This window comes from Melospiza georgiana, chromosome 1 (assembly GCF_028018845.1).
Source record: "Melospiza georgiana isolate bMelGeo1 chromosome 1, bMelGeo1.pri, whole genome shotgun sequence".
NCBI classification, from domain to species: domain Eukaryota; kingdom Metazoa; phylum Chordata; class Aves; order Passeriformes; family Passerellidae; genus Melospiza; species Melospiza georgiana.
This window is the reverse complement of record NC_080430.1, coordinates 69,621,775-69,693,863: the sequence shown is the minus strand read 5'-3', so window position 1 is coordinate 69,693,863 and position 72,089 is coordinate 69,621,775. Positions and strand designations below refer to the sequence as shown.

The following is a 72,089-nucleotide window of genomic DNA, read 5'->3' as shown; positions in this document are numbered from 1 at the left end:
AATCAGGCACACACAGCTCTACTTGGGATCCTTTGCATGAACATTGCTGGAAAACACACTTTGGTGTGATCAGATCCTCCACAGTAGTTCTTCACCAAATGAGTTAAAACACAGCACATGAGTTAAAGTAGACCTTGCAGGATGGAATTTGCTTATGGTATTTTATGTTGTTGTTTCAAAGGAAAAATGATGAAAACTTGAAGTACTTTAGTTTACATTAGTTTACATTTAGTTTACATCCCTTTGAGGCCACATGTGTTCACAAAGAATCAGGTAAAAGCAGATACAAATTGTAAAAATAATTTTAAAAAGCAATGCTCAAAAATACCAGAAACTGAGACATGTTTAGGCATATGCCTAGTCACAGGCCAGAACAAAAGGACCAAAATCTCCCACCTACCTTTTAGCTGGTCTAGGGAATGTTGATACAAGACTAACAACTTCTCAGTCTTTATCTATCTTTACCTGCCTCTTTCATACAGTATTTTACATGTTTGGCTAGATATCATGGAGATGCACTTCATTACCTGAAAAGCTTCTCAAAAGTGCAATGGCAGGGGTTTCTGCACTAAAACCCAAATGTGCAGCAGCTTTCCTCAACATTTCAAGATCCTCTTATCAGTATTAAACTCAGCCATGTCTGCTTCATTGAAGCACATACCCAGTCTTCTCACCAGTACTCCCAAGCTCTGAGCACTCAAAATTAATGACTCAGTTTCTCATCAGACTGCTGAAGAAATAAAGCAGGTTTTTTAAACAATTATGAATTCATCAGATTTTTAATGTTGATGATTTTTTCTTCTCAAACGTTTCTATGTGATCACCAGCACCATTATCTTACTTTTTAAAAACAGACACTTGAAGGTCACGTGAAATAATATTATTCTAGAAGTCCATTATATATTTTTTTATTTGTTAGCTTCACAAACTTTGTACATAATCTAGAGCAAATAGTCTGGACTAAGCAAAGGCAGTCCTCGTTTATTGGAGGGACAGGAGGTAGTAGTGGGATGAGAGACTGCTGGCCTCAAGAGCAGGGAAAGCAGCAGGCAAGAGCAGAACTGTGACTTCACTCGAGCAGCCCATGGAGATGCAGGGGATGAGCTGCACCTTTTGCAGCAGGGGCATGAGGTAAATAAACAATACACATGGTCCCCAAATTTCAACTGCAATGAAACTAAAAGCAAGAGCCAGAAGCCACTAAGAGGGACAAAACTTTGATTGTCTTCTTTGAGTCTAAGTGGAGACGTACACACAGACCTAGGTCTTGAGGTCTCACAAAACACAGCAGATGCACACATAGTAAAACTCTGCTACAAAAAACTAACTTCAGACCTGGGGAAACCTCAGGCTAGTATTCTTCCAAGACTAAATTTATGACAAGTCATTTATTCCTGCTGTAAACTATTTTGGCTGCTAGAAAGCCAAAGGGCAGGGGAGAGCAGAACTTGTTTTATAAAACAAAGAGAAGTTTTCCTTTTCCATTCCACTTCTAACTAGAAACATTTGACCAGTGTCACTCAAAATAGGCTGTATTCAGTTCCAAGAAAAAGATCAAGTTAGATTTTCACTGGCAGCATAAATGATCTCAGAAAAATATGTGAATGAAAAAAACAAATTAAAAACCTGAAAAGACACAGAGGACTAGAATCAAAATGCTGATGTCGCTTCAGCCTTCAAAGCTTTTTGCTTTCTTTCTGCAGGTGCATCTCAATTTTCTCAGCATTTCACTGCAATTACCATGAAGGTGGGATTTGTTTGTGGGAGAATGGTGTCATGGCAAAAATTATTCCTAAGAATTTTACATATGATGGGACAAGAGGTGCTATTCTCCAGGTGTAATGGGCTGTAGTCCTGCTGCCTGCCTTGTCCATCTACAGAACAGTGGTGGTAAAACATCTCCAAAAAAACAGTGTGATTCCAGCTGGGCACTGTAACTAGGCAGGATGCTACAACAAAACAGCAGCCCAGCGTAGAGAAGGGAATGGAAAATGTGCTCTTACCTAGGGTAGATCAGGGGGCCTTTTGTGTCAGTAGGAGGTGGAAGCCCACTGCATGCAGCCATGTGCATAGCCATCAGAAATGAACATATGTCATAAAAATGAATCCCCTGTCATAATGAAACAAAGCAGAAGTTCTCGTGTGTTTCTCTGTGCTTATTTCCATAATCTTAACCACATTGCTGTCTTGTGCATCAACTCTGGTCTGCACAGTGGGGGCAGGTCACACAAATAAAATCCCTGACATTTTGCAGCTCCTTTTGAAAGTCTGCATCCATGCAGGGATTGTGACAGCTGCTGGACCAACAACCCTGAAGCAGCATGCTCCTGCAGGTTGGAGCAGCTGTGGCACAGTGGGCAGTGCTGTGTGTCCCCTCTGTGCCAGCCTGATGCAAAGGGACCACAGCAGGGGGGAGTCAGACTTAGAGCCAGTGCTTTAGCTTCTTTGCTGAAGGATGCCAAACTTACAGTCACCAATTAATTTCATTCAGGGTCTCTCACCTGGGGAGGGGCAGGAGTCACCACCTCATGTCACCAGCTGGTGAGCAGGCACAGCAAATTTGTACCAGCAGTCAAGAAGTGCAAAGGCAGATTCTGCTCTCCACTGCATGAGTAGAGGACAGCTCTGATCTGCAAAGCAGCCTCTGCCTGTCCCTCCAATTCAAGTAGTTCAGAGCCTTTTTTCCAAGGAGACAAATGTTTCATTTGCATTTCCCTTTCCCACATCGGGAACAAATTGCTGACGGCAATCACACGGACTGTACATCACACAGCACTTCTGAAATCTCCTTTTGTGTGTTTCACAATAAAAATACTATGAAAATCCACAGTGGCACAGGTCATCCTCTAAGTCACAGTATTTGCTAAGTGAAGAAAAACAGGCAAGGCCTATGGTTGTGTCATCTGACTGCATGTTGGAAGCTTCCTCAGCATGGTAATTGGTAACACTCGAGTTCTTTCACAAATTATTGAAACTGCAGCTGAAATTAAACACATCTGCTAGCGAATATACAAGCTATTTTTGAAAACTCAGGGTATATTACACATCTAGAATATACCACCACTCTACCCGTGCCCTTCTTTGAAAGGTGGGTAAATGAAAGGGTCAGACTCAGACTTCCAGATGTAGCCACATAGTGAAGTCTTCATTTATTATGTACCAGTTTCCTATTGCTTGATCTGCCTCCCACAGCCAGGACCTCAAACATCTCCATGTATGAAACCCTGGATCAATCCCCAAACCTCTCTGCACCCAAGGGCCTGGAGGACCTGAGCCCTGCCACAGGTGTCACCCCAGGCGCTGCTGGCCCCTCTGAAAGCAGACAGCAGCCACACTTGGCTCTCTCTCACAAAGGACAGCTCCTGTCCTGGGCAGAAGAGCTACATGTCAATGATTTGAATTCCCTGGAAGCCCAGAAGTAGCTTCTTGCCCACCTGGGGATTGGACAGCATTAACAATAGGCACAGACTGGTTTTTGTTTTGTTTTGTTTTTTTTTATAAATGCACAGGTTTGAATCTTGCCATCTTTTCATTTGCTTTCAACTCAAAAATTATCCCATTACTTTGAAAGCTAATGGAGAAACAGTGGAAGAGTGCAAATATCATACAACCCCTAACATCACGTGTGAGCAGCCAGTTGGAAAGGAATATGAGGAAAAGAGATGTTTTGGGCCTGAGAATCTATGTCCAAGCAAGCTGTTTCCCAAAGGGCCCTTTGCATGCAAGTTTGAAAGGATGGGGCTGAAAATCAGCATAGGCAAAGGAATCTTTTTGTCAGAATAGTCCTTCAGTTGTGGAGGACTAAAGATACACTTTTGTGACTTAATTTTCCTGAATATCATTTCACAGGAGGCCAAGCACCCTGCATTTTTAAGGAGATTTCATAGACTGTTGAGCTTAATATAATCTCCCACAAACGTTTATAGGGAGAGTTTTATTTAATACAGTCTGTGATCTGTATAAACATCACCATGGTTTTAGGCTAACCAAACTCTGAGCTGATCTGGAAGTCGTGTGGGAGCTTTATTTGGTATACTAAAGTAGCACAGTTCAAAGTATGATTTTATTTGCAGTAGAGTGCTGGGAATTAGAGATTAGTCATATGAGGATTTTAAGAGTCGTGTAGTTATTAGAGATGGAATGAATGGCTTTTGTCTTGTAAAATGTCACCAAACTGTCTTGTTACTTCAAATTACAAGATTAAGTAGTTATATACTTAAATCTCCAAAGAAAGACTTGAATTTTTTGGGATGGGGATGGCAGAATAAAAGCACAGAAGGAGAAAAATCAAAAAGTATCTGCAAACAAAATTCCACACTATTCACTGTTCTTACAAGTAACTAGAAAAAATGGCACTATAGCTTCCAAAAGTAACTTGCTCTCATGACCCTGCGTCAGGTTCATTCAGTTTACAAGTCTATTTCCTATTATTAATTGCCAGCCTTGAAAACTTCACTTGGGATCCACAAATCAAGTTGCATCTCTTCGTGCCTCCTAAATCACCAGTAAGGAAGATTCTGCCCTTTGTAATTTACCTGTCAGTGCTTTGGAGATCCAGCCTCAAATCCATCTTACTCCTGCAGAGCCTGCATGTGCTGGCTCTGGATCTTTTCTAAGGAAGCACTTTTGTTTCAGCGTGGAGGAGACTAAGACAGACATTTCCCAGATTGCCTCACTTTTTTTCCTCTACTCTCTGCAAACAACCTCTATGGGTTTTATGTATATTTCTGGGATGCTCAGAATATTTGCAAAAGATAGATCTTAAAATATTGGAAAAGATAAACTAAGTGAAAAGTGAGGTGTGATTATGTCTTGTGTTTCCCTGATGTATTTCTTGATGATTTCAGTAGAAGAATAGGCAGAGGAGAAAAACAAAAAAGGATGGGGACAACTTGACCACTGCAGCAGAGTTTCAGTACACCCTGCATTCACCAGGTTTTATGTCATGGACACACAGGAACACAGGTTTTTGAGACATCAAACTGCTGGACATTTTGCCACCAGTATCAACAGGGAGCACTTATCCTATTTAGAAGTCCATCCTTCTTCACTTTCTAGACTTGGTGTTGATTTAATTTGCCTGATCATGCAGTTTATTTAAGCTTGTACTTTTAGGAAAGTGATAGTCCTTTAGATTAGGAAGTGTCACTTGGTAGATTCACATATGGCAATTGCATGGTGAGTTGAAAGAGAAGCAATCAAGGGCTGTATGTGGGAGTTTTTGATTTGTGCCTTGGAGTTACTGCCTCTCTGCCAGGTATGAAGGCAGAGACAGAACAAACTCTTCTAGCAAAAATATCACTGTTTTTGGCTTATCTCACATAACCAAGATCAGAGACCAATCATGATATCTTAAGCCAACTCTAGACCCAGCATATTTAGATCTGTGTTATTCTGCCTGCACTTCAGTTTCCAGCAGGTAATCTTGCTGACCTAGAATAAATCTCCAGATGGGCAGAGGTAATCTGAATGCAGAAACTTTGTATTTACTGCCCCAAACATGAAACCAATTTAAAAGTCCATATAAACTTAAATTTTTTTATCATACCACTTTGGAGGAGGGAAAAATGCCAATGGTCCATGACTTCATTCTATTCATTGATCAAATTATTGGGGTGGTGGAGCCAGGAGGAAGAAAACCACCTTGCAGGCATTAAACAAATATGATGGAAAGCTACAACCTGTTGAGAAAAGTTAGCTATATAAGACTTCAGCAAATATTAAATGTAGTTTATTCTCTACTGATGAAGAGTCTCCTTGCAAAATCACCTTCTCCTTAGTATGTTGCTCAAAAGTGAACAGTATACAGGATATTTAAATAGTTGCAGGACTGAGGCCTCGTATATACTCTTACCATCTTGGCTGTATCTAATTTTTTCCTAGCCCTTATTTCCAATTTACAGGGCTCTAAAATAGCCACTGTACTTGACTAAGTAGAGCAACACTTGTGTAACTTTAATCTCAGGAATTCCCAAAGCATCTGACTTAAAGAATGCAGGGGAAGTGTGTCAGGACATCAACCTCTGACATACCATGGCAGCTTTCATTTTCTCAGTCTCTTCAAGCAGGTAGAGTTATGATGATACTCTTCCTCTGTGATAAAATACACCTCAACCAGTAGTGTTTTGGGTCTACACTGTGTAGAACTTGCAGCCACATATAGAAACATCTTAGTACCTACAATGTCCTTGTGGGTCGTCCAGCGATGCCACAACCACTCCTAGAAGCACAAAGGATAATAACCTGTTATTCCTGCTTTGAATAACCCAGTCTTACTTTCTTGATTTCCCTTAATCATTGATAAACAAGCATCAAAGTAACCCATGTCCTTCTTTTAACTCTTTTTAAATTTTTGGACTTGCCCACACACTGTGGCAGTGAGTTCCACAGCTTATCAGGAGGCTTCTGAGAGGAGGCTTCTTCCTTGAAGACTTCCAAACCTATTCCTTCAGGGAATTGCACCACATATTCTAACACTGTAGCAGCCATTAGCAGTTCCTTACTCACCTTCTCCATGCTGTTCACAGCAGACCTCCATGGCAGCCCTCCACCATCTCCCCACAGACTGGAGAATGTGACTTACCTCTCATGCTATATAATCCATATCTATCATCCTTGCCCTTTCCTGAGCATTTGCCAGTCCTACTGCATCCTATTTGAGATGGTGTGATTAGAAGTGCATAGATTTATGTAGGGACATAATAATGCTAGATCTCTATTCCTTCTCTGATCATGTCTAGCCTTCTATCATGAGGTCATGAGGGAACTGAAATTATAGGTTTTAAAATACAGAGGCAGTCTCTTCTGTACCCCAGCTGAAACAGCTTTTGGTTACAGGGGATCCAGGCTCAGATGACTGAGAGGAAGCCACCAATAAAAGCAAAAAAAGAAAAAAATTAAATAAAATTAGGTATTCAGACTAGAATTTGTTTTGAAAGATAAGAGTGAGATTGTTTTTAAAAAAGGAAAATGTATGCAAGTTTTCCTATCTCAGTGTTTTGGAGGGGTGAAAAAAAATCGTAATTTATTTTCAAGCCATGTTTTGAAAAAGCGTCACTGAGGAAACCACAGCAGAAATTTAGGATATGTCTATGCTGCACAATGCTAATTTACCTAGCTGAGCTCTGTGCTAATGCAGCTATATTGCTTACTGTACTTACAGCTAAATAGTTTAGGGCTCTCTTTGAAATCTGTTCATCAAATTGCACTGTGCAATGGAGAAATACTTTTTTTAGCCTTCACCACTGCAGGGCACCTTGGAAAGCCAGGTGTCACACTATTGTGTCCTTTACACAAGTAGAAGAGTGCTTGTGCTACCCTTGCAGACATAGCATATTAAACATACCTTGCAGAAAGACCACAGCCAAGACAACTCACATAGCTTAAATGTGCCTAGATGAACCTGCCTACAAATTTCAACAGAGATGATCTCAGGCACAAGGTTAAATCCAGGAATATGGGTCTTCTGTAGCAGTAGGTCCCCAGACCAGTAACCCCCCCATTTCAATGTAAATCAGCCCTTCAGCAGAGCCTGTAGAGGATGTTGTGCTGTTGAGGTGACACTGCCACACACAAATGGGTGTTTTACCTTGGATAGAGCACCTGCCACACACTTAAATGCACCTTACTCTACATAGGCTCAAAACAGAACAGCTGGACTGTGTCTTGCCCAGTCAAAAAGGCCCCTAGAACAGGGAGACCTATGGCTTTAACTCTGCTCTAGAGTTAAAGCTCTTTCTGTCCATAACAACACCAAGTTGTGCAGAAGTTGGTACTCACTGAAGGCCAAGGTTTTTTTCCAGAGAGGAGTCCCATGCTGTTACAGACTTGTTGCTGCTTTTACCTACAGCCCTTGGCCACACACAAGCCCATAGGGGCAGCTCCCCTGCCTTGTGTAAAGATGTCTGGTGTGACCCCAAGTCCACAGGAAACAAAAAATCCTCAGGGTGTCAAGCCCCCTCTGACAGCATGCAGCAACACTCAGCGGTGCTTGGAAGAGAGAGACAAAAACAATTCCAAGTAGCTCTTCACTGAAACAGGCAGCAAGGAATCTCAGCTCCTGGACACCAGAGTAACTATCTCCAAGGGCTGCTCTGGGAGAAATGCAGTACTAAATTAGCAGCTACCCATGAAACAGGCAGCTCACACGATGCCTGATGTATTTTTGGCCTGATGTCTGTCTGCCAGCACCCTTTAGTGAATTTTCTCCTTAGCTAATTTTAACCAGATTTGAAAGAAGGGCTGGACTATCACTGATAATTATATTTTTATAAGTTTCAGGGATCTGACAGCTGGAGAGAGAGTTAAGACCAAAATTAGTGCTTTCTATCAAGGGAAAGCAGGCAAAATTCAGCCACTATATATCTAGCAAGTCTGAGACAGCCAACAAACCCATACACGTTTGATGGCAGAGTAGCATTGCTGGCATTTGCTCTTGCCAGAACTGGTAGCTTTACAGTAGTGTATGGTTTAGGACAAAAACTCTTCAGTGTCCATGTTTAATTGTATCTGATATTGTCATAACAGTTTCTATCATTTTGTTGAGGTATTTCTAATAGCAGAGCATCAGCTGAAATTAGGTTGATTTGTGAGGGAGCAGTCAAAAATATCTATTTTATTGTAGGAAAAATTGCAATTACAACACCTCAGAAATTACTTTTATTCCTCTTGAACAGCCCGTTGCTCAAATTTAATCTTGCAGTTACTAGAAAGTAAGATTGGACAGTGAAATTTTTATTTACTAGAAAAGAAGCTCAAAGCATGTCAGGCCAATCTTCGGTTATGTGTCAAATTAAGGGAAATTGTGTTTTGCCTCCAAATTAAAAAGAAAAACAATTCTTGGGGAATAAAAATGTCATTGTTCAAGGAAGAGTAATAAAGTATGAATGCCTTTCCTTCAGCTGGCTCTCTTTGTAAATGAGCAAGAACACAGAGGTCAATAAATTGTCATTACCCAAGCTTCATAAATCCTCAGTGGTTGGATTTTACCATGTAGTTTAGGTTACAAGACCTTATGAAGGGCCAAGAAAGATTCATTTGGAGTATTTATAGGCAAAGACGAGATCTCCAAACTTTTGTGGTTGTTACTTGCAGTGTCAACACGGAAAAAGTTGCTCGTCTTGGAAACTGCTGGTTCTAAAACACAGCTGTCTGCACATGAAAGCATTAACAGAAGCCTATGGCCACCGGGTAGAATTAGAGGGTTTACATGTTCAATATCAAGCACAGCTTTGCTAGCAGATCAGTTGCAAAAGACAAACTAATTTCCTGTTGCTTTTTTTGGTTAAAAGTAGGGCCAGGACAGATACAAATAGCAAACATCCCTGAAACCTGAAGCACAACACAGAAAGGAAAAAGCAGGAAAGTTGATTAGAACAGGAAGTAAAATATGACAATCTATGTATTAATTTGCTACTTTGGGAGCTACCCAAAGACTGCAAATTGGTTCCTCTCATAAGGATTCAGTCCCTGTACCAAAGAACATGTTGAGCTGTAAAGGATATATAGCAGCACAGTTTGAAAGAGGAAAACCAGAAAAAAAACCACCACAGAATGTCTAGCATGCACTACAAAATTAAAAGAGTGCTGAAAAGCACTTTCTGCTTTGTGGAAACAAGTCTCAACTTATCTGAATTGTCTTGTAACTAAGGTGTGAAGGAAATGTGTCTATTTGGGTACAACAGCCTGAAAAAAATCTGGAAGTGTATATTCCATTAACTATGAGTAAAATTTGGGCTTCTGCTTACCCTAACCTCCTTAAATTCGAAGCTTGTGTTACTTGCACACTTCAGATGATCTTTACTCCTTCACTCCCTTAGAGTGAAGTAAGCTCAGCATGTCAGGCCCTGTGTTACATGTTTCTTTCTGTACTGATCCCAAAATACAAGCCATATCTTGCTATCCTTGCCCAGCAGGACAAAGAGAGCAGCCTCTGTGGTAGTGTATAAATGTGAGAAAGCCACCATGACTGAGCTCTGAGCCAGACCAGAGGGGGACAAGTGACCATAGGAAAGCTGTTAATTAAGCACTGTTTCTACCATGAATAGGCTGATGGAGGGCATCATTATCAAAAGGAAACATGCATCTCTTCAAACAAGCTGTTTCTTGTCCTTGCTTAGTTAACAAAGAAGCCATTTGAGCATGTCAGGTTAAGATTACTGTACACACTGCAAGTATGGGAAGTCCTTGAAAGCAACAACAGACAGCATGTGATAGCGTTCGGAGCACAGCTTTTACTGCTCCCATGCCTTTGTGAAACTCTTGGTGACTTTGGATATTCTGAGCAGGGACGCAGGAAGTCTATTAAGAAAGAATTATTAAATATTGATTTATGTTTTTTTCCCTGGCAGTGAGTATCAAGATAAATGCCAGAAATTCATCTGTCCTGTTGAAACTGACCCAGAAAAAGTGCTTCCTCCAATTCAAGTCCATGGAAAAGGAAACAGGGGCAATGATGCAAGAAACTTTTCTATCTTACCCTCATAGATCACTCATGAGAACCCATGAAAGTGGCCTGAATATTGAGATCACAATATCTGGCAGAAGGGACTTTGCAAGTGCTCAGGAATTTTGCTGATCCTACTCCTTGCAGTTGTCTGTCTTCCCACAGAGTTCTGGCCACAATCTCTCAACCAGGAATTCCTCGGCCATACTCAGTAACCTGTGCCATCTTTCCACTCAGCTGGCATACACTGCCATTTACCCAAGTTGCAGCTGCTTCTGCAAAGACTCAAAAGTAAAATATTTGCATCAGATCTCAGTCAGAAATCCTGAACTGTCTTCACTAATAGCTAATAAAGGAGTACCATTCAGGAGTTTGTTTCATTCACACCAAATTAACAAAAACTCCCATGTTTCTTGCAGAGTTCAGCACTGGATTTTAAGGCCAGTGTGACTTTGTCCAGAACTGGAAGAGCTCCAGGGCTGAAGACAAGGAGGGTGCCAGCACTAGTGATGGCATTGAAGCTCAGCTGCAACTCGAACTAGGATACAGTCTTGCTGGCACCTCCAGTGCTACCAGATCCACTTTTCAGAGGGAAGGCTGGAGGACATCTTAATGAGTTATTCAGGCCATAGTCAGGTTGTTCTCTGCTGACAGTGCAACACACTCCTTTGAGCTAAGGCTTCAGCTTACCGGTGTTTTTCCAGAAAATTTGGAACAACTGACCTCTTTGGAAGAGTAGCCCAAGGGGATTGTGAAGCTTTTGTCCTTGAGGATTTAAGGACCTGACTAAGTAAAACCCTTAGTAACCTGGTCTAACCTCACTCCCTATCCTACTTTCAGCTAGAGATGGGACTACAGATTTCCCAAATTCAATTCCAACCTGAATTGTCCTATAATTCTGGAAAAAACATAGAAAACTTGTGGATTAATAGTATTCTGCAATTTTTTTCTCACATAGAGTAAGAGATGATAATTTTTTCAAAGCTTAACTCATAGAAAAAATTCCTGTTTGCCTTGTGTCTTACTCAGAGTTGTTATGGACTAAACATTTGGCTGATCCAAAGCATTGATCCTCATTTCACCCTCTTGAAACCTAAGCCAATTTGTCTGTTTCATTTTGTAGGCTGATATAGTGCTCATTGGCAGTCTGTTTAGGCCTGGTGTCCTGAAACTTTAGCGGGGGGAAAAGAGAAGCTAGCTCATCAATTACATGATGAAAAGAGAAGAACCCTCTCTAACAAATTCCCCTTATCAACATTTGCCAGAGGGAGAAGCTTTCCATGGGAATCTCTTGAGGAGCACAGGGAGATACCTGTAAAGGTCTTTGGCTGAGGTATGCCTAACTTTTTTGTGTGTTTTCATGTACATTTCAGTTTCTTCATTAAAGCAGATGTTTTCAGCTGGAGATGGGTCTTAAAGTCATTTTCACATACAGGAAGATAAAGGCAAAACCAAAGTTAATTGTGCATGGGGTGAGGGGTGGAAGTTTGCACAGCTGTGGCAAATGGATCATGGTATGGAGAATATTGAGGGAGTTTTGTTTCTGAAAGGGATAAAAAGACACTTTCTTGGGAGAGTTTCTGATGCCTTACAAAAGAATAAGGATTGTGTAAGACACTTGCTCAAACTCTTGCACAAAATCATGGAACCACAGAATAACAAGTACAAAAGAACTTCTGGAGGTGTTCTAGTCCCACTTCCAAAGATGAGATATCACAGTGTTTCTGAACAACTTCTTCCAGTGTTTGGCCATCTTATCTGTGAACATTTCTTCCTTACATCCAGCTGTAATTTCCCATGCTGTGACTCGTGTCTGCTGCCTCTTGTCCTTCCTCTGCTACACCAAAATCTTAACTATATTTGATGGTTCTCACAGTCCAAGCTTCCTTAAGAGATGGACATCAAGCAAAGACATCAGCTGGCAGAACATACAGTAACCATATCTGGTGACAAAAGTGACTAATGGGTGACAGAGAGAGGTGCAGCATCTACTTTTTAAGTAAAAAAGTGAAATCTGCTATATTTATATTCTTTCATGCAAAGTCTGAACTTACTTAACTCATGGCTGAAGTACTGTAAAATCAGTGTGAAATACTGGGAAATGTCAGCTATGCTGTGAGAAAACCTACCCTGAACCAAAATTTAGACACTACCTTAAATAGCAATTTCCATTGTAATTGTCCTCCCTTCACCAAGTTGCTCAAGGATGGCAAACATTCCTCTTTGTTCTCCTAGATCCTAATACAAGTTCATTAATTTGCTCTCCACTTTGGAAATTAACCAAGTATTACTAAAAATGACCATTCAGGTACAATTTCTGTCACTTGCATTTGTAGCAAGTCATGTTTTGCCCTATGACTAGTCCTGTTTATTTCTGGGTTGACAGAAGTGGCAAATTCTGGCCCATAATATCTGTGTGCCTCAAAAATAGAGAATGGAAGAGAGACAGAGAGAAGAGAATAGAGTACCATGTATGCTCAGTAACCACCCACACATGCCTGCACCCCCACAGAAAAGAAGTCTCACTCGACAGAAAGTTATTAATTGTATTTTAAAGATCGACAGGTTAATTGAGCTGTTTTGGGGAAACTGACTACAGACTCAGTTTCATTCTGTCATTACATTTTATCAAATTAAAAATCCAAGTATATTCTTTTTAAATCTATGAGGAAGCCCAATAAAGACTATGATGGAGTCTAGGACACCCTCACATTCTTTTCCACGCTGCCTGCTTTCATTGCATATCATGAATATTGGCATCAAGTTCCCATACATCTAACTTCCAGACATTATCCTCCTTTTACAAGCTGGCTTTCACTGAGCACTTTGTATTTTAGGGTATGAGCCTGAAAAAACACGAAGAGATAAGTCAAGTTTAAAGAGAATAAAACACAAACAAAAGCCTTCCAAAACATACTCATAAAAAGTAGAGATGAAGCACAGAGGGGTTTAAAGGGTTTAAAGATTTATTTTCCCAGCCATATTAGTGAAGCGTCTGGCAGAATGGTGATTAAAGTTTGCAGTCACAAAAAGTACATCTTGCCTAACTCTATTTTTTCAGCAAATGCCTTCACTGTGTTTGGGTCCTTTTGAGGGGAAGGAACCAAAGGACAGCTATGACATTGTACCTAGGAGAGCCAGACTTCTCTGGGGGTTCATCCAAAACATGCAATAATAGAAGGCATACTGTACTTCTACATACACAAGCAGATATGAATAGCACAGTGGTGGGCTGTCCAGGCTCTACAGATTTCCAGTCTCTACAGACTTCACAAAATCTTAAAAACAAAAGAACAAAAAACACAAAACCCCTAAAGCAAAAAGCCTTCAGATCATTAAAATTAAAGCTAGTTCCAGGTAGTTTGGTGCTGTGGGCTAGTTTATATACCAAGAGTACACAGTAGACCTCTTTGAATAGCAGAGTCTAGACAGTGTCACTAGCACAAAACTCACTCAGTCTCAAAATTTCCTACCTCTGTTCTGCACAGTGTCTGGCAACAGCTTCACACAAAGCAGAGCATTCAGGTTTGTAGGACCTGGCTGCTGCAGTGCAGCATCAGGTGGCCTGTTACATAGGCCCACACTGTGCCAGGAAAACTGCAATATTGACATATTAACATCAATATTGATATATTAAGATTGACAAGCTGAGATGAAAGAGTGAAAAGATGAGGAGTCTATCTCATTTTTCACTCAGAGGAATTGTGGAGCTTGGTTCCAAACTACCAGCTTTTCTCCTCTGCATATGTCAAGATGACCCCCTACTTCCCACACAGCTACCAAATTTTGTGTATTCACAACTTCCCTCCTTCACTCTAGCTCAGAAACAGCAGAAAACGATCCTGCATTAAATAAAGAGCAGGCAGATTTTGCAGCCCATCCCTCGGGTCTAGGCACCAGAGAGAGGTTTCTGAGTGTACAGAGATGGAGACAGCTTTCAGGTACACCCGGCCTTCTGTATCTGACATGGTCACAATAACCTTTGTGCCCTCAGGCTCCTTCAGACTCACCATCAGCACTAAAGGAGAGGGCTGAAGAAGCATGGATGGTTACAAGGCCCTGTTGGCTGGATTGCTTTTTCATTAGTGAAACACAGCACTCTACAGCCCTGGTTATTAGTGTGAGACTTCAACCATCATGAAAGCCACATAATCCAGAAAATCCAGGAGTGCAATACTGTTTTACACTGGTGTAAACACCGCCATTACAGAGAATGCCTTCCCACTGGCTTTTCATCAGTCAGCAAGTGAGGAGGGAGGCGTTGCCATCAGCACATCTGCATCATGCAGCTGGGACATTCTGCTGCCACTCCACCATCATCAGAGCAACATTCTCCCTCTCAGCTGCAGGGTAAACTACCTTACACACCCCGCTGCCAACCTTGGTACTCTATCCCAGACTCTGATTTTTTCAGTTAGTTCAGCAATAAAACACCTAATGATGCTGGTGCCTGAATCATCATTGGTCTCTGAGACAAATAGCTTGGATATCCCTCTGCAGAACGATTGCTCCAGGCTCTTTGCAGTCTCAAGCAGGCGTTAACACAGGCATGTGTCCCCTGTATGCTGTGCCCTGCTTCCATTAGAATGTGTTCTAAAAAATTCCATTTTTTGCAGCAAGATAAACTGGTGTCACCAGCTCCTCTGCTGAAAGTGCCTATTCTAAAGAGGGAGTCTCTGATTCCAGCAGAGCCTCCCTCCCGGAGGTGTGGCACTGCGGGAAGGAAAGGAAGACTGGGGATTGCACTTACAGTGAATGGGATTAGATGGCTGCTCTTGCTATTTTATCGAAAGCGCCCCCTCTCCAAGCAACACTGATTAACATGGATATTTAGGTAGAATCAAGGTGAGATAGAGTATTGTGTTAATACATATATGTATTCCTCCCTCTTCCAAACGTCAGCAGTTAGCACACCTCATGAGAGATGCTGCAAAGAAACGATTTCAGGTTGAGTGCATCATATACCGACTCACTGCCATGAAGCTGTACACTTCAACAGAATTCCTGGTGAACAATGATGAAATATTCATCGGTTCATATTTGTAAATGGCCCAGCAACATACTGAGTAAATGACCTCCAACGAAGTGCCTCGCATTAAAATGGAACAGCAACCAGCTGAAATGAGGGAGCTACAAACTATGCATGTGTTTTGTCAGCACAAACAAGCAGCAAACACAAACAGAAAGAAATCTAGTTGGACTCATCATCCTGACAGTGAGAAACAAATGAGAAGCGAGGCTGTTCGCTTCAGCAAGACCCACTTGTGGTGCTGCCTGTGGCAGGAGCGAGTAGGGCAACCTGGGCATTTCTTCCTGCCCTCTGTCACAAGTAGAAACTGAACCAGGCAAGGCAGGAGGTTGAGCTGCTTGTTCTCCCCACATGCTGGCCCTGATTGTTCATCACCTCAAGCACTGCTAGTCTTTAACTGCAGGTCTTGGTCCCTAAAGTGGAAAACACAAGCACATACTCTCCAGAGGAACTGGGAAGCCTGCCCCTCCCCAAACAGATACGTGATGCTGGGGAGGAGCATCCCCACACTTAGCATTTCTTGCCCTGCTTGCGTGATTTGATGGGAGCCCCTGCAGAGAGCGAGCCAGGTTTGCAAGGGGGGCAGGCTGTGGGCATGGAGGTGCCACCCAGCACTGCTCTTTGTCTGGGGTGCTGGTAGCCAGTGCTGATTTAAGCAGCAGAAGGCTGGATTTTCTGTCCTGCTTTCAGCAGTCATCATTATTCAGGATGCGTGTTTTCCAGGGAGGTTGCCAGAGCTGCACTGCACCGCTTGTGATGGTTAATCCTTGTACGGGAAAGCTCCACAATGGAAACTGTGAGGAGAATGCAAAATAAATTAGGAAAGCCTAGCAAGCCATTGTCAGCCTTTACAAAACACAGAAAAACCCAGGCCTGGCCTCCCCCAGACCTTTTCCAAGGTACTTTCTTGAAATTGATCTTAAAAACCCATCTGGTGCTGCCCCAGAGCCTCACAGAGAGGTGAGCTCCCACCGCCAGAGCCAGGTGGGGGATGGAGCCCTTTTTTTATCATTTATTTATTAATTAAATGCACTGTGATAAGGCAGATCTACATGCAGGTCCACACACAGCTCTGCAGGCTCGCTGGGGCCTCGGCAGCCGGGAACTTGAACAAACAGCACCATCAGGTGGCTCTCCGGGAAATAGATGTGTGGAAGCACCCAGGATATCTCCAGGCGGACCTGGCCATCCCTCTGCTCTCCTCTTCCAACCCTCCCAGGAGGGAGGGCCCACAGCCCCTCCTAGCAAAATCCAAGTCCAAAATTGTTAGAGAAAGCTCCAATGGCAGCAAGACACATCCAGAATAAGTGGTAAGGGAAAATTTTTGATCTGCTTCCTTTCCCCTGGCATGGAAATCTTTTACGTAGTGTCCTTTCCATTACTGTAGGCTGTGTGTATGCCAGCTCTAACTACATGGTTTAAATGACTCCTTTACAGGCCACCGTGCATCCAGAGCACCCATCTGAGCCTGGTACAAAGTTCAATTCCCTCCCTTAGCCTCTTCAATTTTTGAGGACACTGGCAAATCAATGTTTTCACCTTGAAAATAGTTCCTGGTCTACAACCCCCATTGGGGCACTGATGGCATCCATCTCCCCCCACCTGCACAGGGAAGGAGGAGGATGCCTCCTTCAGCCTCAGGCAGGTGTCCTTTGACCAGAGACTGCTTTGAAACACTTGGCTCCTTCAGCCTGTTTGTTGCCTTCTCCTGTGGCTCACATATTTGGTCAGTGCAAAATGGGAGCAAAGCCTTCCCACTAACTAACCAGAGCAGCTTTGGTCCCCTGAGAGTCACAGAGCAGATAGCACCCCAACACACATAAAGACAACAGATTCAGCTTCTAGAATCCAGACCTCAGCCATTTCACAAACTCTGCTCTCAGGCTCCTGCTTGTCACTTTTACCTATCCCCCTAAATAGAGAAGAGCAGTGGATAAGACAATCTGAAGGAAAGCAAAATGCTCTTGCACCCACAGTGTTGCAGTGACTGCAGCCATACCTATTCTATTTCCATGATTACCAGAGGAGGGACCTATGCCATCAGTCTCAGCTGCTTTTCTCATACCGGGATTTTTAAAGAGTTTTCTTCAGGTTGTTCTCCGCTTCAGTGAATAATTAGATATTTCTAATGGTCTCCTGCAGAACTAAGGTAATTTAAATATTAATGCATATAAAGAATAATGCATATAAAGAATATGTTTAGTTGTTTGTATACTTATTTGCTTATGCATACATGTTTCTATAAGTAACTATATGTATGCCTTACATTTATATAAGACACAGAAATCAATAGGCACTTTAATACACACAGTCACATTCACAAACCTAAAGGAAAATTATTCAAAAGTGTGGTTACTCAGCTCCTCTAGGAAACACTTTGGTTCACGGTTTCAGCCTTGAGTGCCCACAGTCTGAGCTTACAGCAACAGCCCTGAAAATCAGGACCTTCCATTGTTATGTTTGTGCTTATGCATACAGAAGGACTGATTTACATATCTAATTTCAGGCCTCTAATTTTCAAAATCTTGCGGCCTGAAGAGACAATCCAGTGTTTCCAGTTATACTGCCTCCAGGGGCACTTCTGTACAAAACACATCATCCAGTCACCTTGAAGGGATGTCAAAGCATTGCAAGTTGTTGACAGCCCATCTCAAAAACCTCTGCCTTCTGTAATAAAGAGACCTCCCAATTCCCAAATATGCTCAATGCAATAAAATTTTTGAACATCCCATATAAAGTTGATAATAGAGCACCTATCACAAAAGACAAAAAAAAGAAGAGGAAATGAGATTATATTTCCCATCATGGCATCTGCTTTAAGCTCAATAGCTGCTTATTTCTTCTATAATTGTGCCAAAGTCATTTTGAATTTCATTTTCTTCATGCACCTTGCTCTGAAGCTGAGATATTTTGGGAAAAACAATGCACAAGACAGTACTTAAATGCAATGGCAACATCTCACCAGTTGCTACTAATGATGTCAGAGGAGGTCAGGTGGGCACAGAAGTATGAATTGTCCCTACATTTGTACACTCTTCGAGTGGCTAAATAGCACCCAGGAGAACTGAGGTCTTCCTAGGACAACCAGAACACAGAACTAAGACAAAGGAATGTTTTTTTCCCTGCCACCTTAATTCTCTTTGCTTTCAGGCTCTCCCTCAGCCCTTGCCTTCTATTTTTCTGCAAAAGGAGAATGCAGTGCTAGGGGAAGTCAGCTTGCAGCAGCATTGGATCATGGGAGAGCCTGCACAAGCCACCTCCAGGCACTTCTATAAGTACCTCATTTCTACACGGGGCTGTCAGTTGTGCTGCTCTATTCTTGCAGAGCCATGGAGCAAGATGCTTGGGGTGGATTTGTTGGCAGATCAGTAGGGAATCATAATATTCCTGCCAAATTCATTTTCTCATGTGACCTGAGCTTGACTTAGAACATGGATTTCCTACAGAGACAAGTTTGAGCAGTGCCAGGAATTTGAAAGCCAGGTGGTCTGCAAAGCTTCTCCCCAGGCTCTGAGATCCTATTTCCTCGCGTCATTCTTTCCAGACAGCATGGAGTGCGGGCTGGGGTGCTCACAGCAAACTGAGTCCTCAAAACCAATGCAATTGCTCCTTCCACCACCATAATCCTCTGGAAGAGACTGTGACAGAAGTGGGAGGAAAGATGAGCACGTTTTCTGCTAGGAAACAGATTCAGACAGGCTTTGACCAAGAATGCTAGTGAAACTTTTCTCTGCCAGAGGAAACTCTAAAAAAAAAATCCCACTTTTTCATCTCGGCAGCATCCAAATCTGGCTTAGCTAGTCCAAACTGTCGTGTCCTTGCTAAATCAGAAATCCTATATTTGCCTATTTGGAAGGGAAAGCTATCAGGCAAAGGCAGATAGGCTTTTCTGAAGAAAGCTATCCATAGGTTCACTGATCTCGTGGGACAAGACGGTCCATATATTAATTTTAGATATCTGGCAATCTGCATACTAGAAATACCGTATGGCTCCCATCCATACTGACTTCTATTAAGGAAACAAAAGCTAGAATGAGCTGGAAACTCTCCCAGATGATGATCTCTGAATATCCATTGAGAAAAAGCAGCCTACCTTAATATATTACTTACCCCATCCCTAAGAAACTCTCATTAAAAAAAATAATTTTGGCTCCCTGAAGAGGAACAATAGCAGTGTTACAATTGTAATGGGATATCAGACCAGGACCTGGACCAAATATCATGGTCACAGAATGGTTAAGGCTGGAAGGCACCACTGGAGGTCATCTAGTCCAACCTTCCTGGTCAAGCATGACTCCCTACAGCACATTACTCAGGATTCTGTCCAGATGGTTTTGAGTGTCTGCAGAGAGATTCCTCAGCTTTTCTGGACAATCCATTCTAGTAAATAAAGTAAAGAAGTTCTTACTCATGTTCAGGTGAAACTTCCTGTATATCAGTTTCTGCCCATTGCCTCTGTCCTTGGCACCCCTGATGCTGCTTTTCTCACTGTTTTGTCTCAGCAGGAACCAGGAGTAATGCACAGATTACAGCTGTCTGTTTCTGGACTTCTTAATCTTCTTGTACAGCTGCAGAAGGATCCCTGACACAGAGCAGGGAGTCGCAGCATCACCCTAAAATGGCTCCTGTCATTCTCTCTAGAAACTTTACAGAAATGGCAATGGTCCACAACACATATAATCCCATATCTATAATTGCTGCCTTGTTGGCAAATTCCTGTCACAGATTGCACTCAGTTCTATCCCACCCTCACATCAGATGCAATCCACACCAACCTGCGCCTGCCGGAGTGCCCATCTGAGGGAGCAAGATGGAGAATAGCTCACTGGTCTGGCACTCTTGGGAGACAGAGAACTCAGACTTTGGCAAGTCTGAACCCTGCACCTCAGCTGAAGCCACCTCTGTATCACCTCTGCTTCCTGAGGGCCCAAGGAAGGGATGGATGTAGTGTGTCCTTCTCCTCCACTCTCCCACTCCCTCACTCCTTTCTATCCACCTTAGATGCAGTCGCAGCAGCCAAGGTCTCCATGCATAACGTGGAGGGAGTGATATCTTCCAAAGAAGCAGCATTTGAAAAAGCACAAGTCACTGAGAAAGCAACCTCCCTGTTGGCATTGTGCTGATGGCTAGGGGACACTCAGAAAAACTGTGTTTCTACAGTCAGAGAACAGCAGGACAAACTCAGGAATAGCTTTGCTGAGAGCAACTGCAAACTTCCTTAACACATTTCTGGAAGAATGTAGCTGGGAGAGTGTCAGCAGAAGCTTTGAAATTCATTTGCAACAGACTCACAACTTTCTGGCAGTAGGCTGACCAGTCTGAAATTCATTCCTTAAATCCATGAGAATCCAGTTTAGTCCTTCTTCAGATGTTGTTCCTCTGCCTCCTTTTTACGTGTCCAAACAAATCCAACATCTCCACCCATCAGTCAAAAAGGAGAAGAGAAACACAGGTTAGGGAACACTCAGGTACCACAAGGGAACAAATGGCATAGTACATCAATGAAATCCCAAATTATTGTCTAACTTAAGCCTTGCTTTCTTTCCTGGAAGGGCTGAGCTGCTTGTTCACAATGTCTGCTGCTGGTAAGAGAATTCCACTTTCAATTGGTCTCCTTTTTACAGTTCTCTCTCTGAATTGGCACTTCTTTAGGTATCTCCCAGCACATGATTATGAGACCATTTTTAAAGATTGCACATCAGGCCTCTGTGGAAATTAATTAGATCATGTTAGGGAAGGAAGACTATCAGTGCCAGGTGATCCAGAAGCACAAGGGCAGATATTTTAGACATTTATCCCTGCTTGCAGATGGCTGCTCAATCCAAAACCCTGCTGAGCTGCCAAGTTCCCCAACATAATACTTGTGTGACTACGAAATTCCACCACTGCACTGTGTGCATTGGCTGTAGATACCTGATACCCATAGATGTCACTTCCTGCCCTGTTGGGTCACCTGCAAACAGAATTTGTCTGTAGAGCCAGGAACTCTGCTCCTTAGATCAAACATTAACTAGTCCTTGGCTGAGTCTGCTCTGTCACAAGGTCCCAGGGCGTATTATGAAAGGAGTGTCTGGACACCGCTGAGCATTTCCTAGGCAGGAAGCTGAGTTTATTCTACAGAGCCACTCCCCCATGAACACAGAGGAACCTGTATTGGCCAAGATGGAGAAACACTTCTACCAGGAATGGCGAAACATTTCCACCAGAGTTGCAAAAATGGACGGATAGCACATGACTCAATGCAACTGTCCTGGTGTGCTGTTCCTTACTGCCTAACATGCACTGATCTACATTGATCCAAAATTACGCTCCAGCACCTCAGTGTTGGCAAACAAATTCAGTCTGTCCAGGAGGGCCACTGGGTTTTGACAGAGGCCATTGATCCACTGTGATCCTGATTCAACACCAATTTAAACATATTGCCTGGCTGAAGACCCACTCACGAGCACTGGCATGAGGTAACGCATAAGAGACTGACTTCTGACATAATGACACCTGCCAAGTTCATGCTGAACCAAAGGCTGTTTCCATGTCTAATTGAAGGTGCCTCACCAAAGCCACGGACTGAGAGGCAGTTCACAGAAAGGAGAGCACAGCAGTGTGAAACACCTTTTCTCACTCCTTTGAAGTTGAGGTTTCAAAGCTTCTCCCATTCTGAACTTTATCTGAACGGGATGTCACCTCTAAGGCAGATCAGAGCTCTTAGCCCAGGAGACGTCCCCACGTTTTGAGCTCCAGCTCTCAAGAAGTAAAAAAGTCTATTAACCTATACAGGCTACTCTGGAAGTGGAGTGTTCTTCTCATTGCAGTGCTTGGTCCTGGTGCTGAGAAAATTCTTCTTCAGATAAGGCATATTTCCACAATGTTGTAACAGCTCTTTCATAAGAACCTTGGAATTCAGTAAAGTGGTATTTTCTAAGGAGAACAGTATCCAGTAAAAAATTCCCACCCACCTCAAAACCTAACTCTGCAGCCATAATTCTGCACAGCTACAGAGACTGGTTGGTGGAACTGAGGAGAGGAGAGACAGAAGTAAATGAATATTTTTTCCTTTGCACCACAGCAGTTTTTGCCACTTTTATCCTGGCTATGATTTTGGAGCCCACATGACTCCAAGGCCAGAATTTCTTTTCAGCTTTAGACCACATACATTTGCATCATGAACATGCAATGTAAACCTCAAATAAATGTATGTGTCATTGTCTCTGCTCTGTGTTACTAAGTCTGCTTTCCTCTTTCCCATTCCCTTATGCAAAGGTGCACACCGAGGACAAGTTGACAAAAACGACAATGGTAGTCCAAGAATAACATCCCAAACTGTCAGTCAATCTCACTTTTCATGGACATATGGGACCTTAGGCACATCACAAGCATGGCTGTCCTCTCCAGACAGCACCAGAACAAACTTATCCTACATTTTCTCCTTGCATGCAAACAAATGACAGAGGGATAGTATATAACACTCGCCTTTCTGCTCTAGGATCACAGAATGGTTTGGGGAAAGTTTAAAGTTATCCAGTCCAACCCCTTGCAATAGGCAGGTAGATTTTCAACAGAATCAGGTTGCTCAGAGCCAGATCTAACCTGGCCTTGAATGTTTCCAGGCTCTTTGGGCAACCTGCTCCAGTGTTTAACCAATCTCATCATTAAAAATTTCTTCCTTATACTTAATCTAAATTTACTCTTGCAATTTCAAAGCAATAACTCTAATTCCTACAGACATTAATAAAAACCCCGCCCCCATATTTCTTGTAAGCTCTCTTTAACTATTGAAAGGCTGCAATAAGATGTCCCTGGAACTTTTTCTTCTCCAGGCTGAACAATCCCAACTCTGTCAGCCTTTTCTCTCAGGAGAGGTATTCTATCCCTCTAATAATTTCTGTGTCCCACCTCTGCAAATGAGGAACATAGCTGCTTCATGACAGCAGCCTAATTTCACCATTTTTCCATGACTGCCCACCAGTCCACTCCAGGAAAGACTCGTTTTTAACGAGAGGGAAAAGCTTTACACTGCACACCTCTATTACAGCTGCACAGCCTAAGGTGTGTATGTTGGTTCAAGCACACTCCCTCTCCATTTGGCAGCAGATAAGCCAGGAAACTTTAGCCTGTCAAACAGGCTGTAGAATCCAGATGGAGTCCTGAAAAGTTGTAACAACATGAAACTGAACATTTAATATAAATTATAAAGACAAGAAAGCTCTTTCCTTTTCTCCATACTACTGACTACTCCCTTTTCCTTAAAGCTTTAGTTCTAAAATGAGCTGGTAAAATTTAAAAAGTAGCTGCCAGAGTAGTCTGCTACTACATAGTACTAGTGGTATAAAGTAGTATAAAGTGAAATTAAAACCCGATGTGTATAAAACCATATAGACTTATCCTATATATTCCAAATAGCACCAGTGTTCCATGAAGAGCAGACAGTTCTGAAAAGCAGTTTAGTCCCAGGCAGCCACTAAGGGCTTGTACTGAGACCATACCAGGACTCAGCAAAGCTCAGCTTTACAGCGGTTACAAAAATCAGAGAACATCAGCCCCATTTGCACGTCCTGCTAGCATCAAATTTTGTTGCTTTGCAACACTCTCAGCCCCTTGGTTTGGTCTTGGAGCGCTTGAAAAGACAAGGGGTGATTGGAGTAGCTGGGTTTCCACCCCAGGTGCTGGGTTGGCAGCTAAGGGCTGGTGGATCCCAGAAACTTTCATGCCCTTCAGAAGGAAGAAGCCCTGAGGGCCTCAGGCTCCACTGCTCTCTGCTCCTGGCAGGGCTTACAAGGTGCATGAGTCCCATCAGGCACACTGCTGAGGGCATAGCACCTCAAACACCCCCAGCACTAGAAATTACAGAAAACAAAACTCAGGCACAGCTGGAAAGGGAGTGAGAGCGTGGCACATCAGCTTGTATTACATTTCTGGGTGCTGTTCTTTTTGAACTAAAATACTAAACACACTATTACAGGCACAGTAGGAAAATTTTACTTTTATTGAGAGAAAAGGTATCACCTTTGGAAAGTCTTGTCGCTTTGCTGAGAAATTTTCACTCATTGTCTTTGACTAGGAGGAGATCCATGCCGAGAAATATAATGCAGAAAGCTTTTGTTCAGAGTGAATTGCAAAAGAAAGGAAGATAAATCAGCAAAGCTTTTAATATGTAGTTTCCCCTCTGGCAACATTTCATTGTATGATACAGGCGTGCAAAGATGCCAAGGAAGATAAAGAAAGATTTTGGCTTGAAAGAAAGAACTTAAACTTTGGTTAGGACTCACCTGATACTGGACTTGCTCAATAGAGAAAAAAAAATCCTTAAATAAAACAGGCTCTTAAGAGGAAACCCCACTGCTGAGGTGAAGCACTAGCCAGGTCTACACTTGAAAAAGTTTTGCAGACACAAGTACTTGGCTGGGAGGATAGGAAAAACAACATGCCTATAACTAACTTGGCAAAAGTCACAGTGTAGGCGCAGCTGTATGAGTGCAAGCAACAGGCCCCTTGACCACCAAGCCCTGTGACTGGCTAAGCCTCTGCAGGGAACCCAGAGAGTAATTAAACAATTCAAGGGCAAGGATGCTGTATGAGCACAATCCATTTGGGGATGGGGGGTAGAGGGGGTGATTTGCTATGTCAGCAATCTTTTTTTTAGACAGCCTAAGAAGTTACAGACATTAATGTAACATTATCTGCTTACCAGTGGGCTCTGTATCTCTTTACTCTTCCCAACTACATTACAAATAAAATAATCTTCTTGATAGGGAACAAGAGATTTTTTTCACTCTTTAATATGTCAAAAATATCTGATCAAGGTCAAGAGTCCTCTAGGTATATGAAGCCACTACCCCTCAACATCCTTTGCTGACATTTTTGAGCTGTTTATCTCCATGGTCAAAACCTTCAGTCAGGCAGATAAAGAAACACACTTGTTGGCCAGATAAGCAATGTGCCAAAACAGAATTCCCTCTGCCAGAACTGATACCATTTCTTCTAGATGTAGTTTCTCATCCCACAGGCTTTGGCTGTCTGAAGGGAAAGTAGTTCTCAGAACATATGGAGTTGGTAATAAAGCTCTTTCTAGGAGATACAAGGAATGAAATGGCAAAACAGTGTCTGCAGTACATGCTGTAAAACCTGAAGTAAAATTCCACTCCAAGTAAAATTCCCTTCCCACTGAGAAAGAACAACATGGTGGGACAAAGTGGAAGTGACAGCGTGGCTTTCCAAAACATTAGCTATGTCATGGCTGTTTCCCCTCAGAACATTGGCTACCCAAAACCTGCTTGAGACACACATTCCAACCTCACACTCACAAAAAAAAAATCTTGTGACTTGTCATTTTGAGTCAGTGTCAGGAGCACTGCCAAAAAACAAGGATGAAAAAGCTGTCTTGAAAGAGCAAGAGAGAGTCTATGCACCAGAAGGGGAAACAGTGCCTGTTCCCAAGCTCAGCTACAAAGTTGTATTTGGTTTCTGCTAGATCTACTCCAGGCACCCTAGTTCCAGTGAAGCCAGAAGACTTGTATCCCACAAGTCCAGTGTTGTTTCATGTTCCCAGGCTTAGACCAAAATCTCTACAAGGCAAAGCAAAGACACTTAGATGCAGAGAGGCTGCCTTCTGCAGAGGACTGCTCGGAGTCAGGCTTCGAAAGCCACAACCAATGGCAACACTGCTCCAACAGGATGGGCAGGCAGAGGGAAGGGTGGTAAAGAAAAGCCCGTTGGCCAGGAAATCATTCTAGTCCAGATAAAAGTTCCCTTTAACCCATTAACTTGTTCCCAGTAGTGTGGGCAAGTAAGCATGGAAAGAAGAATAAAAGTAGGCCAAGCCCATTTGCTTTCTCCCATGTATTTTTGCAACTTTCAGTGATTCTTATCTCAGGGGATGTCCTGGTCCTGATTTGGCTTGTTTATTGAATGATCCCCAGGAGGTCTCTCTTTGAAGCATTTATCCTATCTTTTCATTTGCTTTGTTCATTGCTATTGAGCATTGGCCTAATATTTTAAGTGAAAGATCATGATGGTGTTTCCTAAAAAAAAAATTTTGGAAGTTACATTCTCAAGGTCCTGATCTGAAGTACTTTGTGTTTTGTAATATATCGCTATATACAATTTTCACTATCTTTATAGACTTTTGTGCCAAGAGACTTTTATTTTATGTGATTTTAGTTTAAATGTATTACAGTAATCCTAGACATTGTCTCTCCCTACTATTCCCTTTTCAATTGCTCTTGCTTTTGTCAACTATCTGCAGGGTACATCCTAAGTCCAGTCAAATCAGATCTGTAATTCAGATCTCATTATGTGACTCATATATGTTCCATGCCTAAGGACAGTTGCCTGGATTCTCACTCTGGCCCTGGACATAAAATTTACCATTATGATAGCATCCAAAAATATGAACCAAGCTTGAGCCTCATTATTTAAAGCAAGGTCTCTAGGATTGCACTGAATTGGCTTTTAAATTTAATACATCATGGTTGAAATCTTGGCTGTCTCTTTAATCTGTGAGATTTCTTTTATTACCTTCATTGAGGCCAGGATTTTGCCTGAAAAATAGCCCTACCATTTAGCATTATTTCATAATTATCTTGTTAGGTGCTTTCCTGTTTACTAAACAACATAAGTTTTCCCCTGTTCAGCTTTACTTAGAGGCAGAGCAAATGACACTTACAGCCTTCAAAGCAAGAAAGACTGAAATGGCCAAAGTGATCTTTTATCCAACTCTGTTATACTACGGAGCCAATTTCTCCTTTTCTTGAGCTCAGAGAAGACTATTGCAGACATTTGCTTTAGGGTTGAATTCAGCTTGTAGCATTTTTCCAGTTGGTGCTCTGTCCAGAAAAAGACCTTTCTGGCAACTGCAGTTTGAAATTCTGTTCCAGCCCTGGATCTTAAAACTGAATCAGGGAATTTTACTGGAGATGAAGGAACTCTCCCTCCTTCCCTCACTCCTTCCCTGCCATCTGCACCAGCCACTAATTTCTGCATAAAGCACAGCTTTAAAAGAGATAGTGCAAATGACAAATGTACATTTTCACTAGAGAGCCATTAAGTAACCAGGCAGACAGGAGGAAAAAAATTAAGTCTAGGTTTATCCGACTGGGTACAGTGCTAAATTGTATATTCCCAAAAAAACACTGAACAAAATCAATGTAAATGAAGGATTTAGCATAGTCAAGCAGAAAGAATTCATTCCCAAAAGTTTCAAGTCTTGCTTATGTGGTGTCAGCTTTATCAGACACACCTCCCTTCTCTCCAGACGACAGATTTGTTACTAGGAAAAACATAGAGACCAAACTGTTCATTTTCCAAAATTTGGGCTGACTTTGTGTGATTAAGATGGGGCAATTTGGATTGCAACTTTTTTTCAGCCAGAAGGCTGCAAAATAAGTCTGTTTGAAGTTTTGTCCCAAATGCTTTGACTTCAAGAGAAGAAACTGGCAGCAAGAGCAGAAATAAACACATTGCTGCATTGTTCCAGCAGGCACCAAGGCAGGACTATGCTGGGCAGTGAGTAGGTGTGATTAGCTCATTTGTCATTAGTTGAACACCAAGCAGAAAGCAGAAGTTGAAGTACACGGAAATAACACCCTCCAATTCTGATTAGCCTCTTGTTTATACCGCATTGTGGGAAGCTGAGGCTGCACTGGCTCACTTAACCCTTTTGCAGGCACGAATGTTGTAAGTCCCGTGTCCCTTGGAGAAAGGAAGGAACATCTCCCTCCCGAGTGTTAGCAAGAGGCAGAAGTGATCCTGCAAACTACCACCACCACCATGAAGACATCAAATGCTCTTCTTTTCATCTTAGTCCTGCTTTACATCAATGCCAGCACACAATGGCCTACGCACACAGTCTGCAAAGAGGACAACCTGGAAATATATTACAAAAGCTGCGGTGAGATTTTTTTACATTTCCATTTTCCTTTCAGCTGCTCAGCAGAGTTGTTCTTCTATGCAGTGAGAGATGCTTATAAAGCCAGGCAGTGAATGGAAGGGTTACACTCCCAAACTTCCACTGGGTTTCACATCTAAAATATTTTTCATGTTTCAAGTACAGCTGGTTTTGGTTCACACACACACAAACCTAACTGTATTTAGAAGATAATAAAGAGGAAATAATGTAACTTAATTCAGAATAATAAACTGCTGTGAAAAACCCAGTTTAGCATGAAAGAGATGGCTAAGATCTTTATCTTGAAGTTAGGTTAAAAAAAATATAGGAAGACCCTAGGTCTTTAACTTTTTTACCCTTGGGATGAAACAGGCTCTTCAATGCACAGATCTGCTGCTTTTCTAATGTGCGATGGAAATGTGGTGATGTGCATTCTGTCCTCCCACTAGGAATGACAAGGGACCCAGTGTGACAGTGGGAAGGATTCATGTTCTCTGCCATTGCCACTGTGCTTAGTGAGACTTCAGCAGCGGCCCTTACCAGAGGCATTTCCCAGGGATCACAGGGTTTTGTTTGTTCTTTAAATCTGTAGAGAAGAAAAGGAGCAAGCGACACTGGAATTGACTGAAAATGAATTCACTGAATGGTGCCTGCTTTCCACCTCTTGCTTTGCTGGCCGTGTGCCTCGCCTATTGTGCTGATCTGCTTTACAACTGGGACAAAGGGAATTAGATTCACAGACGCCTCATTCATTTTCCACACGTGATTTGAAAAGCGATTCATGGCAAATGAGCACCCTAGAGTTTGTTTTTCCAATTCATCCAGTTACAAAGGGTTTTCCCGGGGGCTTTTCCTCTCCTGTAGCTTTCATGCGTTTTTGCACACCCATTAAAATAAAGCCAGTGAGGGACAAGAGAAGTAAATAAATATTTGTAATGCTATTCTTTACTGGTCTGCTCCCAGGGGACTAAAGTCAGGCTTCACGTTCTATAATGGGTGTAAAGCATTAAGAAAATATTTAATTAGATATTGAATACAGACTTTGGTGTTGCCTTCATTTTAGTAAAAATTTATTGCATAAGAGAGTTCTGTTCCCTCAACAGGTCTCAGTCAGCATAAGATGCCTTGACACAGGCACAGGCTACACTCTGAGTGAATTCAAAGTATGATGAATTTGTCTGCTGGCATGTGCCAGTTAAATGTTGCTTCTTACTGTGCACATCACTGGCCTGGCTAACAATATGCATTTGTTTAGAGTCATTTGTTTCTGTCACTTCCTTTGGTTTGCCATGAACAGAAAGATAAGAGTAACATTCATTCAGGGAGAATTCACAGCTAGACAAGCACGAGCCAGAGATTATAAGGTCAGGTCCCACCACTTAGAGTGGTATTCTGTTCTCCTGGGCACAGCTATGGGAGATGAAAAGATTACATAGATGTGGTAACAATGCAAGAATTAAATAAGATTCCTTGTTTGAAGTCAGGTTCTATTCTCCCTTACTGCTCTGTCACATTAAAGTTGGGGCAACTTACAAGTGCCATCACAATGTCCTGCCTTGCCTTTTTCCAGAGGCTATCACGTGTAGCATCAGCCCAGGATACACCATCTGCATTGCTGCTGATGCAGTTCATAATCCAGCAGTTTGCATAAAGGAGAAGAATTTAAGGTGCTTGGGGTCAAGCCCCACAATCCACAGGTCAGCAGGATCAATCCAAGTACAGTAGTCCACATCTGCTTCAGAGAAGACCCTGTCCTTACTGAGCTCACTGGCAAGCTGACAGTGGTGCACAAGGTGCTGATCGCCCTTTCAGGAGAAGGGGAGCTTTCTCCCTACCTCATTTCACTGTAAGCCATAACTAGATGGGCAGAACATAACTCCATTTTCCATGTGTCCTGCCAATTGTTCTCACCCAGGAGGACACAGACTTGTCAGTGTTTGACAAGACCCTTTCCCATCAAATCCTCCCATTACAAATTTGTAATGGCAGCAACCACAGAGTTGATATTAGGCAACTTCCCACACTCCTTGCTATTTCAGAGGAATACTGCCCCATATGTCCCTCCAGTCTGAGAAATCCCTTTGGTATTTCCTGCTCCAGTGAAGGTATCAGAGGATGTCCCATTTGGAGGATAACAGGAGCCACAGTGAAGTAACAAGTACAAAATCTTAGGTAAAGGATTGCCTGTTGGCTTCAAGAGGGTGAGGATTTCACCTCTAATGTTGTTACTATAGACTCTAGGATGCTATCAGGGAATTAGGATTGAATCAAGTAAAATACAAAGATGTTAAAAGATTTTTTTATCAAGTACTTCACAACTTGTTTCTAGAGCTTAATGTCCTCTCTCAACAAATTATTGGAATTCAGTTTGAGCATTTAAAGAGGAGCCAAGTACCCATTTTTCCTTTGCTGTTTATCAGATCCTCTCCTATAATGCAGGAAAAATCTGACTAAATTCAAAAATATGGGCTAATATAACTGTGATTAATGCAACAGAGAAATTTAGATGGATAATTGAGAAAGTGAAGCCATCTCCTGTACCCAGGAGTAAGTTGCAATTGCTGGTCACAAGCAATTGTTCTAGCTGCATCTTGCTCCTATAGCATGTAAGATACAGGCATGCATCAGGCCCCCAGCCTCAGCCATGCTCTGGATCCTATAGAAAACATCCCCATTCCCACTCAGCCACATCAGACAAAATGTTCTGTAACCAGGACTACAAGTCACGCATGAAAAGAAGGGGCTGGACAAGATCCTAGTGATCGGTATAATGCAACTGTAAAAAAGAAATCAGACAAAAAATCTCAGCAGCAAGTCCATGGTAAGAAAATCAAGCTGAGAGGCAGGTGGTCTAAAAGTAGAGTAAATAGACAGTGTGCTGCCTCCTCTATGTAACCACAGGAGACATAACACCGAGACAGCCTATAAATAGCAAGACATTTCCTATTAGGGCCACTCTTCCTCTCAGGAACAAGTGACAAAAATGAAGGAAGATCTCAAATGACCACAAATCACTTCAGAAACCTGGGCAGAGATCCTGAGATAAAAGCAGCACAGGTTAACATCTCTGACTGAGAAAAGAGAACAGTAATTGGCAAGTCTATGCACAGACATGAAAAGAACCTGCTACACAAATGGCCAATTTCTACCCCTTTTAATTTCACTGTAATAATGCTTTTGATCTTTCTAGCTACATTATAAAAGGCAATTGTCTGGGAAGGGAAGGGCAGGTAGGCAATGGTAACAAAGTGCCCTGGGCAGATTCCAGTGTTATTTGAGTAATAGGCATCCACTTGGAAGTGCAAAGTGCAATGCAGTCAGAGACAACAGAACATAACTCCCTAACACATCTACCAGCACCTGCTTCTAGATCATTCATGTAAAGCCTAATTGTCTTAATTAGCCATGAAAATATTCTTAGTATGTAATGTTCAAATGGGACCCCCTTCATAAGGGAAAGCAGGTGATTGCTCCTGCAGACACATGAAAAATATTTTCCAACTATTTTTACAGCTCTTTCTTGAAATGTTAGGTGGGCCTGTATTAACACTTTAGTGCTTCAGAATGCCTGCTTTTGTTTTGACCAGCAAGCTTGCTAATTATTTAATTAAATTATTCAGATTAGGACCTGGGAGATCTTAGAGCTGCTCACTGCCTAAAACTGTAGGTTTCTTTACAGTGCAGAAACAAACACTGATAAGACAGAAGGTTCTAAAAAATAGTATGGACACCATCAACCATTAAGGACTTGTTTTCTGTGCACAGGAATAAATAACAGGGAATTTCAGGGAGCTCTTCAGAAGAGCCAAAGCAGTAGTATTCAAAGATGACATCTTCAGAAATATTCCCTAGACTCTATAAAAGACTGCTTAGACCACATGAGATTTTTAAATATAGACAAACATTTTTTCCCAGTTTATATCTGCTTTTGTTTTCTTTTTCTTCTGTTTTTCGTCTGAAGGAAGGTTAATAGCCATTAAAGTTTCAGGAGAAGGAGCAAACAATCAGTACTCATTTCAACCTCCTGAATTAAATATGAAATTGGCTGCACTCTTCATAAGTTTTAGATCTGTATATCTACAAATTTTAAAATAATAAAGCATATATAGGGATATGGGTAAACGTTTGCTATAATTCATGTCTTCTGCTAGACAAAGAGCCAGGGCAAGCTGGTCATCTAGGAAATTATTTTTACATGACAATGCCTCTTCCAAAACAGAGGAAGGTCATGCTGAACTTATGTCCAATGAGCTCCATGTTTGCTTGCACAGTTCTATGTCACACTTGAAGCAGTGTCATTTCTATAAACCTTTTTCCTGGCCTCCAGTGGCACAACAGGAGAGAGTAGCACTGCCCACTTCAGTACACACTTGCATTAAATTGCATTCATAGATAGAGGAACTCTCATTTTTTTGGCTTTTCTTTAAATGTGTGAGCTCGGATTTGGACCTCTGTCAAAATGGCCCCTTGAACTCAACAGGGTGTAGAAGCCACTCTGGTCAGACAGAGCATTACAGACATGCTCCTGTTAAACTCTGTACTGAGGGAACTTTTCAGTGCTTAAAATAAAACAAGTGGAGACAGAGACCAATTAGCTCACAATTTCCTGATGATTTGTCAGTCCTTTCTGAAGAGTTTCAGGCTTACTAGGGTCCCCCTCACACACTCATTATACTTTCTCCTTCATACTGAGAGATCAAAGATACTATTTTTCTTAAATTTCACTTGTTCCTTTTTTAAAAATACAACTGTAACATCAGATGTATTTTTAAAAATACACCTGCTCAATCAGCAATACCAACTTGTAAACAGTACTGTGAAATTGGTGTTAATTTTACAGCACATCACCTTCTGTTTTCTATGTCAACCAGTCTAACTATTCCTTTTCCCTCCCTGACCACACACTAATATTCTTTACTTAAAGGATGTAGGTAATCTGATAGCTTCAGCTGGGAAAGAAAGGTCTGCAAAAAGTTCTCACTCGTGCCGCTTCAGGGCAAAAATTCTTCCACATACTTGGTAAAAAGAGGTTCTTTTTCCATTATTCTTTGGATTTTTGGCAGACAGATTGAGCCAGATGCTTCTCTTGGACTTATTTATTTATTTCCCTCAAACAGTCTCCAGCAATTGCTTCTGCTTCTAAATTATTTAAAGCCACACGACACCAACTCCCCTCTGATTTTTTGTTGCATAGATTGCTAATGGGCAAACAATCAAAGAACGTAAGAATTCCACTTGAAAACAATTTTTTGTGTGTTTACTCTGTCCAAGTCATCTTACTGTCATAGCTTTGCTGTTGAATTCATCTGGTATAACTTACATATTCCAAGGGGAAGACCAGATGTGTACATATATACTTCTGGCACCAGATCCTAACAAACTGAAACTATCATAAGAATCAAGGTAGCATAGTTATGAGTGTGCATGCAAATCTTTTTTTTTAATTTTTGTCCCTCCATGAATTAAAACTATCCCATCTATTTCATCCTCCACATCTCATTAGAGGATTTAAACTTTCTTTTTTCTATGTGAACTCTTGAGGTGATTCTGAACATCATTTTGCCCTTCGTTCAGGTGAGGAGAGTACTTAGTAAGTTTTAAAATGTAAATGACATTGAGGAGCAGGAGACAATTTCATACCTCCAAGGCACTCTGGCAAAAACATTAGATTCAGTACCTAGACTTTAAATCTTTCAGTAAAATCAATATTAATGCTTTCAGTGAGACTAGTAGTGGAGAGAATTAACTTCAGCTGAACTTCTCCCACCAGGCTTTAAATTCTCCCATCTAATTTAGTTCTCAGTGGTTTCCTCACAGAGCCAAATTCTTCACCAAATCAATTAAGGTCCTGCACCATGGACTGCAAGAGGGTTGTTTATGTTAAGCACAGACAGCCTCTCCCGCTTATCTGCAGCTGATAAATCTAAACTGGTTGGCATGTTTTCCACCTACTCACTTTTGCCACGTCTTTGGTTGCTGTAGCCACCGAGTCACTCAGGTAAATGTAAGGATGGGTGGTAACAGTTCAGAAAGCAATCCATAGAAAACTATGTTCTATCCTTTGGAAAAATATAGGAGAGACATACCTAAAAATGGTATATTACATTGCAATCAAGAAATACTGTGGGCAAGGAAATATTGTCATTTGCTATTGGATACTGAATCTGAGCCTATGGAGGGAGCACTCTAATACACTAAACAGGTGAGTCACAGCCATTTTAAAAATTTGGTAAGATTTGAGATTAGCTCCTGTATTATATAAAGCAGAAATTATCAAAAGGCTGCATAAAGTCAGGAGCAAAAACAAACCACAGTTGATGATGAGTGCTCCTATGCAAAGTTTTCTCTGTAAGCCTCTAAGCAATAAAGCATTGCTACGCTTTCATGACATTGCCACACTTCCTTGACATTGCACATCATCTCATCTAAAGCTGTCATCAAGGCCTCAAAATATATCTGCACCCTATTATTCTTACAGTTTAGCAAAGAAAATAGAGGCAGGAGATCAGACACTCACAGCAATTTAATATCCATTGGGAAAAACATCCAAAGTATTCTAAGAAAAATTAACACCTCAAAATGAAAAAACTACACCAGCATTATTGTGTGTTGGTGTCACTGAACCAACTTTAAGGAGGCAACCTAAAACTAGGGAAAAACAGTAGCCATCAGGGACAAGATGCCAAATGCCCTTTACAGATTCACCACACACCAAATCAAAACCCTTTGGTCTGTTCCAGATGCTGCTTTTAGACTCAGGAGAGCTTCTAGTTGCCAAAAGCTAGCATTTTGAAAACTACCACAAATTATTTCAGTGCTTCAGTTTCCTCTTCACCTGAAGATGGATGGCTCCTGTCAAATGATCCAGCAGTGATCAGGCAGGTGGGAACCCAGCTAGTTTCCTCAGCAGAGGGAGCATGCCATTCCAACTGTAGCTTCCCGCCATGCTCCTGTAGTGGATTTAAACCCATCACGGGAAAATGGGAACATTTAGCCCATTTATATGCTGCTGATTACTGTTCTGTATAATCAGCGGTGTAGCTGCTCTCCCAGAGCATGGCATGTGTCTGACAGCAGGGCAGTTTCCAGCAATGTTTGTTTCTATTTCTGACACAACTCTGAAAGTCTGTTGTGAATCCCCAGTCATTCTGGCAAGCACTGATGTCCAGAGATCTCAATCTCAAGTAGGGCACTATGAAAAAATTATTTAAAAAAAAGCCAACACATTGAAGAGGGAAGAGACAGCTCTGATTAGGAATACAGGCAGTTACTGTAAGCATTTTATTCATCCAGTGCATGGTGTTTTCTTACCAACAGAAGAACAAAGACTTTCTCTCTCTAATACAGTCCCTGCTGGGCCCAGATTAATGCAGTATTTTCTTGTTACACTGCTCTAGTTGAAGCCTGCCCTGCCTGCCTTTCTCTCTCAAGCTAACTAGGACAAACCAGGATTATCAAGTACAGATCTATATGTGCTATCTCTCAAAGCCTGCATCTTTCAGTTTTGTCCTCTTAGACAGACTTGGATAAAGCTTTGTCATACCACACAAAGCACAGAAACTCCCCTTTCCCAAATACTACCTCTGGCAAAAGCAAGGAAAGAGCCTTCAGATACTAAGCCTCCCCTCAATCCTCAGCCAACAGATCTAACAAGCTTGCTCTTAGATAAGGTGGTTCAGGCAGGAAAAGGCAGGGAGACTCAGGGCATGTCTTTGACAAGGCTGCTTGATGCATGCCAGTGACACCCCCATCCCCAAACACGGCCCTGCACAGGCAGAGAGCCCCTCACACCTTCTGTCTTCACAGGGGCTTCCCTCCACCTCATCACATCAGCCTGCTGCTAGAAAGTCTCTTCCTCTCCTCTCCACCTGACATTTGGAGAAGCCTTCTAAGTTACTGTCTCTTAATATTTGCACATTTGGACATCATTTATGCTTCCCAATGAGTTTTATTTGAAATATCAAAAGACAAAATCTTTGTCTTTTATTTAAACTAACTTTGTAAGACACTGAAATCACCTTGCTGCAAAACTAAGGTCATAGGCATCAGCCAGTAATGCCTGTGCCTCAATCTAACCAAGAAATATATAAATGCTCTATGCATTACCAGTGTTCAGTATTTTTGGGAGAGGACTGGAAATTATTTAACTTGTATAAACCTTTTTTTTTAAAGTTACATTTTAAGTTTCTTTTGCTAGTGTCCTGGGCTTTTTTAGTTTATAGGTTATACTGAAACCAAATTTTCAGGCTTCCCTCTACAGCCATGTAGGTTTTATCAGAAAGGAAGCAGAGTTATTCACTCCATTGGACATCTCCAAAAGCTTCGGACGTTTGGGTTTAAGCAACCTCAGAAACCACAAGTTGATAGTACTGTTTGCAAAGGGGAACTCCCACAGTCTGTAACCCCAGGACATTAAGGATACACAAACTCTAATCTTCTCTATTCCTTCTCCTCTATGTTGCCTAAACAAGCCAGAAGAGTTCAGGTGATAAAACATACAGTGACTTCTGCAAATGAGGCCAGAGTGACTGAACTGAACTAGGCCAGAGTTCCAATCTGAATTAGGCAGGAGCCTGGAGCTGGTCATGGCTGAGTCAAGTGTCTTAGGATGAAGTATTCTGATGATAAAGTAGACACAGCCAGTGTGAGTCTCACAATTTATTCTGCTCTTCTCTGAACAGAGGGTCACTCTGCCCTTCCCAGTCACATCTGGAGGTGGCAGTGGCATGCAGTGAAGGCAGGCCTAAATGGAAGTTCATTAAACTGAAGGTGCTCAGGGAAATGCAGATGCATAACCAGAGAGCTGCTAATTCACCTGATGCTTCTTCCTCAGTAGCCTATAAGTAGATTCCAGTGTCAAATATAACCTTGAGCATTCAGGTTAATTCATTTAAATAGGCATTAAAGGGAAATTGTTGAACAAATACATAAAGTCTGAAATCCCAAACAGTTCCTCATTCTTTCCCTCTCCTTTCATCACCTTGAATGTTGTAAAGACTAATGATTTAATTTTATTAAGAGCTTTGAAGGTAAGGAGTATTGGGTAATTGCTAAATGTTTCTTCCTTGTGCTAATTTCCATCTCCTCTAGCACCAGCTTGTCCTTACCTGACCCTAGCCAAGTGCAGTTGTGCTATTTCATTCCATTCTGTGCCTTATCTGCTCCTAAAAGTATTATTTTGAAACACCCAAAGCTAACCAGTTTGGAGGGTCTTCTTACCCCTCCAAGGCTTACAGATGTGGACTTTTACAAGCAAAGCTCATCTGCTTGCTGCTACTATTCACTCATACCACTGATTTTCATGCTCATATGGAAACAATGTGATTTTAGAGCAGATTCAGAAGAGAGGAAAACCAGTACAGGATAGTAAAAAAGATAGGGGGGGGGGAAGGGGGAAGAGGGGGAAGAGGGGGGAAGGGAGAGAGAAGAATAAAAGACAGAGGCTGTTGAACACCAGCGCAGCAAAATTCCTAGAACAGGTGCTTCCCATCTGGCCGTGCAGTTTCTGTAATGCCCAGTTAATCATGCAGCAGCTCAGGCTCTAAGGGACATTGCCACAGTGGGTTAGCACATTATCATTCCCAGCTGTCCACTTCATCCTGTGCTCTGGAGAGCCCCTCCCAGGAGGCTGTAAAGGCACCCCCAGCTCACAGCCCTGTGCCTTTGTGCACACCCATGTTCAGCAGGGGCAGGAGCCACTGGCCCCACAACTGCAGTAACCAGGGCACAAAAGGGACTTCCCATCTGTTGTCCTTGTCACTGAGGTTACACTGCTGTAAATATGTCTGAGACAATCTACCTATGAACCTTCTACTAAGAACAAAAGCAGGGGGAAAAAGCTCTAGAAAGAGGAGTTCAGGAACTCATCTGAGCTTCTAGGCTGTACTACACACACCTGCTCAGTCTCCTAAGAGAAACCCAGCCAAATCCATCACTGTGAGCACCTCGAATAGCAAGTCAGGCTGAAATCTTGCACTGTGGTGCCAGTGCATGTGGAAAACCTCATCCCAAATCAATACAGGAACAAATCTTCACCAGGGTACTTGGGTAAGGGTGAAATAGGTGGTGGGATGCATGGGCTCAGATGGCACTAAGCCATGTCAGGGGTGATTGGTAGCAAGATGCCAGGTACATCCCAAATTCACCTCTCACAAAGCAGGATTGTACTACAGAAGTCAGTCTTCAGTGAAAGCTGGACATTCAGTGCTAGATACAGTTGGGAGCTCAGCCTCAGGCACAGCATCAGGTTCAAATAACAGGTCTGGAAAATCTTGGAGTGCATGGACGGTTCACAAAGCCAAAGGCTTTCTCGTTTCCCAGAGCAGTTGCCCAAAATTAAGTATTGCCTAGAGAGAAACTTGAGTCAAAATTCTGCTTCCAGACACTTTTCATGCTAGCTGTAAATATGTTGCAGCCTAAGTCCTTCTCACTAGATACACAAAAAATGCCCTTTTCCCCCTCAGTAAGCAGATTTTTACTGATAAACCTCAATGTGTTTGCAAAATTTCCAACAACATTTTGAGTGTTGGTGATTTATCAAAGCTGAACTGGAAAAGCAAAATTCTGCAACCAGTTAAAGAGTGTCTAGCTTTAATTATGGGAGAGGGAGCAGATTGAAGGGAGTAGGTGGAGGGAAGTCTGGGAACATACAGTACTGTGCACCATGAAATGTTGCAGGGAAGTGGAAGGCTGAAGGGCAGCCCCACGTATTTTAGAGATCTAACAGTAAATGTTATTGCTCTGCACATGTGAAAGACATAACATGTATTTTTTTTTCAGTCTAACCAGCTCTCTTCAGACTGAAGCAAACACGGAAGAATAAGTATTAAACCTCCATAGGAGACACACAGTGACTCACAGTCGTACATCTGAGATGAAAAACAAAAACGGCAATTGCTTTGAGTTGCCTTGGCCACAGGAGACACTCCTCATGATTTAAGGAAAGAGGGGGATGGCACAATCCCTTAGTGCATAAAGCCCAGCTGAATTTACAGATTCCTTCACTTGTCATGCAGCTAAAACCCAGAAGTTTCATTAGTTTTGTTATAGTAGCAACGTTTCTCCCTACTTTTTTGGGAATCCAGACTCCCTGGCCCCATAGCTTTAGCAACACAGCCATTCTTTCAATTGATTTCAGCAGGAGGTCCCCATATATGCCACAGTATCTAAGATTGCAAAATTGGATTGCTAATTCTGAGCAGGAATTTCCACAGAGATGGTCAGAAAATTAATTTGGGTTCTTTTAGCAGTGGAAAATTTTACATTTGTCAGCAACAGAGTAACAACAGAAAATTCAAGTGCTCCAATTCACAAATTTTTCTGGAATTCCTCATGTGAGTGCTTCCACACTCTCTTTGAGGACCAAACAGCACCTCCTGGATATGTCAGGATCTATGCTGCATCACAAGCAGTGCGGTAAAAGGCATCCATGGCTACAATGCACTATGAAATGAATCATCTGTCAAAGGACCTCAACCCATAGAAATAAACAGACATCCAAACTAAAATTACCCTGAGATCAGGGTCATTGTAAGAACCTTTCAAAAAAATCTTGGCTTCATGAACATACCCTTTCCACTCAGTGCTGAGAAATTTTAAACTAAAAGTTCAAATTCTAGCCCTAACACCACAATTTAGTTTGTTCATTAAAGTACAGCCTTTGAAAAGAAAAGGACATTATGTATGTTCTACTGCCATGTTTGACCGTACTCCCTCTTGAAACTGCAGACCCAACAATTTTAGTAACTCGACAACCAGCACTATTTGTAGGCATCAATGCCCAAATTGCTCTGAATCTGAGCAGCTGCTTCCTGAACCTTATCATCACACCACACACAAAACAGAAACAAGAGGGGCTCTAGCAGAAGTCCAGAGGAATGCGGAAGCCAAGCCCTGAAAGATGGTAGAAACCAGAGGGGAAGCAGGAGTAACGGCCCTGGAGAAAAGAGAAGTTTGACATGCTTTTCAGCTGGAGCAGGAAACTGCTCTCCTAACCGATTCCAACAGCTTCTGAAGCTGCAAAAACAAAGCTGGAACTGACAGGAATGAGAAAAAAAGAGGAAAGACAACCCTCTGACTGTGGCCACATTTGATAAACAACTGCAGGCACTAACTTTTTGTCCTAAGCAGATTATGCAACTGCAGAGACTGCTTTAGTGGTGTGGAGGACAAAATCCAGCACAAGGACACAGAGCTTTAGAAATATCAGCTCTTTTTATCTCCCTCCTTTGAACAGTCATTTTAACTTGCCCAAATTAAGGGCTCGGCTGTTAGCCCACACTGATAGTCTGTGGGCTCACAAAGCCTGGCTTATTTAGAGCCCTCCAGGTCCTCTCAACACTTTCATTCATTCTGTGATCTCCTCTAAGCAATCAGGTTTTGGTCACACAGGCTTGCTGATTGCCAGCTGCTATAGCTGTGGGGCACTGCTGCTAAAACAGGGTTAGACTGTGGGGATGCTGGCTCAGCCTCACAGAGGACACTTGTGACTCAAGTTTCACCACAGCATCAAAGGAAAATTCTCCCAACCTGTTATTTTCAACTCAATGAGAAGATTAGTTCAAGCAACAATAACTTAGAAAGAGAAATCAGTTCCCAAGTCTATATTTATCACTACCAGATCTGAGTAAACCAAGGAGCCTATGGCTGCTTCTGCACATGCCACAGCTGCTTCTCTTTTTTCCACGGAGAACTACGTTGGATGAACAGGCTGGCTGGAAAGCCATAATGAGGGACAAAACTATGCCTAAAGCAAGTTTGAGGCTCAAGGTATTTTTCCAAATTGGCCAAATCTTTCCCCTCCTGCCACAGCTTTGGAAAACAATTGCACATTCTATTGGTTGTGGCAGCTGAGCTGTCAGTGGTTGCTGCTGCCTGTCACCAGAGAGTGACATGTCAGCAAGCCTTCAGGCACAGCATCAGATCTCATGGAGGCTAGCAAGGAAGAAGGTGGAAGTGGTAGGAAAACAATTACGGTTTTACAAGAGTTTTAGAGCTTTTTGCAGAGAAAGGGATACTGCAGGAATTGGGAAGAATCACATTCATGATAATTATCAGTAAAAGGGCTTCCTTTGGCCCCACAGCTCTGCTCAAGTCTCCCAGAAAAAGAGAAATGTAGAATATTTTCTGGCTTAGAAATATCACAGGATGACGGACCCAGAAAAAAAAGTGCTGCAGTATCTGAGTTAACACAATTTCATTTTCAGTTTTGGACTTTTCATCCCACTCCAGAATTCACTTTCCTAATCAGCTTCACCAAGCCATCTTGTGAAGCAAATTAATTAATAAACATCTTCATAACCCATTGCTTCTCAGTGCTGAGGAAGGAATGGCAATGTGCAGAGTCTGGGAAAAGCAGTTGTGCTGAAATTTCACCACTGAATAAGTATTGGCTACCCACTTATTGTGGGGAACTTTCCTTCTTTGAGCTTAGTTAATTTTCCCACACAGTAGGTTCTAACGTCACACAGGTGAGCACCTGAGTGCACTTCAGACTGAAGGGGCAGGAAGGACACAAGTAGCTATTGAATGCAGGGTATGGGAGCGCTAAGCACTTCTTGGAGAACTTTTAAGAAATATGTAATTTATTTTTTATAACATTTCTATTATTTTATATATTATACATACAGTCTCAATAAAGTATCTCATTAAAGATACAACTTGTAACCCACTACTTTGTGTCTTCAAACAGATCCCCAGCAAGATTTTGCTCTCAGCATTGACCATTGTCCTGATATTGCAACCCACACCTTTAACATCAGAGCTGCAGCGGTCCTAAGTAAGTGAATTGCTATTTTCTCATGCTGTACACAGGTAATTCATGTGTGAGTGTTGGTATTAAGAAGTAAGCAAGGCTTACAATCTCCTATAAAATATGAATGGGCTTCATTTCTTAGAAATTTCAAAACCCGTGCAGGGTTACAAAAATGTCAGTTCTATTATCAGCTTGGCCTCAGACTACATCTGTCACCCTAAAGAGGTCATATCAGCTTTCAGCCCCTATTCTGCTCCTGCTCTTCATTTGTACACATGGAGAGCCAAGGAGGGGCTGCTCTAGAGCTCATTATCTTCATAGCTAAGTCTTCTGAGGAGAGTCTTGCTGACTCTCACACACATTCTTACGTCAGTACCTCACCAAACTTCCAAGGCTGTGACCCTTGCAGGTAGGGGTCTGAATGGACTCCCACAGAGCAACATGGGGATACCCCTCTGTCCCTCCTGGGTGTACAGGGTAGTGTTCTGGGAAAGTGCTGGCCTGAGGCAGCAGTCACACCATCAGTTTGCCACCTGCACTAGCTGAAATTACACCCTTCAGCACCTGACTGATTAGCAATAAAAGGTAAAAACTGGGTGCACGCTTTAATATTAGCCATTGCTTGCTTTGTGATTTTTTCATGGGAAAGTCACATCTTGCAGACCTGAGCCCAAGCTCATCTAGATCCTGTACTACCAGAGCATAAATATGAAAGAGCTGCTGTATGCTCTTGGTGTTGAAAATAAATTTGTGTGCCAAGTGTCTTTTAGCACCTGGGAATGCTTCCTTGCATGCAAAAGGTCTCCCTTCCTGTCAGACATGTGGGCTATTTGTCCAGGGAGCATCAGTTTTCAGGTGGCTGAAAAGGTAAACAAGCCTGAAAAAAATCACACTACAGACATTTGCAAATAAGTCAGAGTACAGGACCTCCATCAAAATCCAGTAGCCTCACTGGCTCTGCCTGCATCAGCAAGCCAAGCACAAGGAGGCAACCTCCTAGAACTGCCAAGGTGCTGTGCTGGTCCCTGGCACAGGTTTGGCTCAGGCCAGTTACTGTTTTCCCAGGCAGCAGTTTGAGGTCACAGGTTGCTCCCAGGGGCCCATTGAATATGATCCCTCTGCTAAGAACACAAGAAAAGTTTAGATATAAGGACAGGAGATTTGCTGCACCACTTGACCTCAGAGTCAGAAAAGGGTCATGAGCCTAGTTTATTTAACACTCAAGAGAACTGCTATTATGTCCCCTGTCATATACCTTGAAGGCCTAGAGACCTCTTCCTGAAGCACAGCTTTCTATGTATCAGGAGTCCCCTGTGAAGAGAAATAGTCTATTGGCTCAAACAGCAGGGAGGAAAAAAATAGAATCTTTTTTTAAATAAAGTTAATCCTCGCACTTTCTCTGAGCTCTCTTTCTCTTTGTGTATAGAGCACAGCATCAAGGAGCTCTATGTCAAGATGAACATGATCGTAAATGGAAGGACTGTCCTAACATACTCCGAGACGCTTTGCGGACCGGGTCATTCCAAGCTTATTTTCTGTGGAAAGAAGAAAGGAGGTAATTTAGGTGGCACTCTCAGTGTTTGATGGCTACTGAATACTCCAAGCAGGATGTGCCTGCTGTGCTGTTGACTGCACCAATACATTGTAATGTTCTGTTTACTTCACCAGCATGTTAATGGTGACAGGAACGCAGTAGGACAGAGACATTTTAATTGAAGGGCCTGCTTTTCCCCCCCAACCTGTTTGCTTGCTTTACTTTTAATCACAGAATATTGCACACCCCTGGGATTTCAAGTCCATTAAAAGTAACTGTGGTTATGTGACCCCCATGCACCAGCAGGGAGGTTCATAAGCCCTATTTAGAGGCACGTGCTTGTCATGTGAGCAAGAAGTATGGCAAAAACAAAGGCTACTTCTGTAAAAGAAATGGCTGAGCAAATAAACAACTATTCTGAATATGTTCTTCACTATTAAGGAAGTCACACCTCCTGTCCTTAAAGGCAATTCTTAAATCACTTTATGAGGAAATATGCTTGAATAAGGGTATTTGGAAGATACTATTTGCTACCATCTATGGTTTGCATCTTTCAGTTCAACATGTGCCTATGCAGCAATCAGATGAATTCAGCTCATGCCAGTCACACTGCCACCTGGCAAAGACTTGCTGTAGTTGGTTTAGAGTGCTATTGCTTGCCCCCAGAAAACCTCCCAGGCATCTTTGGGCCCAGGCCAGCCTGGGCACCTCAAGAACCCTTCTGACACAACCCAGGCTAGGTAGTGCCGAGTTAGCTGTGCCATGTCCAGAAGAGCTGTGGTCATGCTTCTGGACTGCAGTAGGCATGTATCCATTAATTTTTAAATCACCCTCATATCATGATCATCTATTTAGGCTGATTTTATAAAAACCAAGTAGAGCCACAGAGCAGTTTGAATTGTCAGAGCACCGGCTAGTTACAGAAGCTCTGCTCTCCTTGAGTCACTGACGTCTTCAAGCTGATAACACTGCAATAACTCATGTGCAAGGGCCATGAGTTTAAAGAGCATGCACAGCACTACTGCGAAGACAGCTCCTGGAAAATGACTAAGACATTTCACACTGCACAAAACTATCACAAAGAATAATAGAGAAATGCTGCATGAGCAACCAATTATGTAAATCATGTAAGCCAGATAGACAAAAAAATTAAATTCAGAAGTTTTTTCAATTGTGTATTGAATCACAAGAGGAGAAAACCCACCCACAGACCTACTGAAAAACTATCTTATTCTGATGAAGTACTTAATAACATCCTTCAGTGAATACATTAAGGAGAAGTAGAGTCAGTCCTGAGCTGAGCACAAACTGCTATTCACTCATTAAGCTAGAAAGCCAAAACCTCCTGGGGTTCCCAAGTCTCTTAATCTTAAACTGACAGGCGATTGTTTCTGTTAATTGAAATACATTATGACATAAACACATAGTTGGTTGTTTGAATAATACTATATATCTTCATTTAGAAGTACCCTTACTTCAATGCAAAGACGTCTGCCATGCACTTTTTAATATACACCCTCTCATCCAGTAGCTGTTTTTATTTAGTAATTAAGTCACAGTGGGAAAGAAGTGAACTTTCTCAGGTTCAAACTGAAAATGGGGTATTTCTTAATTAGTTGACAGTTGAATCTACCCATTGAGCTGAAGACAAATTTAAGGCAGTTCAGGCATAATTTACCATATTAGCACAGCTGTATATCTGACCTAATGCCTGTGCAGGAAGGACAACTTGTGAATGGCCAAGTATGCAGACTAAGGCACAGGAGAGCAGACAGCCCTTTCAACTGAAGCTTTTCATGGAGAGCCCCTTTTCCCCTGTTGTATGGGCAACATTTCCAACATCTGGCCAGACCTGACCTGAGTTTAAATGTAGTTTCACACAGAATTTGCTTGCCTTTCATAAGGAGGTCAAAAATTGCCTGCCTCTCCCTCTCCCAAAATTAGACAGAACATCATCCTTCTACAGGTTTTGTTGATCCACTTACTTGTGGGGAAAAGCAGAGCAGAAGTTACAAGAAAAAGAGAGTTTTAAGAGCCGGATGTGGCAAAGTCTTCGTTATTTGAGGGAAGTTTACTTTTTTCTTTATTTATATTTGCTCTCCTATAATGCTACAGTTTTTTTCATGACTAGAAATACTCTCTGTGCTGGAAAGACTTAAAATAGCTGGAGATCTCATGTTCATCATAATCATATAGTATTTACTATTTTTGTTAACCAAAGGTCATGTCTGGCACTGCTCACTCAGGCTCATAAATAGGATTCCAAGATCTTTTTCTTTGAGCTATGTGTCTGTTGTGAAGTTGTTAGCTCAAAGTTTGCAAGGAAATTTGCCATTACCTATTTAGGAACAATAGCAACACAATTGCTAAACTCTATGTGGCATAACGTGAACTCAAGCCTTCCTCTTTTTTAGTAGAATGTGCTGGTTATTCCCCATTTCCTCCAAAGAAAACAGTTACGTAAGATTTAACACATTTCCCAATGCAATCACTAAAATCAGAGTGGAAGATCTACAGGGTAATATTAAGCAATGTGCCAACAACAGCTTGCAGGCTTAAGCAAAGCCACCTGACAAAAAGATAGCTGCCTCCTCTGCAAATTTTCTTTTGGGCTCGACTGACACAGGCACCATCAGAGCACTTGCACAATTCCTTAAGCACACACCCCAGACCACAGGGAAACCCCCACCTTGCTTCAGACCTCCAGTCTTTTACATTATTGTCCCTTTCAGCAGGTGTCACAGTGAGCAAGTTTCTAAAACAGCACTTGTGAATAAAAGTAGGGAACATAACATGAATTAAAAGATTGGCTATCAAATTAAGAATGTTGGTTGCTGTTTCTGAGAAAGCAGCTATACCACAAAGCTAGGTCTTTGGGCTGACACACAATGCCATCTTGCTTAGCCCCTTCACCTCACCTTGTCCTCACCAGTAAGAGAGTGAATCTTTCTCACCTGGCCATGTATTTACATGTTTTTCCCCCACTCAACTAGACATCTATAGCTGGCAGTTATTCACATCATTCCTACATCCATAGCACCCACAGAAGCTTGTGTCAGTTGCATCGGTGCAAGATTGTGTCCTAGAAGAACTCCAACATGGAGCATTGAAGTTCTAAAAATATTTAAAATATAGAAAAAGGAAGAGGTGGGTGCAGATGTACAGGGCCTTTATATAGTATAGGAGTGTGAGAACACATAAAGATTTTCAGTGAAGGGAAGATTTGAGAAAGAGGAGTGAGAATTTCATTATAGGTGTTTAGTCAGGAAGGAGAGGCATCTTCATGACAAATGATAACTAGTAATTTGAAGTAATCCTCAGGAAGTTCTTACTTACACATTTGAAAGCTCTGCCTCAGACTGGAAACTACTAAAAGCATGCTCACTAGCAATGAAAAGGGCTAAGTCCCTTTTGGTAGAAACAACAGTGAAAAGCTGATACAAAAATACAGTAGTATCACCTTGATTCAGTGGTACAATAGAAATATTTTCTAGGCAGTTCTACTGAAATCACTTTCAGATAAATCTATAAGAAAAAGGGCTGAAAGCAAATCACTGATGACAGCATCCTTGACAGGTACCATAAATTACCAGCAGACAAAGGGGAATATTTAATTGGAAAAATGCACTCATAGTTTATGCTCTTCCAAATGTGTGAGCATTTTTTGCAACCGTATTTGGGCTTTTCTCTAGGAAGACCATAGAATTCTTTCAATAAGATAGGCTCAGTGTTTGTGACAGTTATACTTACTGCAGCAGATGTGCTCATCCTCTTTTAATGGAGGAATGTAAAAATGTATGAATATGTGGAGAAAAAATGCATAATCAGGCGCTGTGATAAACTGCAGTCCTTCAAGCCTTGGAGGATGTTTACACTTCTGGAATTATAGTAGAAATCCCCATGCAACTGGAACACTGAATGGTCTTTGAAAAGCCTGATCCACTGAAGTTTCCATGGTCCAAAGTGAATATCAATGATAAAATTCAGCAGATTTATAAATCCATAGTATTTCCTGACAGGTCTCAACTAGCTGAAAATGAAAGCTGCCCTTGCTTTCCTATTAGGACATACTTCCAAAAGCAGCATAGTTTCCTCCTCCCCATTGAAACCAGGAAGGTTACAGAAGTTTTCTAAAGAACTGGTTACAGAACACAGAATTGTTGAGGTTGGAAAGTCATCTAATTCAGTTCCACATACTTCAAACAGGGCCATCTGACAGCCAGTTGCCCAGGACCATGTGCAGGGTAAGGTTTTTAGATATACCTAAGGAGGGATGCTCTACAACCTCTCTGGGCAACCTCTGCCAGTGCTCACTCACCCTCACAGTAAAAATAAAGTCTTTCTTGATGTTCAGGAGAAGCCTCCTGTGTTTTAGTCTCCTCATTGGAGAGATGTTCTAGTCCCTTAATTATATCAGTGGCCTTTCACTGGACTTTCTCCAGCACCTCCATACAATTCAGCTGAACCCTGTTTAAAAAGAGCTAAATAAGGGTAAAGCTGAAGCATAAAGCAGTAAATGCAGACCTCAAACTGGACAAGCAGCACCTGCTGCTCCGCATTTGAAGGCTCCCTAAAAGATAATACAGCCCATGACAATGATTTCTTTGATAACAGAGCAAAGGCATAGCTACAACATATCAGAGCAATCAAGGAAAACTTCTCAGAGTGGGCTGAGGCAGAGCCCTGAGACCACATTCATCTAGTTACTTTATCACAGTGAAGTGTGTGGGGAAAAATAGCTTCTACCTACACTAGATGAGAGATTAGCATTGCCATCATTTCAGAAGCAAATTTATGGCCTGATGACACCTACTTCATTTTAAAATACAGGCTTTGCAGAGCCTGAATGCTGCATCTATGTTTTTAGATTCCGGATGGCTTTCTGAGAGCCTAGATGAGATCCTAACAAGCCACGTGATCCAAGAGAAGCTTCCATGTCCCCATGCAGAAGGGCTTTGGGCGATTGTTCACAGCCCAGTCTCCTCTCCACCCTTCTCTGCTGTCACCCAAGATTTGCTAGGCTGTGAGTTGGCTGAAGAAAAGGTAGCCCTGCAAGGCTCTCTACTGAACAAAAAAACATGCAAAGCACGAGCCCCAGCACTGCATGGCCCACACCACCCTGAGGGGGCAGCTCCCAATATGCCTTAGATCACATTGACAAACACAGCTCCCAGGGGAGTCACTCATCATTATGCAGTCTTCAGTGCCTTTAATTCTCATTTAGAGTCTATTAAAGCTGTGAACCAAGAGGTGGGCTGTACTGTATTTTTAAAATTTTTGAGTCACTGCTCACTGCAGTGGAGATGTGTCAGACTCCTGGGCTCTGGCTTCGTGCACAGAAGCGAGTGGTGATGGCGACAGCTCTCTGAAAACAACAAGACTTCTTGCTGTCCACACGAATTAGCCAGGGATGCAGAGGGGAATGAGTACAGTACAATTGCTGTAGCATAGCTGATCAGTTTGAGATTGACAAACAAAGACATACTTATTCTGTTCTCTGTTTTGGGATTAGGTTTTTCAGGGCAACACTAAGTTGTTTTGCATCTTCTCCACCTCCCAGGATCATCAGGGCATTACATGAAACAAACTTCTCACTAATGCAAAGGTGTAGAACACTGGTGATAACTCAGGTTTCTCCTTTTCCTAGTTTAGCTTATTGTCATGATTGTTTCATATAATTTTGTTACAAGACTAACATTTCACGTAATTTGTGGGAAAAACTTTTGTGGACTGTTTTCCAAGTCCATGCATGGTGAGGTGGATAGACCATACAATCTAAAGATGTTACAGATCTTTTATCCAACATTTCACAAGAAACAGTTTAAACCAACAGTGAGACTAGACTAAAACTCTCTAGAAGTGACAAGCATCAAAATGCCAGCACATACTCATATAAACACGATGAAACACTCCTCTGTCACTGTCAAAGTAAGGAATATTTCATGACACCTACAAAAAAGAATCCTTAAACAGTTCTTAGACTTTTCCATGACTTGTGTGGGGCAAGTTGTGCAAGAAATTCTGAAATACTGAAACATCTACAAGTTTTATTTTCAGTCAAGTCTGCACAGTTTGGCCCAGTAAGCTATGAAGAAGTAGGAGGAACTGCAGAACAGCTTGCTAATTCTCTCCATTAATGCCAAAGTTGCCCTTTCTTCAACAGCCAAGAGCAAGCATGCCTCGTACGATTAGGGAGATGAGGATTGGAAGGTGGAACTCCCAGGCTCTATTCCAGTCACCAACACGGTTGTGATGGCTTTAAAACCTCATGTAACTTCTTGCTGAATGCTCCCTCAGCAGAGAGACAGACATGCTTTTATTACTTTAAAGTCATGTTCAGCAAGCAGTCAGGAGTCCACACCTACAGAAATACTCAGCTCAGATTGTTTTTTCTAAAAGTTACCAAAACAGTACTGTTTGTCTGCTGCAGCTTCAGGTGTTTGATGGTTCATGCTGAAGGACTTGGGCCTGGCAGTCCCCCCCTCCCCTTTCATTTTCAGGATGTGTGATGACATAGGTATTCCCACCTGGCTGTGCAAAGATGTGCCCCTTTTCCATTCACATGGGCTGCAGATGCTGCTTGAGCCCAAGCTTTGCCTTGCTTTCCCCATAAGGCAGTAGACATCCTGATATTTCCCCCAAGGGGGCTGTTGCAGGACTGTGTATGGAGCATTTTGCACTTCCATAATACTTGTCACTGGAGGCTTTGAAATGCTGTTACCAAAAAAGCATCTATGATCAGCTGACTTTTTCCTTCCCATGCTGCATGTCTAACCATCCGTCACCTTTGTTGCTTTCCAGAACATCTCTCTTATGAGGGGCCAGTCACACTGGGAATCAAAGAAATCCCTCAGGTAAGTTGGTTGCAGCTGTGTCCCCAAGCAGAAGGGCTTCCCAGATGAGGTATGGTCAGAGGACTACCAGCAATCACCCCAGCACATTCCAGGCTTCCCCAGCTGGCACACTGGATCTGATAGTGTTTTATATGAATAATCCTCTTCAACATGAAATTAAGTGGCTTTGCTTATAAAGAGTTACAGAGGCACTACTATGCAGCAACAATTTTTTTTTCAGGATAGCAGATGTCTGTACCAGCTTTAAGTCAGACAGCCATAGAGTTCTTTAGTAGGCTCCCCCTCTCTTACTCTTAAAATAGCAAGAAAAGAAGCAGTTCCAGGGGACTCCCAAGAGACCAAGGCTGCAGTTTTGCTCAGCCCTTAGTGAACTGAACAATTTGAAGAAGCTCATTCATCCTGTCTGGCTATAAAGGCATTTTAGATAACTACTGCAATTTAAAGTGTTCCACTGTACGTACATGGTGTCAGGCAAAGAGACCAAGGTCTCCTAGGTGGCAACTGAAGGTACAAGTTATTAGGCCAAGAATACTTTCTCTGAATTTATGGAGCCTTAAAATAAGAAAATAATTTCTTAGGAAGGTGAGAAAACAGGCAGTACTCTAGACACTCCTCTGAATTTCCTGGTCATCCATTACAGATGGTTTTTACTCCACACGCAGCTAAGTCTTCTAGAAGCTCAACCAAATCACTCTGCAAAAAAAGATAGATTCAAATGCTGAATGCAACAGTCTCTTAACTGGGCGCAGCATGAAGATATATTTGATCAGTACATAACAAAGGATTTTTAGAGACATACAACGAAGAGACTGGATTGAAGGGAAGAAAGCAAAGTCTTTGATTATCAAGGCATCTTGTTGAGAATGTAGCAAAGAAAGGATCACAGTCACCACTGAAAAAGCATAGAGTTCAGGTGGTCAGTCAAATACCCCTTAGATTTACTTGGAGAAGCACAGCATGAGCTCTCAATTCTTCAGCAGCAGACATAAAATATATGTCAGAGGCTCAAAGATGAGGTCTGGGATCTGCTCAGTACTGGATTGCTCCAGGCAGGAAAAGAAAACAGGATCAGAACAGGGATACAGAACGAAGACATGAGTCCCAAAGAACTGAGCTTGCCAAGACCTGCAGAGGTGATAACAAGGATAGCTGGCTTCTGGGAAGATCGAGCCTCCTTAAGTGCTACCATCTCATATGTCTCAATCTTCCTTTGGTGAAAGCAGCAACCAGGGCCTTCATTTTCCCAAAGCTTTCACACAGGGAGCTGGACCCCCATTATGCAGGCTGTTATCCCACCCTAACCAGCCTGCTTCCCTAAAGGCTATACCCACAGAGGCTGTGTTGAGCATTGCCTTTTGATGTCTCACACAGGAGTGCCTGAGCTCACATCAATCATCATCCTGCTCCAGGAGCAGCTTTACTAACATACTTTCGTAGTAAAGCCTCAAGACAAACTGAAGAATAGGTCTTTAAACCAAGCAGAAGCCATAGAAACATGCACACATTCCAGTAAAACTCCAGTTCTGGGCAAATTAGCTGAATTTTCAGCTACTTTCTGGAGCCAGAAACTCCAAGACTGATCACAAGCCTCTTTTAATAACATTTTTCACCACAAGCAAAAAATTATTCTGAAGGAGAAAAAAGAAATCTAACCACTAATAAGCAATGGAAATTAGTTATTATGAAGTCTCTTCCGTGAATTAAACTATAAGCTTTTAGAGAGTTAATATACTTGTGAGAAAAGGAATAGGAAGCCTCTTTTGTTAATTAATCAATCAGGCAAATAATACCACAAAAAGGAATTATTCCATACAGCAATCATCTTCTGCTCATTGCAAAGAACAGCCTCATCCGAGAAGCCTGAGGCGTGTTTGCACACTCCACACAGGAATTACAACCAGGCTCTATTCTCAGGAGCATGTTGCCATTGGGCCTCTCTCTAAATTTAGGTTTTACTCTTGAACCTCTCTATGAGGACACAGACCAGGTATTGCTTTAAAAATCCCATTATAAAAGGCAAATGCCAAGAAGCCTGACTCATTTCAGCCATGTCTCCTACTCCACAGCCAGAAAGGCTCTAAACAGGGCAGGAGCATTCTGTGGTTCAAAGCGAGGAGGTCACTGCTGCCAACCTCTCCTACCCCACATTTTGCTCCCCCCTGTGCTCCAGCAAAAATATCCAGAAATAATTACTGCAGAGCCAGCAATATACCAATATGCCAGTGAATAAATCTAGTTCACATCTTCTTCCAAATCTGTTAAAGCCACCTCGGTCACGTCCCCGTACAGGGCTTCTCCAAGTGTCTGGAGAGAGCAATCTTGACCTATACCAGATAGCCATGGCTTCTTTAAGGTTCAGATATTTTTTTTTTGAAATGATATAAGTTCTCCCCAAAGCCTGAATTTGTACTTTCAACTACACAATTGGAAATCAGACTACTTCTTGTTTTATTATATAGGAATTCATTATAGATTGAGTCATCTATACACATACTTCCCCCAGTGCGTTCTGTTATAAAAATTCATATCACTAACACTGAACAACAAGATCCATGTAAGAGAAGTGCCAGAGAATTGACCATCTCTTTTTCCAGTTACTAAACAGCACAGGCCATATTGTGCTTGCTTATAAGAATCATGAGAATTTACAGATTTACGTAATTTATAGATTTGAAGAGATTTTTTAATGCAGCAAAACATTTCATTCCCCTTGCACTGTTTAATTTTCAGTTTGTGCTGTCAGCATTGATATCCCTAAGGAGAGTATTTTGGCAGAAAATATGGGCACATCCTTTACCACCTCTGAAACATTTGGAGCAGGAAGGTTTTGGAGAAACTTGATGGGAAAAGAATTGTTCTGTTTCTAAAAAGAGGAGTCAGAAACTTAAGCAGTTATACAGTACTGATGGGCTAATCTCTTGCTTTGCATTTTTCTCATACAGGGAGATTACACTATTTCAGCAAAGCTGACTAATCAAGATCACGTCATTGTCGCTTGTGCCGATTTTACTGTGAAAAATTATTTAGACTATTATTAGCAACAAACCGATTTCATGAAAGCTACAGACTACTATTCAAGTCAAGTAGGCTGCTTGCATGCTATAATGATTCTGAAGAAAATAATCCTCACATGGTGATTCTCATGCTGTTCCCCTTTATAAATTTGCTATTTTCAAGAAGTTACTAGATCCTCTAGTGGTAATTTTATCTCTAAACGCACACTGTAGCCTACTTTTTTCTTCTAATATATACAGCTGTAAAAAGAAAGTATCCAATACCAACACTTTCATTTTAGGATGAAAATAGCATGAGGCAGAACAGGCGAGAGCCTAAACACTTTTTGCAGTAAGTTATGGAGGTATCCATTTCCAACACAGGCTAGAAGATGACTTTCACATATATCACATATTATGCAGTTACAGAACTCAACATCTTAAATCTTCTCTGGAGCCTGTCTGGAGATTCCACTAGCACAGCTTTTGTTATAACTACAAAACAAAAGGAAATAGGATGAACATGCCTTTTTTCCAGTGATCGATGTCATGTCACTGGATTCATATCATTCTAGTCTTACGGAGTCTACCTGGAATTTTTTGTTCTGTAATGTCTTTTAAGGGATGCGTGAATCATTCTGTACTTAGGCTATGTGCTCTTCTTGCTTCTCAATAAATTCATAATGAAAGGCTGTTTTTTCTCATTTTTTATCATGATTCTCAGATCTCTCCAAACTTTAAGGGGGGAAAAGGATGATGAGGGAAACAAGTTCAAAGAGCACATTTTAAATATGAAGTAGCAGTCATATTTACACATATTTTATATTCACAGAGGAAAAACTGTTCCTTGCTTTGAAGCCCCATGAGAAGTAACACAAATTATATTCCAAGTGCAGCACATCCCCAAACCATCTCATTCCAGGAGCCTTTGTGGCTGACATAACTGATGGGTAGATAGATAACCAAGCACAGGGCAGCACATGGGATTAGGATCTTGGCTTGGAGAGTGTAGAGACCTGTTTGGGACCCTGCCATGGAGTAGGGTTGAGTTATGATTTGAAAAGGTATAGGCAGGAATAAGGGACACAAGAGGCTCCTGGAGCTGAGCACAACTTTACAAAGGCTGGTCACAAGCATTGGACTGCATTACTCATGTTGGAGAGGTTCAGCATGTACAGCTGGGGCAGCTGTGGCTCACATCTGGCCACCCAGAAGCTCTGACATATGGCCTCCATCCTACACACCCACATTCTGCAGCTCAAACAAATTCCTGAGCAGCCAAAGGATCCCTGGTGCACAGATGACCAACACCTCAGAGCGGCCAAGAGCTAGCAGCAAGGGAGAGTCTCTTGTTTTCTTCTTGTGCAGCAAAACTCTCACCTGCTATCCCAGCAACAGAGAGCAAGTCTGAGAAGACCTGCTCACACAGGGAGGTTTACCCCAGCTGAACGTGAACCAGCAAGCACACAAGAGGAGATAGAGCACATTAAATACACTGCTCTTTCAGCCCATTTCTACTACACCCTGGTTTGGAGAGGGGAAAAAAGAAAAAAGGAAAGAGAGAAGGCCAAGGTGTTCATCACAGCTTTGACTGCCACTCCCCAAAGCAGGTTTCAAATTATACTGTTTTGGAAACAATTCATCTAAGACATCATCATTGCTGCCTTTCAGGTGACATAAACAATAAAATAGTATCACTATACAGACACAGGAACTTCTTTTTCTCCTCATGCCAGCAGCTCTTCAACTTCATCCAACCCCCATGATTCCCATGAGACATCAGAAGAGCCATACCTTGAGGAGAAGCTAACAAAATTCCATCCAGCAGCAGCATTCATGAAAGAGTCCACTTGCTCAGCTCAGTTTCACTGCAATCACACAACAAAACCATGACTAAAACCCAAATTCCTGCCACCAAGCTTCTTGGTCTGTTATCTGATGAAAGATTCAGCAGATTAAAAACAGACAGAGTGCTAGTTCAAGCACTTGTATTTGAAACTGATCCCATAATAGCCAAGATCCTCTTAGCCAAATTCAACAAATTCTTCAGATGTGCCCTTATAGCCTTGGGCACATCTGAAGGAGCCTGCAGGCCCACAACAGCAAACAAGTGAGCTTTTGCCTCCACACAGTACAGAGGCTCCCCCAGAGCATCTGTACCAGAATCTGCAGCAAGAGGTCTCAGCTGACTGAAAAATAGGAATTCAATCTCTAAAGCAACAAACTTCTGGCCCTTGAGATCTTCTGACCCTTCACTGCCCACCTCACACATGAACATTGCAGAACCTCGCTCCCAGCACCAGCTGAACAGCATTTGGCTTCCTATCAGAAACCTGCCTGCCCATTTCTATAGGAATTAAACTGAAAAACCAACACTACATCTTAAACTCAACTCCAGTTTAAGTGGTGGAATGTTTCTCCATAGCAGGAGAAAGGTTTGTCATACCACAGAGATGGGGAGATGTGTTGTCCAAAGATCTTTCAGGGGTTGGAAGCTCAAGATCTCTGCTGTTCTCTAAATTAAAAAAAGGCCTTTACTCCTTCAGCCTAAGAATTGCCTTGGTTTCTTCCTTGAATTCCTGTTTCTAATCAGACCCCATTTTGGCATAGCCAAGCAACAAAACCAGAGTTCATCTTCACTGATCCCAGCACAGCAAAAGAATCCCTTGCTGTCCCAGAAGATCTATGGTATATTCACGCTAGCACACCTGAATTCTAGTACATCTGGCAGCTACTGCAGTCATCTTTCTGAAGGAGCCTTAAAAAGCTTCATAAGGGCTCTGTAGCAAGAACCAGGCTCTGAACACAGCTCAGCTGTGCACAGGTAAGAGCAATATTCTCCAGAGATGTGCAGCCTGAGCAAGAAGGTGGTGGGGTTTTGCTAAAACAAAGATCTGCACATTTCCACACAGATCTCCTTGAAGTAAGGGGTATGAGGCACAAGTGAAGTCAAATTCAGGGCCAGAATCTCAGCTCTTGCTGGCAAGATTGCCTGAATTAGAAGTGCCTTTATGCTGTTACTTCTGTTATGTTGAAACATGTTACACTTTCCATAAAAATCCATTGCTTAAATTTCTCATATACCATCTCCTATGCTCTCCAGTGCAGCTCTAAAATAATCCCAGTGTGGCTGCATTTTGTTATTTTGATGGTGTTCTGCAGCATGAGAAAAGAGAGTAGGGGAAGCAGGAACATCTAAATGATGCTATTGCAACTGAAATCAAGTTTTTGTCCCAAAAGACACAAGGGAAGGTAAAGTATCTTATCTTTAGCCTCAGCTCTTATGTAATGGATCATGATGAAGAATCCACCTAGAGCACAGACTCGAATCTCTTTCATGGATCATTCTGAAGTACCCTTCCCAGGACTGACAAATGCTTCAGTGAGACAGATGGGATGGGAATCTGCTCCCCAGGAGCCCCCACAGGGCTCAGGCAAACACAATGATCAGTGTGCTACAAATACACTCACTGATCAGCTAAAGCTGAAATAAAACAGCTACTACAATGTTTCCACCAAGTCATGCACACTCCAGTCACAGGGACTTCTGTGTCCCAGCAGGCAAAGTCCCAAACTGCCAGACACGAACAGATCTCCCCCCACTCCTTCATCCCAGCACATCCCCAGCTCAGTGTGAAGGTCCACCCACAAAGCCAGCTCTCACCCAGCCTCCTTACAGGGCTCTAACTGCTGAGACCCTCATTTCTGTGCAGCAGTAGCATGGAGCATATGCTACGGGGATCAAGCAGCTGAGAACAGGAAAGCCCTCCCAGACCTCACATATGGATGCAGGGCCTTCCTCATGCAGTGCAAGAATGCAGACTGTGGCAGATATGAGGGCAGAAAGTCACACATTTTACCCTGGAAGGGCAAGGGGGAAGTCTTGCTTGAATTGCTCTGTCAGCCTTACAGATTGCTTCCGTTTCCCCTCAACACCCACACTGCCAGGAGGCCTCAAAAACAAGGACTCTGGCCTAGCATTGGCTGGATAATGTGGAGCCATTTAAAAATAAAATTGTAAAAAATATATATTATGAAGCAATCCTCTGCAGTCTAACACCCACAGCATTAACTTCCTGCTGCCTGCTCTCTTCCCTTGCTGCTCAGCCCAGTCTCCCCTTGGAGGCAGACTCACTCTGGTGCTTCAGCACTGCCCTGACCCAGGAAGGAATTGCTGTTCATACCACGAGAGCTACATGCAAGCCCATCTTCACTCTTGCCTCTCTAGTGCAAACATATTATGAGTTGGCCTTAAAATGAATCTGAACTCAAGCACAAAGATGTCTACAACAATCTCCCCAACAGAGTACAAAATAAATAAAAGAAATACAGAATGGACAAAACAGGTAAGGAGAAAAAAAAATGGAAAGAAAGTCAGAAGTAAAGCTGCTTTTGTTCTGCCCTTAGCACAAAGTGAGATGCACGATGTTTGCATAGAAAGATCCCAGCATTGAGGACTTAAAAACCTACTCCTCCCTCTGTTTCTCTCATGAGAATACTCTGTTTCTCACCCATGTACCTCCTCCCAGAAACTCTTCAAGTATTCCCCCAGCCAGTGAGACTGAACAAGAACACCACATTCAGCAAGTGAGCTCCCCCCACCAGACATCAGCCATGGAGCCTGAAAGGATCAGAGAGGAGATGTTTGTTTCAGCCAAGAGACTCATTGCCAGGAGGGATTCAAGCAGCTCTTGTTGGAGGAGAGAGGGGGAACCCCGACCAAAGAGATCAGTCAGAGAAGAGGCTCCGGAAGGGAAGAGCCTGGGGCTCAAGGTGATTTCTGCCAGCGGGCTATTTTGTTGATAAGGATTACACAGCTACTCAGTCTGCCAGACATGAGGCTGCAAATGGTAAAGCATTCCCTGTTGGCCCTGTGATAGTACCTATACCATCTAGTTATACAATAAGCCTCAGGTTGTTTTCCTAAACCAGGCAGTGGCTGGCAAAGCTAAAATATAAGCTACTGTTGTCCCACACTGCAGTAAAGCAGCCTCACAGAATTTCTCTCTCCCTGCTGATACTTTCTTCTATACAGCTGCACAGACGATACTGACGCCTCGATGCAAGATCAGGGCACTCCCAGTCCAAGCAGGGAACAACTTAAAAGGAGGTTCAAACTCCAACCACTTTGATCAGGGGAGTGGCTCCAGAGCCAAAATAAATGTTTGCTGATAATCCCATGCCCTGTTTGCTTGTGTGGCTCCCATTTTATTAGCCTTCCTATGGTAAATTTTACAGCTGGGGTTAGCAGAGTGATAAAATGCACAGATTATATTCTTCACTGTTGCTGGTCTGCTTCTCCCCAATTTAATGCAGCTTTACCTTGAAAAAACAAACACTTTGATCCAGGATGCTCTCTTGCCCCTTGCAAACCTTCACCTCCTTCTACTACCCGACAGTCATCAGTTTGGAGAACAACAGCCTGCTCCAGGGTGGGAGGAGAGCAAGTCACAATCAGATTTCCCAACTGAATGCTCTTTACAAGAGCACTCAAATCAGAGATCCTCCTCAATCACTGCACCACTGACAGTGATTTTCCCCTCCCTCCCCGCAATGTTCTGCCTGGGCTCCAACAGGACCCCTCAGATGTTGAAGTACAAATAAATGTAGGATCCAGACCACAGAAACTTATTGGCATCCTATGATTTGATTTCTCACACTGTCATCACTGAAGCAGAAACTTCAGTGTCTATGCAGTAAGTTTTGCCCCAAACAGAATACCGTAACTTTCATCTCCTCATTCTTGATTTATTCAAGTTATGCCCCAGCTATTTCTCATTCTGAAAGCCAACAGAGAAGCCAGCAGAAGAAAGGGACCTGCTTTGCCTTTATTTTTCCAAATTCAAACTCCTCAGATTGAAAACTGTACTAATCCGCATAATTTAGCTGGAGATACCTTTGTTCTATCTATATAAAAATCAAAGATGAACCAATTTATTAAACTGTGGCACAACAAAAGCTGAAGAAGCTGTCAGCAGCTCTCTAGTCCCAACATGGAATTCCTATTGCTTTGTAGCAGACTAAGAAATTACTGTTCAGCCTTTAATGTTGAATTTTATGAATGGAAAATGGTTTTGCCCCAGAGCTTGTATTTATTATTCATAGCTTGGTCTGCTCCCTAAAAACAGGAAAGCAACATCAAATTCAAGGCCTCCCTGGATTCCAAGGAAACTACAGACCAATCCAGATCAGGAACACACAATATTTTTCCATTCCTAAGTCTTTTGTCAGCATCTCCAAGGGTAAACAGATAACAAGAAGCGTTAGAGTTCAGAAGAACATTGGTACCTTGTGGATGATGAATACAAACAAACAGGCCTAAAGCCACTACTGCAATGAGCTTTGGTACTGCAATTGCAGACGGTGGGAAGCAAATAATACTGCAGGATTCTTTCACCTCCAAGTCACTGCTGCTTGCTCACACAAGTGAGGGCTGTCTACAGCAATTCTTCTATAGTGCTGTCTACAATAGCAAACTGCTCCCACTGGCCAACAACGACAACAAAAAAGAACAATATAAGCAAAAAGCTCAAGTACAGCCAAGCTAAGAAAAATACTAAAGTAGACTCTTGGGTATCTCTGGATTTAACCACATCAGAGTATTCTATAGGGGGAAAACAAATTTTTAAAGATCAGTCTTAGTCCAACTGTGATAACAATTCAGGAAAATTTTTCTATGTTGACTTGACTGAAATAAACTGTCTGTGCAGACCTTCATATAACTGATATTAGCCTCAGTATTGAGAGGTAGTTTCTCTGCTAATTTTCTGGGGTTTACTTTCCCCTTGGGATGAAATCTCAAACACAGGTGAGACGGAGACTGAGCTAACAGACAAGTATTAAATTTTGAAGATTTTCTGCTTGAAGTCAGGGGACGCAGCCAGATCAAGCAAAGTACTTTTGTCTGGAAAGACCAGTGGCTAAAGAATGGATTAAATGGAGGAACCTTCCAGACACAGACTGGGACCACACAGCAGAGAGGACTGGTACAACAAAAACTCACCACCAGCTATTTGAAAGAAAGTCCAAAACTATAAAGTAAAGGTACACTTTACAAAATGGGCACTTCAGCAGCAAAATTGGCTGAAGGAATTCCTGTTTGTGTCAAGACACTAGACTTGCACTGTAGTCTTATTTACTTATTTTAGGTTCAAAAAATTCTCTGGCCTGGCTCATACCACAAAACCTTCAGCTGGGCCAAAGGACTGAGGTGCCAAGGTACAGCATTGCTCACATCCAAACCACTGCTCAGGCTTCTGCATTGCCCCACTGCAGTGCTGCTCAGGAGGCACTATCACACTACCACAGCAATGTCAAGATGTTCCTGCCTCCTCTCCTTCTTCAATAGTTACTACACCAACAGGAAACACCACAGAATGAGATGAAAGAGAGGAGGATGGGGAACACTGTGAAATCAGATATAAATCCAAAGAACTTTCCAAAGTGGTACATCAGAGGGAAGATTAGAAAGCCAGTCTGCCGTATTGCATAAGTGATTACATTTTGTACCATCTAGAGAAAAAAAAAACCCAACACCCATGCTGTTAGTGGAATGTCTGCAAAGCTAAATTGTTTCCTTAGAGAGGGAAAAGCTGCCTATACCTATAATGTCCTGTACATCTCTAAGTGCTCTTGAGATCACGTTGAAGCAGCTGATGGGCCTCAGGAAGTGCACACTGCTGATGAAGGCCTGCCCCAGCTGCCCTGGGAGCCATCACAAGCAGCATCCACAGCGAGCAGAGCAGTGAGGTCCCTGGGGCTGTGCTCATGGCCGTGCCTCCTCAGCTGTGCACTCCCTTTCCTTCCCTTGCCCCCACACGAGGTTCATTCTGCTCTGCTGCACACCTGCTCACAAACTACACCAGCAGAAAGCTGCTCACCTCTGCCTTGGCTTTCTTCTTGGACTGGCTCTGCAAGGGTCACATAAGTTCTGTAGCCACGAGTGGGGAAAAAAGGTGGGAGGTTAAGAAATGGCTAAACTGCTGTGGGACTGCTGCTCACATGTGGGGCAGTCCTGAATCCTACTCAGCTTTGTGGAAACTCAAGTACAACAGCAAAAATAATTTTTTTAATCCAGTCCTCTAGGGAAACCAAGGTGCCCTCCAAAGCTGAGACCCTGTTCTACCGGCATCCCTAAGGGCAGCTTTTTCCACAATATCCCAAGCTACAGCTTCTCGGTCCCAGGCAAGTCCTAGCTCTCCAGCTGATCCCTTCCCCATCTTGAGGAGGAGCCAAGATGTCACCCTCATGTCATCTTAGCTCAGGAGATATTTGCAGCAGGACCCAGTGCAGGCCCAGCAGGGCTGCCTGCCTACATCCCTGCTGCCTTGTGCAGCAGGCCCAGGTCCTGTGCTAATCAGAGGCAAAGAGGATGGGACAATGGCTACCCCCTTAAACCAGGAAAATCTGGTTCTGTTCTAAGGAGAAATCTTTACAAGAGTGCCATAGAAAAGGTGATTTCATTTCAAAGTACCTTCTTTTTTTTTAAATTAGTATGAAATTTAAATATCAGCATTTGGACAATAGATCTGACCTTACCAAAAAGAATATCTCCTGTCATCCCCATCCCACTGTGAGTCAAAACATTTTATGTTCTGAGGTCCCCCATCCCTGGCGAAGGAGGTGAGATCAGAGCTTCTTTTCATCCAATGCAACAAAAAATCTCCAAACAAACAAGCAAACAAACAAAAAGATGTAGGTGCTTGCATGAAGTGGAAAAATCCTGTTTGGGCCAGCCTATGCACACCAAAGTCCGTTCTGGGTTGCTGCACTGACCAGGGCGAAAGCTGCAGATGATTTTCCCCTTTGCAGCCCTCAGCGTCCATCGTTTGGCGAGAAATCCGTGCGTGGGTCTCCAGGGCTGCCGCCGGTAGCGAGTAGGTGTGGGACACGTCAGTGGTAAGTGGGACACCCCTCCCTGCCCGGGCCAGCCAGGAGGTGGCACTCTTAAACTGCTGAGCCTTCCCACTACACTGGATTTTTGTCGGGTTTTTTCCTCCACTCCTACCTCCCCCCAGTAATCTGTTTTCCTGCCTTGAGGATGGCGATACACCATAGCAAAGACTCGGCTAAAAAAGAAAAAAGCTCGTTAAGCAGACGATGGCTTTGTGATTTCACGATTGTTCCCCTCTCGCATAAAGGGCTGCCCGGCTGAGAGGAAGAGGTTTACTCGGTGTAAAGTGATGTTATACAACTTTCTCCCTCGAGCAAGTGCCGGAACTGTTCTGATTTAACCCTCTGACACCTTGACCCAGCCCATTCAAAGTCCCTTTTTAAATTTCTTTTAAGCGGCCTACACCCTTAACGCCCAGCAATGCAGAACACCTACCGAGCCCTGACCCAGCAGGCAAACTACAAAAGCGCTTTATCTCGAGGGACGCGTTATCGGCCGGCTCCCGCTCCCTGAGCAAACAGCAGCGCTGGCCGGGGACAGCCCGGCTCCTCTGTCCGCTGCCCGGGCTGCCGGACACTGGGACAGCACTGACCTACCCCCTCGGCAGTGTGTACCACCATTTGCTCAGCTGGGGGGACAGTCTTTCCTCATAGGACTCAGCAAGTCCCTAATCCCCGGGGAGGAGGCAGCGGTGCCGCAAGGTTTTCCAGAACGCACGTCGGCACTTTCATGTCCCAGCAAGGCCCCGCGGGAGCACGGCTTGTTCACTGAAGGGAGGTGACTGAACAAGCTGCTGCAGTTCACAGCAGTGCTTTGACTCTCAGTGAATCTGTAATAAAGCTCCAAGTGGGCAAAACACTGTCAAAACTTCACGAAATTGTCTCCACTCACGCTTTGATAAAGCAGACACCAACTTTCTTCATAGACACCCCTCCCCATCGGCAACATTCACTACAGTGCAAAGCCCCATCATGCAGGAATTATTAATATTTCTGCAACTTTTTCATCATCTGTTTTTAAGAGCAAGATGAGAATGAGAACATATATGCTGGATTTTTACTTCTCAAACTTGTTTAGCAGCCGTGGAAGCAACAGGTGGGAAGTAACTAGCCAGCCGTGACCCGCTGGCTCTCCCTGAGCTGCATCTGGCCGTGGCTGGAGGGAAATCAGTGGTCAGAGGCTCAGCATGGGAACTGCTCACCTACACCATTTCTACTTTCAGGGCTTCAGAGAGTTCACAAATGAGTGCTGCTCCCTTGAGTAAGGAGGTCCTCAACTGCTCAGCCTTTCTCAAGTAACAGCCCAGATGAGTCATAGCAAAGATTGCAGTGTCTGTGTCTTTTTTTAGTGAGTTAAAAGTTCTCATGGCCACTTTTTTCTTCCCTGAAACTTGGCCCTTTTCTACCCCAACTGCAGAAACTACCAGCAAATAGGGCTTTGTGAGCCAGGTACTCTGGGACAGCAGTGGCTAGACAGGCCACAGGTTCTTCTCACCACATGAGCACCATACACCTCACCTTTCCTGGACATCACACGTCACACACAGATGGAAGAGCCAACCTGTGTATGTGCAGACAGCTCAACACTTCCCAGAAACACTGCCTTTTTTGTAGGCACTCAGACAAGCCTGTGCCCACCCTGCTTTCCACTAAGGCCATCAGAATGGTTCCACCAGGTCAGCATCTGAGCTGGTGGCAACAGAGAAAATAATTTTCCAGGAGCTCCTGGGATTCATTATAGAAACTACCCACAAGCGCTGATTTTTCTGGAAACCAAGCCAATTGCCAGCTTTCCTGAGGGCCTGGCAGCCTCTCCTCTCCCACTGAGAGAGCTCACACCTGGCCTCCTGATACAGAAAAAGACCATCATGAAACACAGATGGGGCTGTAGTGCCTCAGCTGCAAGAGCACTGCCAGGACACCATTTAAGAGTAGCCCACTGCCTGCTTTGAAGGGCTCTCTAAACAGGTGACAAGGACCGAGCCAGAAGCCTTAGAAATTGCCCCACTAGGACTTTACTTGTCAGAGCAAATCTAGTGTCATACACCAACACAGTCCAAGTGCCTTGCAAATAGAAAGTTTCAAGCTGGACAATCATCTTGATTTTTATCAAAGCCACTTTTCTAGGACTTTACCACATGAGGAGATATTTATCACTGAAGTGTTAATGGCTTAAGTATCATTTGTGTCCATAGTAAGAGATGATTTCAGCCTACATTGACAAGACAGAGTTGTCTCAGAACTAGAGCAGCACTAACCCCAGCACAGTGCAATTGTTACCCCTTCTGAACTCTGCAGCCAGCCAAAAATGCAGGGAGTGGTAAGTTTCCATTACAAGCAGATTTGGTAGCTGAATGGGGTGTTCCCTCCATTCCTTGCAAGAATGCACAAATTCCTTTTTTCTCACCCCCCAAGGATGACACAGGAGAGATCAAACAAGCAATGTATTTGCTCATATTCTCATCTCACCTTTTGAAATTCATTTAAACTCTGTTTAAAAGCCTCTTCAGACTTTGACAATGGCCCTGGCTATTCCTGCTGCAGGACTCAAGGACACTGCCAGCTGTGGGCCACTAACCCTTTCTGTGCCAGAAATTACTGCCCTGCAGAGCGGATAACTGAGCACAGTATATATTGCTGCCAAGCCACCTCCAGTAGCAGGCTGGTGTGCTAACAAGCCTGATAATAATACCAGGCCTTAATAGACCTGCTCAGCTCCTGCAGCAGATACACAGCTCCTTCGTTAACAGCTTCAGCTGCCAACACAAGAGTCACCAGATTTTGTTCCTCTGAGAATCACGCTCAGATCGCTGGCCCTTACATCCTCATAACCCTTGTTTGCAGCTGAGCTTCTCCCTCAGGCCAGCACAACCATCCCTGCCATCCCACAGCAAGCTGATGCTACTGAGGAAAAAAAAAAAAAAAAAATATATATATATATAAGGAAGAGAAAAAGAAGGGAAAGACAGAAACAGGCAAAAGGGGGCAGGGAGGAAGAAAAAAGAGGGGAAAGAGGTCAGAGGAGATGAAGAATACTGTGTTTGTGTCTCCTTAGGCAGCTCACTTCATAATCAGGAAGGAGGAACAGAGGAAAGGGGAGAATTGGAAAGTGTGTTCAGTAGCAATTAGCCATTAGGATACACTTCCTCAATCATTACAAGAACACCATTTTTCTTTCCTCAGTCCTTTCACACTTGAAAAGCCAATAGCCAGCTGAAGCCCCTGATGCCCATCATTTGTGAGGGAGGAGTTCCAGTATTTCTACCTTCAGGTAGCATTAGGGATCTTAACTCTTTCCTACTTCTGCCACTAAAGGGGAGCAGTGTGTGCAGATTCTCCTTCCACCACCAGTTTCAGTGAAGTTTGCAGTTTGAGTTCTGTTTGCAGTTTGACCTCAGTCTATTCATGTCTGCAGCAGCCCTGCTGAAATCAATATAAAAGATCCCCAATTAAGGTGGGAATTAAATTCCTTCTCTTTCCAAGCAGCCTTGAAGTATTTCTTTCTGTTCTTTAACACTGCTGCATCCTTCATGAAAGGAGAGGCCTGAAATGGCCCCTTCTACTTCTATTCCATTTCACCAAAGTGAAAATAGAGGAGGATGAGCCTGATCTGAAAATTGTACTCCAATCTGTGTTGCCCCAAATAAGGCCAAGAGATGTTTTCAAGAGGTTTAATTCTGCCTTCTTTTGTTGGGATTTTAAGGCTGCTCTCAAAAGTATTATTATTAAATTGGGTTTCTGTTTTTTTACAGGGTAGACACTTGTGGCTTGAGAAATACTTTATCTTTTTCCATGAAAGGGAGAAATTAGGTGTGCTTCCTTCAAGTATGGGATGGGATTTCCCCCCCTGACACCCCAACTCTAGGAATACAAAATAAACATGGCCTTATCTGGTCTGGCAGAGATCAAGATGTTTTCAAGGCTGAGTATCACATGCTGTCATGACTTTTGTGAAAGAGTACTGAATATGCTTCTAAATACTCCTAAACACTTGGGCACTAAAAGTACTAACTGCATTAGTTTCTTTATCACCATGATGCCTTTTAGGCTGGTCAAAAGCTCTGTGTTAAGATATAATAAGAAGAACTTGTTTACTGCACTCTAACAAAAGGGAACTCCCTCTTTTTTTCTATGTTACAGAACTTTTAAAAAAATCTTAATCATGCTTGCTCTCACACTGCACTAACAGCTGACTCAGAAGACCCTGAACTATTTTGCCTGTTGTCAGGGCTCAGTAAAGGAAAAAGCAAGCAGCTACATTATGAAGAGTCTGTTAGATACCCAGGTCATTGTCATTTTAAGTGCCAGTGTTCTTAATAAAAACACAAAAGTGATGGGCCCATATTCATTCCCTTATGTTCAATATTCCAGAGACTGAAATCCATGACAGAATTATCATCTGTTTTGTTTCCCAGGGAAGCTGAGGCCAGTAGCACAGCTGGGAATCTCCTACACTTCCAGATTGCCAGCCCAGCATCCCCACTAGAAACTAACTGTCCCTTTCCTGTCTCTGACATGCCTCTGGATCCTCAAGCAAGAGGCTGCCCCAAGAGGAAGCAAGGAGCCAGCCCATGACTCACCTGCTCTCAGACTAGTTTCATCCATCTCTCTCCTCCAGCAGGGAGGGAGAGGGGCTGTGCCAGCTCCCCACCGGCACAGGCTAGGGCAGTGCAAGACCTCAAAGCCTTGTGAGTGCCCAGGGCTGGCTCTGCTGCAGCCAGGGCCAGGCACAGGCACGGCGTTGGGGGGCTGTGCCAGCACACACAGTGCCTTTCCCAGCCCTGCTGAAGCACCAGGTGTGCTGCTGAACCAGACCGGGCGCGGCTCTCACCATTACAGCCGGTCCCGAGATCCTTCACCTTGAGTCAGCCGCTGGCAGGGCTCCCAGAGAGGCAGTCTGCTTTGCATCTTCCATCCCAGGGCAGCCCTGGCACTGGGGAGAGGATGGGCACACAGTGCTGCACCTCTGTTCCAGGACAGCCTTACAAATCCTTCTGGCTAATGCACACTTCTGTGTGCATTATTAGGAGGGAATAAAGAGTGTCTAGAAGGCACTGAATCAAAACAGGGTTAAACTGCTGGGATAAACATGCACCAACCAATATGAACGAACTGCTACGAGCTGACAATGGGTTTTTATCTGGTTAGCACTGTGCTCATCAATTAATTACAGACCAGCATGTCCATAGTTTCTCTGTGATTTAGTCGAGTCAATTTTCCAAAACACTTTTAACTAACCCAGTCACAAGCGAATATGTAGAAACATTTTTCATGGTCAGGGACAGCAGAGTACAGTCGGAACTCTCAGTGCACATAAATGCAGCCCTTCCAAATGCATTACAGAAACTCGCTGGGGCTGCTTACAGTACCCATGCCCACCCCGACCCTCTTGCAGGGGCTGCTGCACTCCCCAGTGATGCTGGGGGAAAGGGAATACATGCCTGCAACTTGTTTGCCTTATGTTGGAAAGGGTAACATTAAGACTAAACTGCCGAGGAAGGTTTGTGTTCAGCCCCCAGCCTGCAAAAGGAAGGTAACAAACAGCTGAGGAGCAGTAGCATCTTAAACAGCTGCAGCTGTTTCCCCAGTGAACGTGATTCAGAGCCACAGTGTTCAAGAGCTGAAGCTCAGAACATAGCAACGATTCTTGCAAAATATTTTGCTTCTTGTCTTTTTTTTTTTTCTTCTTCTCCCCCACACAGCTTTTTAACCTCTTGGTGCCTATGCTGAGTTCCTCCCAAAAATAGGTTTCAGGGTGGAACATACTTGCCACTTGATCCATGGCTTGCTAAATTTAGCCAAACACAGACTGCCTGTATAAGATGGGTCTCTTGAAATGTCAGTAGCCACAAGTAAAGTTGCCAATGTCATCCAGGAAGTGGGACACCACGGCAGTTTTATTTTTTACTTAAAATAATAATAAAAAGAAACTTTCATACTCTGTGGAGATGCAACCATAAATTTGATTCCAAAAAGCAGAGAGAGTAAAGAAAAGACAGACTTTAACAAAGCAGCACTTGAGCCAGAAGAAAACCTTTGTTTTAACATATGTAGAAGATATTAACTCTTTGTATTTGACTAGAATCACTAAAAGCTGAAAAAGACAACAACCCATCTCAACTGGCTTTTGGTATTACAGGGTTAAAGTAGAAAACAGACTGATGGTCTAGAGGAAGGAAGAACTTGGACAGAAAAGAATACACAACACACAATTCTACCTTCTAAAGTTATTAAGTGTTTGATGTCAACCTCTAACTTTATAAATACATGACTTCTGAAAAAATATCAAATGCCCAACTGGTTCTCCATTCAACAAGGCATCATGATTCACAAAACCAGTATTCCCAGGAGAGATATGGAAAACTTAGGAGGAGTGACACCACAGGCTGCTAAAGAGCCTTTCTTTTGCAGTCCCTAGGCAGTTTTTCTCCCTGTACTCCCTGCAAGGAGACAAGTTCTGACACTCAGCATCAGCCTTGCTGTAAGTATTCCCAAAGTAGCTTTAAAAATTATATATATATATGGACAGTCACCTATGAACTTAAGCCCATGTTTAAAGAATTAAAAATAAACAATATGCTTCTTTAAAAATTATCTGGCAACAGTACCTTTAGAACAAGAGAAGCTCCTGTAGATGGAGTATCAGATCAGTTTATCTCTCCATGAAGGAAAAGACAGGAACCTGAACTAGGAATTATGCTTCCAGCCTGCTCTTCTCCCACTTCCATCCTTCCTAAAGGGAAAACAAGAGCTGCTAGTGAGGCTAACTCAGTCAGGGGCCAGTCCTTAAGGCAAGCAAGGTCTGAATAAATACCCTTGGCTCCACTTTGCAAATCCCTGCCTGCATCCACAGACAGCCCTGCCAGGCTCTGTCAGGTCTTACAGCTTGGAAATTACCCCAGTTGTTAATAAGCCCCTCTCTATCAGCATGTAGGGCCAGACACCTGCTACACATTCAGGAACATGAACCACTTGCTGGGAGCTCAGTTCAGCTCAGGGGAGGAGGAATCTAAACATGAATGTAATTAAGGAATTGTTAGCGTGCAAAATCATCATGGTTGGCACCCAAAGCATAGAGAAAAGCTAAGCAAAAGCAGAGCTCAGCTGGCCCAAAGCTGCTGAGGTTCCCATCCCAGGATGTACAAACAAATGAGGGCCTAAAAGCTGGAGGATGTTAGGAAGCATGTCTGAAGGCAGGGCTCTGAGACGAGGCTGGAGTATGGCTCAAGAACTGTCTTGTTGTGTTGGCAGAAGTGATGTCTCATATGTCAGCCAGTAAAATGTGATATTGCACTCTCCTGGCAAACAGAGACCCTAGCATTTAAGATGCCTTTGGGGAATAACCTGTTACATCTCAAATTTAGCTAACTGTCTGGGTAACACAGAGCTATTTTCAAGATGAAGATGCCTGAACTTATCCTCCCAGAGACTGAGGCAAAGGAATGAGAGATTAACTGTGAAAAATGTATGCATATGGAGAAATAGGGCTGTTATTCAATATCATGCAATGTTTTCCCACTTGAAGAGCTGCCTGACTCTTCAGATAGATAAGCTTCTGGCTGTGATGGGATGGTTGTGGGAAGGGATAATGCAGGATTCCAGACAGCTGTGGGACAAGAAAGCGTTCACTATGCATCCGGTGGTAGAGATGCGGCAGTGTTTTGTCATCAGTATTTTGCAGAACCCTCCATAAACTGTTGACCGACTTGCCCAAAGTCACAGGTAATTATCTTCATATCCAATATAAATTTGTCAGATGTGGGTGTCACTGATACTGAGACACTGTAATTTGCATCCTTTCTGGCATTCAGTGATCAGTAAAATAATCCTAACTATGTGCAGAGAATGATTATGGCAGGAAAAAGGGGAAGATGCATGATTAAAACTGGAGGGTGGAGCCAACAGCATCAAAATTGTGCTGATTCATCTTCCCCATATTTTATATTTTAAACTTAAGCTCTTTTCCTCCCTCTGCTAAATATCGCTAGGGTAACTGAAGATCCAGCAGGTATATAGTTTCACAGTCCCCAAGGCAGCAACATAAAAACATTCACCTTTTTTTCAGCTTGCTTAGAACTTTTGGAGTCCTGATGGCCACAGCACAAATCAGAAAACTCAACAGAGCTCCTTGGAGATGTTCACCAGCGTAAAAGCTGCAAGCTAAAAAGGAAGTAGGGCCTTTATTCTTAAATAGTTCTTATTTAATTCTAATATCTAACAATCAGTTGGATGAAAATCTCTCTTTGTTTAACATTCAACATCTGCTGTTTTATTAATGCCTCCATAAGCTACTAATCTGGGTTCCCCAAGGAAGACCTCCAGCAAGAAAACTCTGAAAGAAATATCAGATCCTTAAAACTGTGGGCCTTTTTTCTGTAAGGGGTGGGAGGGAGGGATGGAGCAGCAGGTTCAGAAGTACTTTCCAAAGTTTTCAGAGGCTTTGCACAGTTGCACACTCCTGTTTCAGAGTTCCTGGCTGGCAGCTTCCACTTTTCACAGCCAACTGCAGCTATAAGCTGTGCAGGTGCATAAACGCCCCAACCAGCATGAGGAGGGCAAGCCCAGCAGGGAAATGCAGGACATAGCCTGAGCAGATACTGTCAGATTTGTACACCTGCAAACTTCCAATCAGAAGAAACAGACCTGAAGCATCATCCTGGGCCAGAGTTCCTCTGGGTGCTAATAGTTTCAGAACCTCAGGCAGAGCCTTTGACTGCAAAGGCTCTTCCTGTTTGTGTTGTAAATGTCACTGTCTGTTAAGAAGAGAGAGAACTGCCCAAGCCATGGCAGCATCACTCAGGTTACACTACTGTCTTGGCCAGCAGTGGGGTAAAACAACCATCATTTAGTCCAGTGCAAATGTTATTCTCATTAAGCTTGTGCCAAGTGATTTGCTAGTTCAGCTAATCTGAATTGGCTGTGGGTACCCAAATGCCAAATAAACACTTTCCCCTCTTTAATTATAGTCTTTATGTTTCATGATTTAGGTGGCTCCTGTCATTGTTTGCAAGGAGGATGGGGTTGCATAACAGTGTGTAACACGATACAGCTGCAGACAGGGCTGCTCAACCAGCACAAGCTCAAATAGAGAACAGCTTCTTCTCTTAACCAGCAGCTGAACAACAGCAGGGAAATCTCACCCATCCCTTTTCCACTGGTAGGGGAAAGGGAAGGCCTGTGGGCTGGCCCTTTAGTCTGTTTATGTCCAGCTCGTTACAGCCACCAGCATATCTGTGAGATTTAACAAAATTCTGGGGAGTTCTTTCTGCTTAGAAGAAGAACCCAAACTGCTTCTGTGTGGAGAGTTAATTTTGGTGAGAGTTTTGCCATTTTTATTTGCAGAAAATGGGAAAGTCGCCCCAACAATTTCACTTTTCACTCACCAAGTGTCAAAGCTAGTAGGTCTCCCTCAGGCAAAAATCCAACCTGTGTCAGCAGGATTGTTGGGTTTGTTTTGTTTTTTGTATTATACAAGGCCTGTAGGATCCAATCCAGCAACTCTTCAGCCATCATGTTTGGGTCCAGGATTAGTCCTAACTTGGCTGGATCTTTGTGTTTCTGAGGGAAATTCTGCAGGAAGAAGGGACAGTATTACTTTATACTTTTCTGTGGATACAGGAGGATCTGAGATCAGAGCCTGGGACCAAATTTTTTCCTTGCATTCTTCAATGTAGTCCCTCTGAAGTCACTGTGACCAGATAAGCTATGGA

At 42.8% G+C, this 72,089-nt stretch overlaps 1 protein-coding gene across 1 annotated transcript; it reads left to right on the top strand.

The window, feature by feature from the left end:
* The first annotated feature begins 28,029 nt into the window (after positions 1–28,029).
* On the top strand, positions 28,030–54,180 carry LY86 (lymphocyte antigen 86). The gene is made up of 5 exons (XM_058029271.1): positions 28,030–28,356; positions 42,044–42,130; positions 43,533–43,661; positions 50,442–50,494; positions 53,437–54,180. The coding sequence occupies exons 1-5, from the start codon at positions 28,236–28,238 to the stop codon at positions 53,530–53,532; spliced, it is 486 nt and encodes a 161-aa protein (XP_057885254.1). The 5' UTR covers positions 28,030–28,235; the 3' UTR covers positions 53,533–54,180.
* The last annotated feature ends 17,909 nt before the right edge of the window (positions 54,181–72,089 follow it).

Excerpts from the sequence above, each read along its gene's own strand:
- LY86 (XM_058029271.1), top strand. The coding sequence starts at position 28,236 with ATGAAGACATCAAATGCTCTTCTTTTCATCTTAGTCCTGCTTTACATC. Across the intron at positions 28,357-42,043 it reads AATATATTACAAAAGCTGCG|ATCCCCAGCAAGATTTTGCT; the intron begins GTGAGATTTTTT and ends GTCTTCAAACAG. Across the intron at positions 50,495-53,436 it reads GAATCAAAGAAATCCCTCAG|GGAGATTACACTATTTCAGC; the intron begins GTAAGTTGGTTG and ends TTTCTCATACAG.